General features: G+C 44.8%; 1 long non-coding RNA gene and 6 pseudogenes across 1 annotated transcript; 1 reads left to right on the top strand and 6 right to left on the bottom strand.

Annotated features, from left to right (window-relative positions):
* The window catches only part of LOC147979511 (uncharacterized), a 1523-nt pseudogene extending 1507 nt beyond the window's left edge, over positions 1–16 (bottom strand).
* A 524-nt stretch (positions 17–540) lies between these two features.
* Positions 541–1575, bottom strand: LOC147979512 (uncharacterized; annotated as a pseudogene).
* Positions 1576–7911: 6336 nt separating this feature from the next.
* LOC147979513 (uncharacterized) lies at positions 7912–23790 on the top strand (annotated as a pseudogene).
* A 2773-nt stretch (positions 23791–26563) lies between these two features.
* Positions 26564–27205, bottom strand: LOC147979514 (uncharacterized; annotated as a pseudogene).
* A 410-nt stretch (positions 27206–27615) lies between these two features.
* LOC147979515 (uncharacterized) lies at positions 27616–29664 on the bottom strand (annotated as a pseudogene).
* Positions 29665–34777: 5113 nt separating this feature from the next.
* LOC147979516 (uncharacterized) lies at positions 34778–35373 on the bottom strand. The gene is made up of 3 exons (XR_015599714.1): positions 35097–35373; positions 34952–35005; positions 34778–34862 (listed from the first exon to the last, which is right to left on the bottom strand). It is a non-coding gene; the product is annotated as an uncharacterized LOC147979516 (long non-coding RNA).
* Position 35374: 1 nt separating this feature from the next.
* LOC147979517 (serine/threonine-protein phosphatase 7 long form homolog) lies at positions 35375–36887 on the bottom strand (annotated as a pseudogene).
* Positions 36888–72089: the final 35202 nt, after the last annotated feature.

Here is a 72089-nt window from a genome sequence, read left to right on the forward strand (position 1 = left end):
AATCTCGCCCGTGCATGTTACCTTGACGAAGCTGGCCTAGAACGCTGGTGAAAGGTTGGATGAAAATGGTCCACCAGTTTGTCCATGCCACTGAGGAATTGCCCACAAAATCTTTGTTGGGAATATAGTGAGGCTGTCGGATTCGAGCGCAATATATGTCACCAGTGTGCATAAGCAACACTAATGTCATCTATTATATATAAACTGCGCAATGGAGTATATGGTACTTGCTGATCCAATTTGAATTGTCGAGCCACACGGTCGGGATGATACAGCTCAACAATGCACAAGTCGTCATCATAATCGGACCTTCTCCACGGTAGCATCCCTCGACGGATGGAAATGGTGAATGCTTTTTTGCAGCCAACGAGTGCTAGCAAAGTCAGAGAAATTTGAGGGGTACCACGCAACATTCTTGTGTTTCTCGAAGAAATCATGGGCCTTCTCAGGGCTAAAATCATGTGGAATCCTAAACATAGTCCCCACCATAGATAATTTCCCTGGACAAAGCTTAGAAGTTGGAAATTTGCTCACTTTTGCTCATTTACCAAATACGTTCTTCAGATAAACCCCCATCCAGCTGATGATGAAGTGGACGGGCCATCCCCTAATCCGGTAGCAGGGTCCTACAGGATGGGTGCTGATGCGACGAAGCGAAAAATAGATAGAACAAAGTGCTGGTGGAGCTAATGAAATTCGACGCCCTAGAGCGATCCAGGACGCCATCTCAAGGACACCAGCGCGAATATAGTCTTCCCCGCCAATGACAACAAAGTAGCACAACTAAATAGTAATGTATGCCGCAATATACAAGCGGACCTCACGACGAGACGCGAAAGGAACGGAGTGGTCTCGCCGTTTGTGAAAATAGTCACACCAGACTTGGAAAGTCACGTGGCCGCTGTTGTTCTTGGCAAGCTGATCATGTGCGGATAATAGGTCCGGCAAGAAATCAGGGAATTGGCAATGGGAGGGGTCTAGTGCATGTTCTGGTGGGATAAGTTCTTCATATAAGTCTCCATCCAGAGGAAGACCGGCCATTTGATACATATCAAGGAGTGTAATAGTATGTTCACCACATGAGAATAGGAACGTGTTGGTTTTTGGATTCCATTTTTCTAACAGAGATCTTAGCAAGGCAAGGGAAATAGAATAATCACCCAAAGAGTAGTAAATAGCTCCACAAAGGTAATCTGAACCTTCACCAAGTCCTTTTAGGGAAAAAGAATGATTTCGTAAAATGTTTGCTCCCCATTCATTATAGCCTGAAGGACATGGCATATACTCAATATCATGATGTTCCCAAGTCAAACCTTTGGATACCATCCCAGTACCCAGACATAAAGCTGTATCAGTTCGCGGTGAAGCCGCCAATGGGTAATATGAGTAGGCTAGTTTGGACTGTCTCGCTTGCCAACCGCGAGGGCCGTAGTCGAGTTCACCCTTTGGTATACTTATAGCTTTAACTATCGGACAGTCTTGGTCATTAGAGCTAGGTTCATATAGTTTCTGTTGCTTGGCTAACTCGACAAGGGATAGTCGATGTGAGGGAACCGTGGGCGAATTCTGCGCCATCTCTATGCAAAAAAATATACATTCCGATTCTACTAATTTATCTAAGTTGTTTGTTTAGTTGTACCACAATAGTATGCCATCATCCAAACCATTTTCACATGCCTCATGGCCCTTTATTCCCCTCCCAAGCCCAAATGCTCAGCCACCGACACCTTTGATCTGGCTCTCAAAACCTAGATCAAAATTGAGGATCAGACTTGTCGACAAATGGAATTGGTGTGGGAAGAAGGATGCGTCAAGATTGATCTGAGAAGAAGAGTAAGACCCTTCAAGGTTCAACACTGTAGGGCGGATATGCAAGTCATCGGCTATTCACATATTCTAAAAAACTCGTAAGTAAATATCATGCATCAAAGATTTCAATGTTCTATATATTTTCCTTATATATGTTCCATACATCCACGCTAATAGTAGGTTAGCCATAAAAAGAAGTGGAATAGAACTAGCATTGATGTGTACGTCTTTGCTCTATATTTAGTGTCAAAACTCTATAGAACCCATATAAATTTCTTTCGTGGATACAAAATATCTTATTTGAGTAAATCTAGTAGAATCCTCGATTCCACGACTCGATACTACGATTCGATTCTGTCTAAGGAAAATTGATCCGACTCCGAATCCCGACTTTGACTACCTTGACAGGTACAAGTCGTGTTCAAAACAGCAAAATAAATGAACCATGGTAAATGAATGGAAGTTTTTCCACGGAGGCGATAGCCCGAGCGAAGCCAGCCCTTGATGAAAAAGAAAGGATTTGCACTCTACAAAAAAATGATGATGACTGTTAGTGCTAAAAAATTATGCAAAGGTCAAATATCAGCAAAATGAATTATCCTCCAAAAAAAGAGAGATACGTGCATAAAGCCCAATCTAGGATTTCTGAATGTCAACTTTGAAAGGGTTGATAGATGCAAAACTTTGAAAAAAGTTTATATATGCAATACTTTGAAAGATTTGATAATTCTTGCATCAAATAAAGGGGGGTTTCATTGATCTCACAGTTTGTACGTCGGACCAAGTTCATATAAACTTGCCGGCACGTCAATTGTGAGAAAGGTATATGTGTGTAGCTTTAAAATGAGCTCTACAGTTTGTATGCCGAACCAAGTTCATATAAACTTGCCGGCACGCCAACCGTGAGGAAGATATAAGTTCGCATCTTTAAACGGCCATCTTTTAAATAAATAAAACATTGATCTCACAGTTTGTACGTCGGGCCAAGTTCATATAAACTTGCCGGCATGCCAACTGTGAAAAAGAAATATGTGTGATCTTTAAACGAGCATCTCATATAAACTTGGAAAGATTTGATAATTCCCGCATGAAATAAAGGGGAGTTCCATTGATGGTATGACAGATCTCACAATTTGTACGTCGGGTCAAGTTCATATCAACTTGTCGGCACGCCAACTGTGAAAAAGGTATACATTTGATCCTTAAAACGAGAATTTTAAGTATAAAAAATATTGATCTCTACAATTGTACGTCGGACCAAGTTCGTATATAACTTGCCGGCACGTCATTGCGAGACCAAAATTTCTGCTTATATACGGGACAAGATGCATAATCATCCGTGGCCTAAAGGAGGTTACGTGCATGGATTCATATATAAATTATTCATCCAATCTGTGATGCGGGTATATGTATACGAAGAAAAAAAGAAAAAAAAGTAGGTATAGTACCTAAGCGGAGAGCAGGTATACGTCCGAAACCAAAATATCATTGCTTTGCCAGATTGTACCTTAACCTTCCTGCAATATTGAGGGAACAAAATTTAAGGGGCAATCAGAGGGCATAAATCCTGTACGTAGATGTCTATCTGAATGAACTAAGTACAAACTTACCAACATAAGATTTATGCTTCAGCAGCAGATGCTAATCTTATTCATACAAAGAAAGGAAAGGGAGTCAGAGATGAGAATCATCCGAGAGAATGATGAGAAAAGACAATCAATGAGTGCACACCAATGCGTACCTAGTAGGCCAAAGAATAGCAGGTCAATCATAAGAAGGATCTGGACTTTAGGCAGGAGTTATGCGTGAGGTAAATAGAGTCCCCTTACCAGACGATAGGACGAAGATATATATAAGGAAAGGTATGCACTCCGGCCGGACGCAACTACATGGCGGAAGGCCAGCGTCTTGTAACAAATTTTCAAGATTGAGTCCTTATCCAACAAAGGGACTAACAAACTTTCAAAAAGGCAGGGTTAGATAAATATCTAGCTGGATATTTTAAACAAAATAAGTGTGTCGCCCACACTAAGATAAACGTTCGCGATATAATATATGAAATGGAATATGGCTACATATATATATTCGAGTTCTGGAACCGAATCATAGAAACATTCACTTCCAGACCTCAAGGGGCATCTGTTGACACAGAATTTCGTCGAAGTTAAATACAAAGTGATATCTATTATCAAAATGTGATAAACGGCAAATTATATAAAAAGATGGCGAATTGTCAAATAGACCAAGGAAATGATTATGGTGAATTTTGGGTCGCTCAGTATGAAATAGCGGTCGCAAAATATAAATAAATAAACAAAGTGTCACTTATAGCTGCAAAATTCATTTACTTGTGAAATTATGACTAGTACGCACGCACGCCACTAGTGGCGACAGTTGGCCGATGCAAACTTAAAATGGTCACAAGGGCACTAATATTGCCAAAATATCGATCATATCCTAAATGTTGGCTTCATCACGTCGATAATGTAAAATATCATTGCGATGCATAAAAATGTATCGTGCTAATGAATATACATGTTGTATTTCATCAGCATCATCGCGATGCATAAAAATGTACATGTGTCGTATTTTATCAGCATATTTTGTAAAATATCATTGCGATGCATAAAAAAAATATATAGCACCAATGAAGTATATATGTGTCGTATTCTATCAGCATATCCATCTCAAATCACATACGATGCTAGATTTTGAGTTGCGTGTAGAAAATAATTAATGCATGCACCCACACCATATATAAGTCTTAATGAGCCGTTAATAGCTAATTAGGCCCTGGCCCATTGGAAATATGCTTATGTTTAGCAAACAAGCATAATTATAATTCTAATACAAGGCTGCATGCACGATAGGCCACTTCTTGATTAAAGGCATGCAAATGGACTATGCCTAGGCCCACATGGGTGATTAAAGAAATAGAGTTTTAGCCCATAGCGGCCAATCGCAAGACCAAGCCGGTCCAAATTTCAGTCAACAGGTAATTAAAGAAATAGATTAAAGAAAAGGGAGGAAGCTCCACCATCCCACGATGCTCCCACAACCTGCATGATCTCGAGAACATGGGTGCGTGCCCAAGTGGATTCATGTGCTGCTCCCTCCTATAAATAGTACCACAAGGGCTGCTCTCCGGTCTCTCTTTTCCTGATCGCTCCGTGTGCTGTGGCTTGCTGCTGTTGTGCTGCCGCCGCTGCTCTCAACCACACACATATACTGCTGCTGTAGAAAAAAGGCTCATATACGCTGCTGCTACAAGGCCGTTGTCCGGCAAGGAGCGTGAGGAAGGTAGTCCAGGTGGGAATCATGATCCTCCTCTAATCTTATTGCTGCTCCCTATATCTCTCATCATATTCATATTTCTTCTTGGTTGACCATTGTGATACAAACCAAAGAGTATGCCTCATGTATTCTCATCTTGACATTCTGCCTTGGCTGATCATCGTGATACGAGGCAAAGAGCAGTTATGTTCAGGAGAGGAAAATTTGTCCTTGATTGGTCATTGTGATACAAACCAAGGAGCATTCTCCATATATCCTCATCTTGACATTCTGCCTTGGCTGACCATCGTGATACGAGCCAAAGAGCAGTAATGTTTAGGAGAGGAAAATTTGTCCTTCGCTGATCATTGGGATACAAACCAAGGAGCACTCTCCATATAGTCTCTTCTTGACATTTTGCCTTGGTTGATCATCATGATACAAGCCAAAGTGTGAATATGTTTAGAGAAACAAAAATACTCCTTGGTGGATCATCATGATACAAATCAAGGAGCATACAACATATATTTCCATCTTGTCATTTTTGCCTTGGCTGATCATCGTGATACGAACCAAAGTGCGATTATGTCAAAGAGGATAAATTTCACCCCTTGGTTGATCATGGCGGCCCAAACTAAGGAGGACATATTTTCCCTTCCATCATAAATGAGAGCGACGCAAAGGTAAAGCGGGGGGGGGAAAACAAATATGAAACATACACAAACCCTATATGACCATTTACATAAAATCTCAGAATAAATATGTGCCTACAAAAAATGCACTCTTCTTTTGTTCGAGGTGCACAAAACAAGACAATGTACATTGTGCGTGTACCTTCAATCTAGAGCATGAAAATGTATAAATTGGATGCTGGCCAAATTATGTTTAAAACCTCTTGTTGGTTACACTGCGGACATACATGCTATACCACGTCAGTAGTAATACAAACAAGAAGATACGAATGTTATTTACATTTGTCATATAGATGATTAAATGAGCATACTCGAATGCATATAAAATGTGCTAATTGAAATCCAAGATGTAGACATGAGATAATGAAAATACTAGTTGTCTTGGTCCACACTTAAATAAAATATGCCCATAAAAGGGAATGAATGTGTGTAGGTGAAGTTAAAAGTATAATCCTACATATCTAAAATATGAAATCTAGAGCGTACAGACTCTATGCAACACGCATATACTGTCCACTGATGGTTAGAGTATATGCATATAACCCATAAAAACAAATAAAGGACATTGCATATAGCTCGCTTTAGACCTAACAAAAACAGTCTGATTCTCTTACTAGATGCTATCATCAAACATATCAAATTAAACAAGATAACATATGGGATGGTTCTGATATTGGAACCTCCCTTTTTTTAAATTTCCATGTGTGCGCAGAGGCTAACATGGAGTAAATCATATACCATCATCTCATGCATGGTCATATATGCATCAATAAAAGATGTAGCATGCATGTATTAAGTGGATACTCTGCTAGTCGACTCATCACTCGTTAAAATGAAATGACCTGAAAGTTGATTAAGATAGCCGCATGGTCATACTAGCATATCTTGGTTAAGTCGACTACACAAATTAGGTGCCCGATGCAAAAAGCACATATTGCACTCGTACTCTACGTACTACTCATAATAGTACAATGGTAAAAATATAAGTGAACAAGACACATGATAACTTGAAGAAGATCAAGAATGCTCCCCCGAGCACACCGGCGTCAACGACCAGCGAGGAGCGATTTTTCTTTATCATTTTGTAGTAGTCATGTGTTGCAATTCTATGTAATAGGATAGTTGGAATTCTTAATTAGAGATTTTATCTTTGAAGATGTAATTAACAGATCTTTTATATAAATGTAAGAGTTTTGGAAATAATGTACCTGCAATGTTTGATCCTAATTTTATTGTATGCATCTACGCATTTAAATTATTAACTCTGTATCAATGACATGGACGCGTGTTTCACGCCCGCCATTTTCCCGTCATCAATCATATGATATAGAGTCAAGGAAAACAAACAGGAAGGGACTTTTTAGGGACTAGGGACTTCTTAGTTGAGACTAGAAAAAGTCCTAAGACTTATGAACCAAACAGAGCCCTAGTCTCCGACGTCTTCTAGTTGTTCCAAGGAAAGAGAAGAAGCAAGCCGTCTGTTTAAAGAAAAGGTTAGAGGGAACAACGGGATAGAGGCCGGAGATTGTGGGGCAGCTAGTCTCTGTATCCTGATTCCTAGCTTGCATGATTGCAGAGTTGGTTAGCACCATTTGGGGTTAAAAAAATAAGAAGAGTTGCATATCCACACGTAGTTGATATACAATCGACTAAAAAAATCATAAGCCCATATACTCAGGGAAAGCGCTTTAAACAAAATATGTATAGCCAAGTTTCGAGCTGTGGGCCCGAGTCAAATTTTTTTTCTTCGAACCCAGACCTCGAGGGGCATCTGTTGACATGGGTTTTGACCATGATAAATTAGAATGTACAACCCACATAAAATATAAATGCGAAACGGCAAAAATCAGTTTTATAATGAAAATGATCAATTAAAAAATAATCGATCATTCAAAGCAAGGGCCGATGAAAATAATGGTATTGATGAAACAAATAAATGCTCATCAAGTTTTGTCCTAAAGAAAATATAGAGGACATATGGCACGCCCGATGGGACTATATTTCTCCCCTCATCTTCGAATTCCAATATAGGATTGCAATATATGAATTTCCATAGTATATAAAGCATGAAACATTATGTACGCATATACAAAAAAATTGAAGATAACTAATATATGGTTTTCTTTATTTTAAAGATATGGAGGGACAAGTCCAACAGTTTTGTCACTCTCCGCTTTGGTAATCTCTGGCTGAATGTGCCAATTGGTCCGCTTGTGGTTGTAGTTAGCAAGAGTTTGGAAACAACAGCTGCATCCCCAACTAAGCCAGAAGAAAAGGAAGTCTCCTCTGCACTGAAGGAGGGGTTTACTCCTGTGCTCACAAAGTCAGCAAAGAGAAGGATGCGTGCAGCTGCAAGAGCATCTAAGGATCAGCATGTACATGAAGCTTCTTCATCTACTTCAGTTCCTCATGGTTTCACAAAGATGTCACCTACCAAGGTCATGAGCCATGAGGTACTAGCAAAGGTTGTTCGCATGACACCCGAAGAGTGGCCCGTTCTTGCAAAACGGACAGGGTCACTAAAGGTGGCATCGCCAAGACAATCTGCTTCAACTACATCAACCAAAGTCGCAGTGCCCCTTACACCTTCAAAACTTAGGGTGGCCGCATGACGAGGACATGTATTGGGGGTAGGGTAACAGGCCTGATCTAAAGGCCCTACCCATGGACACCGTATACTTTGTACTGGGCCCCTGGGACAGATCGCCGTCTAGATGTACCGCAACTTGAAAGTCACTCGGACGGTGACAACCACTCGGAGCACGGCACTTCACTCGACGAGCTCATTCCACTCGACCATGTAACTCACTCGGATATGCAAAGACCAATAGTCAGCATGAGGGTTTTGTAGTGGGCAGGCATTATGGCATTGATACTCCACCGTGTAACATAAGGGGTGAGGGGGTGGCGCACTCTATATAAGCCACCCCCCACCACTAGACTAAGGGGCTCTTTTTTCTTCCACCTCTCTCTCTTTTCACCATTAGTCTCAGGACTTAGCTCAGGCATGGGATCCGTTCCCTTCTCTCACACATTGTAATCTCCGGATACATACTCAGATAATACAAAGCCTCTCCGGAACACGAGACGTAGGGCTGTTATCTCCACTGTGAGAGGCCCAAATTCGCTAAAACCACCGTGTTACCCATATGCATCTCGATAGATCATACTCCGTTACCCTATACCTTATTACTGTCGGAATCGTTCCCACGACAGTTGGCGCCCACCGTGGGGCATGGCGTCTATCGAGCCATGATGCAGATGGTTATTTCTTCTACCACCAGCGGCACATCTATTCCGGCTGGTGCCCTCTATTTGGTTTGATCTTCATCTTCTAACACATTTTCTATACTGTTCATCTGCACAACGAGCACAGCATCGCAAGCAAAAGGAAAACGTACATCCATCCAAGCACGTACAAGGAGAACTATCAGCCTTCAGGTTGGCTGGCCTCCCATCCGCATGAGCTGATCACTTGAATTGGCGCGAAAGCAAGAAACCGACTGCGCCTTCACGGACGACCACCGGCGCCATCCGCCACGTCGTCACCTTCGACCTTGTCACAGCCGCGCGCGGTCGTCGTCGTCTCCAACCTCAGCACAGCTGACTGCGCCTCCACGGACGACCTCCGGCGCCATCCACCCCGTCGTCGTCCCCGACCTCGGCACCGCCGACTGCCCCTCCGCGCGCAGCCACTAGCGGCGTCCGCGTCATCATCGTCTCCAACCCAGTCGCTGAGCCACACACACTTCCGTCGTCGCCGTTCACCTCGCCGTCGACTCCGGCCTCGTGTTCTCGGCTGCTCGCCGGGAACCTCCGCGGTGGCAGTGCGGGCAGGCAGCGCTCCTGCCTCCGGTGCCAGTCGTCTGCGACGGTCTCGGTGGTGGAGGCGCGCTGCGGCGGCCTCGGCCGTTGCCTGCCTCCGGTGCCAGTCGTCTGCGACGGTCTCGATGGTGGAGGCGCGCTGCGGCAGCGACGGCCGTTCGGGATTGAGGCAATAAATGGCTGGTAAGTGCTTGCATAACGTGGGCCACCTAATCAAGCATTAACTGCATGCAGGGAAAACGAAATCAGAAGGACATTTCCGGATCTCCCACACGTACACAGCTTCACCGGTAATCATTAAATGCACGCCTATAAACGTCGGTCTCATAATTCCGCCAAGGATTGACCGCTTCGTTAAGGTAATCGCCTTATTAACCGGCCAATTGATGGGGATTATTAATCGCCTTATTAACCGTCAAGGATATCTAATTGCTTCCAACAATCCATCGGTTCCGCACCAGTAAATTCATGCATGCATGCATGTATAACCGTCCGGCCTTCAACTTCGCGGCCGTACTTGCTACTAACTTGCAGGGTCATCCGATGGATTTTTCAGTCGGTATAAAGCCACTCAGACACAGACTCAAATTCACTCGGCCTCGAACCCGAATTCACTCGAACGGATTCCTCGTCCAGTACCACAGTGCAAGCCAGAGGACAAGGCGCGTCATCACTCCACGGGACATGTTTATATTGCTTGAACGCCCCGTGCATCAACACTCCATGCGACACGTCATTCAGACGCCCCATGCGTTGCCACTCGGCGGAACATGTTTACATCACTCGGACGTCCCGCGCGTCGCCACTTAGCGGAACGCGTCTACATCACTCGGACGCTCCGCTCGTCGTCACTCCACGGGACGCGTCTACTTCACTCCGACGCCCCGCGTGCCTCGCCACTCAGCGCGACGCATCTACTCCATTCGGTCGCTCCGTGCATCGTCACTCGGTTAGTCACCTCATAACCATTCGACCGCCCCGCGCGTCGCCATCGGTTGGTCACCTCATAATCATTCGGCCGCCCCGCGCGTCGCCATCGGTTGGTCACCTCATAACCATTTGACCGCCCCGCGCGTCGTCATCGGTTGGTCACCTCATAACCATTCGGCCGCCCCGTGCGTCGCCATCGCCAAAATCCCCCAGTGGGTGACTTAGCGGCGAATCTGTTTCGCCTAAGTTCAAAAATCCTATCGAGTGGAGAGCAAACCTCCCACTCGGGGGGCTTAGCTGCGGTCCAGTACTCGCCTAAGTTTGAAAAAGATCCTACCGAGTAGAGAGCAAACCTCATAACCATTCGGCCGCCCCGCGCGTCGCCATCGGTTGGTCACCTCATAACCATTCGGCCGCCCCGCGCGTCGCCATCGGTTGGTAACCTCATCACCACTCGGCCGCCACGCGTGTCGCCATCGGTTGGTCACCTCATAACCATTCGGCCGCCGCGCGCGTCGCCATCGGTTGGTAACCTCATCACCACTCGGCCGCCCCGCGCGTCGCCAATCGGTTGATAACCTTATAACCACTCGGCCGCCCCGCGCGTCGCCATCGGTTGGTCACCTCATCACCACTCGGCCGCCCCGTGCATCGCCATCGCCAAAATCCCCCAATGGGTGACTTAGCGGCGAATCTGTTTCGCCTAAATTCAAAAAATCCTACCGAGTGGAGAGCAAACCTCCCACTCGGGGGGCTTAGCTGCGGTCCAGTACTCGCCTAAGTTTGAAAAAAATCCTACCAAGTGGAGAGCAAACCTCCCACTCGGGGGCTTAGCTGCAGTCCAGTATTTGCCTAAGTTTGAAAAAATCCTACCGAGTGGAAAGCAAACCTCCCATTCGGGGGCTTAGCTGCAGTCCAGTACTCGCCTAAGTTTGAAAAAATCCTACCGAGTGGAGAGCAAACCTCCCACTCGGGGGCTTAGCTGCAGTCCAGTACTCGCCTAAGTTTGAAAAAATCCTACCGAGTGGAGAGCAAACCTCCCACTCGGGGCTTAGCTGCAGTCCAGTACTCGCCTAAGTTTGAAAAAAAATCGTACCGAGTAGAGAGCAAACCTCCCACTCGGAGGCTTAGCTGCAGTCCAGTACTCGCCTAAGTGTTTGAAATCCTACCGAGTGGAGAGCAAGCCTCCCACTCGGAGGCTTAGCTGCAGTCCAAGGACTCGCCTAAGTAGCCAAAATCCGACTGAGACAAGAGCAAACCTCTAATTCAAGGAGCTGCATCACAAGAATAATGTGCGCTCCATCCCTATCCGCAAGGACACCGAGACGAAGGTCGACTGTCACCATCGCCTCGTCACCACTCGGCTGCCCCGCGCGTCGCCACTCGTTTGGTCGCCTCATCACCACTCGGCCACTCGCGCGCCTTCAGACAGCTAAGTCATTTTACTTTCTATTATTTCCGTCTTCCCGAGTATCCCGTAATTCACACATCATGTTCACTCGGAGGCCACGCCACCGAGTGTACCTTTACGCTCAGCTGTTTATTTTCACATACTTGCTTAGTACTGGTTATGTGACTCCCGAGTCCAACTTCCATTTTTTCGCACACATCATTCACGAACACCATGTGTCGTTCTTCATTTCGAGTTTGCATCGGTTCTCCGGAGCCGCAACTCAGTCGAAACACTACACTTCCGTTTTATTTTAGCCATTATTCCAACGAGTTTAGTAGGATCTCTCGTTTCGACAAGTTTGAACGAATCCTTCGCTCTTTTAGACTCTTGCTGGTTAACCAGCAAGCCCCTTGCACTCCCGGCGGGTGTCTATGGGTGTTATTCACACAAATCATTTCAGCACACATCAAATTTCCTCAAGAAATTATTTTGTTGACTTGTGCCATTTTTTACACAAGTTACACGATCACTCGACGGCCCTATGCGCCAACTTCATCGCTGCTCGGACTCGGTCACCATACTGGTCCTAGCGCACCACAACACTGACCTTGTCGCTCTTTGGCTTCAAGCACATCCGGCCAACCGCTCTGTGGAATCCTCTTCATCGATAATATAGACCTCGTTAGGCATGAGACAGATAAGTCCCTTTTATAATTAAACTTCACACGTCACTCTTTTTGCGAGTTTGCCTCTTTCGAGTATCACTCGGAAATTTCTCCTCATCCTTACCCGAGTCCGACTCGATGAATTACAAATTATCCATTCAACACTATATTTCCCGTATTCCGACATGTCTGTTGTTGAAGCCTGTAGTACGCTCGGGAGCTACGCCACACTCGGGGGCTGCAACTCATTTGGAATGACACTCTCCTAAGAGGTCGAGTGCTTCATCACCAGTTAGATCCTTCACTTCAACATGTGCATTCGACCCACCACTTTGACAAGTTTTATAATCACCCAGACGCTCTGCGCGCCATCTTCATTCCTACTCAGACTCAGTTGTCACGCCGGTCTTGTTGCGTCGCAACCACACTACATCAACCTCGTCGCTACATTAACTTCGAAAGCATCTGGCTAACTCCTTCGAAGACAATTTCATCCACTTGGCTGGGCGCGTAGTCCTTCACTCGGCCACCTCACGTATCTTCACTCGGCCGTCCCACACGTCGCCACCCAGTTGCGCACGTCTTCACCGCTTGGTCGCTCCGCGCGTCGCCTCTCGGTTGTGCATGCCTTCACCACACGGCCGCCCCGCGCATCACCCGTTGGCTGGACATGTAATCCTTCACTCGGCCACCTCGTGCATCCTCACTCGGTCGTCCCACACATCGCCACTCGGTTGTGCACGTCTTCACCACTTGGCCGCTCCGCGCGTCGCCTCTCGGTTGTACATGCCTTCGTCACACGGCCACCCCGTGCGTCACCACTTGGCTGGACACGTAGTCCTTCACTCGGCCACCTCGCACATCTTCACTCGGCCGTCCCACACGTCGCCACTTGGTTGCGCACGTCTTCACCGCTTGGTCGCTCCGCGCGTCGCCTCTCGGTTGTGCATGCCTTCACCACACGGCCGCCCCGCGCGTCACCCGTTGGCTGGACATATAATCCTTCACTCGGCCACCTCGTGCATCCTCACTCGGCCGTCCCACACATCGCCACTCGGTTGTGCACGTCTTCACCACTTGGCCGCTCCGCGCGTCGCCTCTCGGTTGTACATGCCTTCGTCATGCGGCCGCCCCGCGCGTCACCACTTGGCTGGACACGTAGTCCTTCACTCGGCCACCTCGCCCATCCTCACTCGGCCGCCCCGCGCGTCGCCACTTGGTAGTGCACATCTTCACCACTCGGCCACCCCGCGCGTTGCCACTCGGTTGTGCATGTCTTCACCACTTGACCGCCCGGCGCGTTGTCACTCAGTTGTACACATCATCGCCCCTGAGCCACCTCGCGCGTCACCATCAGTTGGACATGTCTTTACCTCTACACCCCCAACACGGGAACGACTAAGTTACTCATATGATCAAACCTCATATCACATTCTGTAGCAAGCTTGCCTCTTTTGAGCATCACTCGGGGGCTACGCACAGCCGTTGGCCATGCCGCCCTCAGGGGTTACGCCCATTCAATCAACCCATTGATCACATCAGGAATATCTTTCTGACCATACTTTCCCGTCGACTGCCTACTGTCCACTAGGACGATCGCCCAAATCATTACCTAAAGTCATCTTCAAGACTGCAAAAGGGTGAAAACAACGCTCCTCTATGGATAACTTGGCCCTATCCTAGGTTCCAAGGCGTCAGTTTCACAAACTTGGACTCAGAGATGGCATGTGCTGGTGTTCCCCCGGGATAATGAGTGGCCTCTCTCCGGAGAGTCAGCCTACACACTAGCCTCATCACTTGGGTTTCATGGCACGTCCATGTCAGACCACTAGTCTATCTCCTCCGGGAGAAATACAAGTGCCACTAAGTCTTTCCTTGCAGTCAACATACCTCGATCAGTCGGGAAGCACGTCCACTCGGACAAATACCCCTTTCATGCAAAAGGGTGAAAATGAAGCTCCTCTGCGGATACAATGTACTCTTACAAATACCCCTTTCATGCAAAATCTAATGGTAGAAGTACTAATGGAAAGATTACTCCCTGGAGTATCCAACTTTTTTCTACAGTCGGCAGTTTCAAAGCCGAATTTATTCACCGTGCCGAGAGCACGAAGATTCACCTGCTTGACCGAGTTCCAGGCTGAATTTATTCCATGCCGAGTGCACGAAGATCATTCCAACTGACTCAGCTCCAAGCTGAGCTTATTTACCATGTCAAGCACCTGAAGATGCATCCGATTGACTCAAATTCAGACTAAAAGATATTTACCGTGTCGACTGCGTGGAGGTTTACCGGGAGACTTAAACCCTCTGCCCGACTCATCTAGTCCGACAGAGACTCGGGGACTACACCCAGCGGGTGCACTCAGCGTGCCCCCACTAGAAGAGAACTCGGAAAGAAACATTTTGCTCGATGCAAAACCAGCTCCAGAATTACTTGACCTCCGAGTTAGAGAAGAACAAGTTTGATCAATACCACCTAAGAAGAGTTTTAGTTCTCTCAGAACCCCGCCGACTGCCCGCAGTCGACGGTGGTCTCGGGGACTACACCCAGCGGGTGCACTCAGCGTGCCCCCACTGGAGTAATCTCCACTCGGTACGGCCTGACCAGTTTGAGTGATGAACACAACAACAAAAAAGACAGGCTCTAAGACTCCCGCCGACTGCCCGCAGTCGACGGCAGTCTCTGGGACTACACCCAGTGGGTGCACTCAGCGTGCCCCCACTGGAATGGTATCCACTCGGAACGGTCCGCCTGGCCCGAGTGACGGCCAAACAACAAAAAAAGACACGTTCCAGGCGTGAAGAAATTCCGAGTAATTAGTTACTCAATGCAGGACCAGCTCCAAATCACTCCAAAAAAATTGCTATAAGGTGAGTTTAACGCTCCTCCGCGGACCCGTTTGAGCTCATTTCACTCGGACACCATACAGTCTGGAATCCGTCAAGGCAACATGCGGAGATAAGATCGCCGGGTGACCAGAGGGAGTTCATAAGGGCCTCCGCAGCACTTGACTCATCTGGGAATTCACCTCGACTCGACCCGCTCAACCTCGACCGATTCGGGGGTTAATGACGAGGACATGTATTGGGGGTAGGGTAACAGGCCTGATCTAAAGGCCCTACCCATGGACACCGTATACTTTGTACTGGGCCCCTGGGCCAGATCGCCGTCTAGATGTACCGCAACTTGAAAGTCACTCGGACGGCGACAACCACTCGGAGCACGGCACTTCACTCGACGAGCTCATTCCACTCGACCATGTAACTCACTCGGATATGCAAAGACCAATAGTCAGCATGACGATTTTGTAGTGGGAAGGCATTATGGCATTGATGCTCCACCGTGTAACATAAGGGTTGAGGGGGTGGCGCACTCTATATAAGCCACCCCCCCACCACTAGACTAAGGGGCTCTTTTTCCTTCCACCTCTCTCTCTTTTCACCATTAGTCTCAGGACTTAGCTCAGGCATGGGATCCGTTCCCTTCTCTCACACATTGTAATCTCCGGATACATACACAGATAATACAAAGCCTCTCTGGAGCACGAGACGTAGGGCTGTTATCTCCACTATGAGAGGCCCGAACTCGCTAAAACCACCATGTTACCCATATGCATCTCGATAGATCATGCTCCGTTACCCTATACCTTATTACTGTCGGAATCGTTCCCACGACACCGCACGCGAAGGGTCAGGAGAAAGCTCACATAAGCTTATCCCAAGCAACGTAGGGGCAACACAAAGGTCTTGCTCCGCGGACAAAGGAAAAGGTGTAATGGTTGAGGACACTGAGTCTTCCTCACTTGAAGGATCGGCTCGTCCAAGAAACCAACTTCGTGTTGATGCACCTGAATTTATCCCCACCATGGGCTATAATCCCATTGGACCAGGCCTAGTGGGTGAGCCAAGCAATAGACGCTCGCTCCAGTGGCAGGGGGTGTTTGTCACTTCAGATGACTTCCAAGCTGGTCATGTGGATCCAACTGCTACAATATCAGATCCTTTGTCCTCATCGGTGCCAGCACCAAGACCATCATTTGAGGGCTCAATTGACCCAGCACGTCGTCGTCGACGACGATAGAGGGCTCACTGTGCATGGCTTGATTTCCTAATGGCAACTGATGCAAACATGACCAACCAACAACGGAAGCAAGTGGCATATCCCATCAGAAATAGAGAAAGGAAGATCAATGCGAGGATTCGCGGAGGGAGCCATGCTAGCTTCCATGTCGTCATGACACAGAATGTTTGCCAAGCTTTGAAGGAAATACTTCCAGGATGCTCTATCTCTGCTGATAATGTTGGTGGCGCCATCATGCGGCAGGTAGAAACTCTATCGAAGTGGTCAGAATATGAAGAATTTGTGAAGGCAGATCCACGACGACAAGAGTATGTGAAGCAGGCTGCTCATGCACGCAAAAAGCGGGCCGCCCTGAAACAAAGAGAGATGGCAGTATGAGCCGATTCGGGTCATAGCAGAATACAAGGAAGAGATTCTCCATCAACAAGCCAAGTCAGTAGAGGAAATGGGGCAAAAGAAATGACAAGTACAGAAAACAAGACTACCAGAACTCTCGCTCCATGGCCAACTCGTAAGAAGGTCTCAGGCAACTCATTTGAAGTATTCAACACAATGCGTTGGTGTCAAAGGGGTGACAAAGAATAGTAGAGAAACCTCCTCAGCATCAATACACTTCAAGAGGAAGAAGGCACGTAAGACTATTGTAGAAGATCCTCGCCGCACGACACGGAGCCAGAAGGGTTCAGATCATGAAGAACTTGGGTCAAGCAATGGGGGGTCTTACAATCCCCTATCAGATAGCAATCCTTGTCCTTCTGACAATGAGATAGAACTTCACCATGGTGCAGAGCATACAGAACAAGTCCTAGCTGGGAATGAAACTCGTCCCGTTGAGGAGCAATTAGCCAACCTTACGGCAGCGCTTCAGCAAAAGGAAGACGAGCTAGCAGCCCTTCGAATTCATATGAGCAATAACCAGAGAAAAGGAAATGAAGGGGGTGGTGGCGCAAGTGCTAGCAGCCAACATGGAGGAGCAGGGCTTAACCTTGAGGCGATCCAAAGAATGATCGCTGAAGGGGTAAAGTCGCAATTAATGCAAACTCAGTACTCGATGCGGCCAGGGTATGTTAAGCTGTACCCACCTGATGTGTACCTAGCTCATTACCCAACAAATTACAGGCAGCCGCAGTTTAGTAAGTTCAACGGAAGTGGATCTCCCCATGAGCACATATCACACTTCCTTGCTGCTTGTCAGGATACAGCTAACAACGGAGCACTTCTCTGATAGAGGCAAGGGTGTCCCGATCTTTCGATGAGATGATAACTATCGATTTGGTGGAGACGACTTTGATGATCCGACTACAAACGTGCATGACGTTGCTCCTTAGCAATCGCTAAACCAATCTCCTGAGGTTACTGACGATGCCGGAAGCACGGTCAGCCTGACCACGAAGGTCTATTCCTGCAAGCAATCAAAGAACGAGCAAGAATATGATAAAGCAATTTGAATATTGCGAATATATATGAAGTATTGATAATGGTGGGGATCCGTAAGCGGTCTTGGTCTGGTCGTTGGACACAAACGAAGTACACGAAGTTGCAATGGCTAACTTTTAACTAAACAAATCCCTAGGGAAAAGCTACTAGATGGATCTACTTATATAGGAGCAAGGGGTGGCGGCCAAGGAGGTGGAAGGACGTCCCAAGGCAGGCTAAAACTAACCCTATGTCGTACATGGCTCATGGGCCCAAGTGGAGGTGGTGCAACACCTTTGGACTTGTTGTTTGACTCGGATTCTGCTGCAATGTCAGATTGTTTCGTCGATATCTCAATGCTCCGGACGAATTTGAAGGTGATTCCAAATGGGTTTGAAAGAGCACGAAATCTACTTTCCAACAAAAAAAGAATCACCCAATTCGGAGTCCCTATGAAAAAGTTGTTGACGTTTTGAGTCAGGTATGTCTGTGCAGTCCGAATCAAAATCCAAAACGTGAGAGACTTGGACTCTATCTTCTCTTGGCCCAAAAATGAGGTGAGGGGACTTTTTGAACAGAACCTAAACTTCTCCTTTTCCCTTATCTTCATATGTGGATTGTACAAATGTCCCATACACCTGCAATTAGACAAAACACAAAAGTGTGTGAACTATTTTTGTTCTGAATAACATAAATAGATTATTGAATAGTTTGCACTAGAAATCACCTGACAAATATGCATGTATGCAATATTTTTGGTCGTATCCAAGGTAGTCATGTCCTCATCATCCTCCCCTTCTTGTAAACAAAGCCCTCCTCGACGTTGCTTAATCTGAAATGTGGCTAACAAAAGAGACAAGGTGTACATTTTGTATATGTATATGTCATCCATTTTTACTTCCATTGATTTTTGCACATATGACACATGTATACATGAGTAACTTTCATAGTTCATAAAATCTAAAGCCAAAAAATTATCACAAGAAGTAGAAGGCATGAAAATATTGCAACTCAGTTTGCACATATAAGTGAACGTCTTATTCGTTTCAAAAGATTGACAATGTTCATCATTAAACCATCCCAACATTGGTGAATAAACCTTACCTGCATCAAATTTACATGCTATAACATGCTTAAATAAGCAAATATGCAATAGGTCATTGGACATAGAATCATCATCAAGATTAGAGTCATATCAAAATGATTAAACATTGGTTCTTTTGCATCAACAGTTAATTCAATGAGTGCACTCAAAATTGTTGGTATTTCAGTTATTTGATCACATGACGCATTCATGACAGTAATAAGATTCTCTAAAATAAGTGGTGTGCTCAAAGCAACAAGTAACTCAACACATGATGCATTCAAGTTAACTAGGCATGCATCATTCTCATGTGAAGTTATATCATCAATACCTATATTGTTACCTTGTCGCAAAGACGTAGCTGATGTAGGTACGGACGTTGACAATGTACCATACTCTTGAGATGATGTCGCGCTCACAATCCGAGGTGGGGCTGCTCTATTAGGTGCAACGGTGGAGGAACCAACCAGCGGTGGTGAGCATGAACTGGAATAGTAGTTGTTGTAGTCACCCAATGCATCCTCCTGTATCTGTCTCTCAAAGATACAAGCGCGAACATACATACCAGTAATGCAACGAGGAATATACTGAAACCTTGCATGGATATCATGGTTCAAACCACCAAAAAATCTATTCATTGTATCATCCTCAGATTCTTCCATGTCACAATGATGCATAAAAGATTTGAACTCTTTGGTAGTAAGCATGAACAGTGTTGTTGCCTTGTTTAAATTGTTCAAATTTGCGAAGCAATTCACGACGATAGTAAGGAGGCAAAAATTGTTGTCTCATTACATATTTCAAATCTTTCCAAGTTGTGGGTTGGTTATCAATGTTTTTCTTACAATGCACACTCCACCAAACAGAAGCAAAACCAGTAAATGCTCCAGTGGCAGCTCGCACTCGCTCAAGTTCAGAAAAGTCATGGTGACTAAAAACTTGTTCTACTTCAAGCTCCCAAGCTATATAAATAGCAGGATTAAATCTACCCTCAAATGACGGTAAAAAGATAACCTGATCATGTGCTTGTGTGTGTTGTGCCAACTCTTGTGATGGTGAAGATGTGCCCGTCGTCCAAGAACTTCTATCTCCGGAACCTGTCATGATTAGTAGAAACAAGAAACAAAATTCGAGAATAATGTTCCTATGAACTACTAGGATGTGGTTGTAAAGTGCTCACAGTAAAGCAAATATCAATATCTTACAAGTTCTTACCATGCGGCAGGTGGTGACAGGCAACCAGCGGTGTCAAATAACTCCGAAGATTGTGTAAAGCGATTGCCAGGGGAACGTACGTATACACGGTGTAGACATATGTGAAGCTGGGTTGGCTATATATGGTAGCAAAAGATTAGCAATAATCAATTCAGAGATGCAATGTTGAAATAAACGCTCAACGATAGTACTGTGCTGGTCCTAGGCTAGACCGGACTAGAGACGCGAGCCTAGAACACTAATGAGGTCACAGCGTAGCACAACTAGCATCAATGAAGGATACTAAGTAGCTCTGGAGATCAAGATATAAGTGAAGATCACAACGACAGTAAAAATAATGATGTGAAATAACAGCCAAGCAGGATATATCAACAACTTTGTCTCCAACTTTCCTTTGGAAAAGTTTGTGCCAATTTTTTGATAATTTTTTCAAATATGGTATTGACTCAATCTTTCAAACGGAAAAGGAATCACTCAATTCCGAGTTGATATGAGGAGTCAAAAAATTCAAAAACTGACGTGAAAACTGGAATAAGCTGTGTTCGTGCACTTCGGAGAGCAAAACGAACTATTTAGAAGCCGATTTAAGGTGCCAAATATTGCACAAGGTTTTGCAACTATTTAGATGCGCCTCGTCGCTAGCTTTCATTTGAGTACTTGCGGATCCAAAACAGACATCGTATGAGAAAGTTATGCCTGTTTTACTGAACAGTGCACCGAACAGATTCCAATCCGAATTTAACTACGAGATTGAGTCTAGATAGATCCGAATTTTGTTTTTTTCTCTCTCTTTTTTCGCACACTTTTTTTCTTTTTCTTTCTCTTTTTTTCGTACTTTTTTTTACTTTATTTATTTATTTTTTCTCTCTCCCTCTTTCCAAAACAAATTAGATAAGATGCAGATTGGATCAAGCGAAGAGGTGAACAATCTCAACTAGATTATGATAATAAATAGTGGGTAGCACATGGTGGAAATTGATGGATGGATGGTGGACAGCGAAAGCAATAACGATGCAGCAGCGGCGTGACAAATGTGAATAGAACTCGAAACTCTAAACGAACTAGACATTAAGACCAGCAACTCGACACGACGATGCAACCGATAATTCAACTATGCAAGCAATAACAAGAAAAATTGCAAAGGCTTAGACTAGTTTGGACAAAGGATGAATAGCTCTAACTTTTTTGTGGCTTTTTCTTGGACAATAGGTAAGAAAATAAATCTAATCTAGGAAAAACTGGAAATTCTCACCGAGCAACCTGAAAACTGATACCACTTGATAGAGGCGAGGGTGTCCCAATCTTTCAATGAGATGATAACTATCGATTTCGTGGAGACGATTTTGACGATCCGACTACAAACGTGCACGACATTGCGCCTTAGCAATCGCTAAACCAATCTCCTGAGGTTACTGACGATGCCGGAAGCACGGTCAGCCTGACCACGAAGGTCTATTCCTGCAAGCAATCAAAGAACGAGCAAGAATATGATAAAGCAATTTGAATATTGCGAATATATATATATATATATATATATATGAAGTATTGATAATGGTGGGGATCCGTATGCAGTCTTGGTCTGGTCGTTGGACACAAACGAAGTACACGAAGTTGCAATGGCTAACTTTTAACTAAACAAATCCCTAAAAAAAGCTACTAGATGGATCTACTTATATAGGAGCAAGGGGTGGCGGCCAAGGAGGTGGAAGGACGTCCCAAGGCAGCCTAAAACTAACCCTAGGTCGTACATGGCTCATGGGCCCAAGTGGAGGTGGTGCAACACCTTTGGACTTGTTGTTTGACTCGGATTCTGCTGCAGCGTCAGATTGTTTCGTCGATATCTCAATGCTCCGGACGAATTTGAAGGTGATTCCAAATGGGTTGAAAAGAGCACGAAATCTACTTTCCAACAAAAAAGAATCACCCAATTTGGAGTTCGTATGAAAAAGTTGTTGACGTTTTGAGTCAGGTATGTCTGTGCAGTCCGAATCAAAATCCAGAACGTGAGAGACTTGGACTCTATCTTCTCTTGACCCAAAAGTGACATGAGAGGACTTTTTGAACAGAACCTAAACTTCTCCTTTTCCCTTATCTTCATATGTGGATTGTACAAATGTCCCATACACCTGCAATTAGACAAAACACAAAAGTGTGTGATATATTTTTGTTCTGAATAACATAAATAGATTATTGAATAGTTTGCACTAGAAATCACCTGACAAATATGCATGTATGCAATATTTTTGGTCGTATCCAAGGTAGTCATGTCCTCATCATTCTCCTTAGGCAGGTTGTACAGACATTGTCTAGGCCTGCCTTCACTTTGTACAGCAAGCTGCCTCCAAGCTCTATAAAAATGTGGGAACAAATGCAAAACTCATTCCTCGAGAGGTTTTATAGCACACAGAGGACGGTGGGCATAACTGAGTTGACCCAAACTGAACAAGGGTTCAACGAGAGGGCGGCTGATTTCATAAACAGATGGAGAAACCTAAGTCTTCATTGCCCACAGCCAATCACTGAGCCGGAAGCAGTGCGCATGTGCATGAACAATCTCCGCTCGGAAGTGGCTGTCCAGTTACAAGGAGTGAGGCCCCTCACATTTGAAGAGTTAGCTTCAAAATCCATGGATATAGAAAATTTTATGCAGCTTGTCGCTCATCGAACAAAAACGACGTTCAACAAGCCTACAGACAAAGGTGGTCAGTGTGAAAAGTTGCCGATGAAACCCAAGTCTGCACAAGCCATGGAGACTACGATGGTAAAACCTTAGTTCCAGCCTAGAAGAGCACCTATAGGGAATCAAGGGCAGTGAGATGCACAGGTCAGTAGGAGGCCAATTCTTAGCGAGCGACAAAACAGAGAGTATTCTTTTCCTGTAGAAGAAATTGATGACCTTTTTAATGGTTTAAAGGAGTTGAGTCTTATAGAACTTCCCAAGCCCAAAAGTCCAGAAGAAGCTTCAAAATTTAATGACCCAAATTTTTGTCACTACCATCGCATTTTGGGCCATACACTCAAAGATTGGTTTGTTGCGAAGAATATCATACAGAAAATGATCGATGAGGGGACCATTGATATGGATCTCCTCAAAAGCTTAATGAAAGGAAAGAAGATGGCTACAGCAAATGTTGCCACTCTTCAAGATAGCTCGGTGAGTTGCGCATCTTCAAATATGAGGCCAACTTATGATGATATGATTTTAACATCAGGATATGAATTTACCCCAATTATCTCTTTAGGCTTCCTCCTGTACCTTGGTCATAGGACCACGTCCCAGGGTCAGCGTAAAAGAGAGGCTCACATTCCCTGTAGCCGTGATGGATGGCCAAGTGTACCAACTTCTCAAGAACCCCAAGATTGGAGGGAACAGCGACCAAAACACCGTGTACTACCCTGAGTGATGGAAGATGCCGCTTCTCTGTGCTTCGTACCAAAGAAATATCAGCATCTGGCGAAGCGCATGAAGGTTCCGCCTAGTGAAGAATTCAACGTTCTCACTATAGGTGTGTTTGAGGATGATAGCGAGTCTCTTCACTTCCCCGAAGAAGATGCGCCAGAAGTGGATCAGGTCCACCTTAGATCAGGTCGCCAGTTAGCTGACCCACATCCTCCACCTAGAAAGGAGCCTAGGAATAAAGATGTAACTGAGAGTGAGACAATTGACCCGCCTTCTAAGGTGTCGGTCAAGTATGATGTAATCTCTCATTTGAAGAAAATACCAGCTATGCTTTCTGTGTATGATGCTTTGTCTCTTTCCTCGGATTTACGTAAGGCACTAGTTATAGCATTGTCATTTCCTGAACATTATAGAGTGGAAGACTCATAGACTGAAGCTGAATTAAATGATGTGTTAAATATTACATTCATGGATGAGGACATGTTGTTAGGAGCAAAGAAGCATAACAGACCTCTTCTTATGTTTGGTGAGATTGACGACTTGCCAACAGATCACATAATGATAGATGGTGGATCCGCCATAGATTTGTTGCCTCTGCGTACTTTGAAAAGGATTGGATATTCCCCTAAGGATTTGAGTCCGTCAAATGTGGTCATTCACGGCTTTAACCAGTTAGGTCAAGAGGCCATGGGTACCATTTCCTTGGTACTAAAAATGGAAGCGTTATCTACATACGTGAGATTCCATGTGATTGATGCAGTCACACCTTACAATGCACTGTTGGGCCGACCATGGTTGCATGAAAATCAGGTTGTGCCATCTACACTCCATCAGTATGTCAAGTACAAAGAGCAATCTGGAGAAACAATAAGAATATTTGCAGATAAGAGACCATTCACCGTAGCTGAATCTTTCTACGCCGATGCCAAATTCTACTTTGAGCCTGTTGAAAAAGTACACAAGCCAAGGCATGTAGTAGTACCTGAATCAAATATGGTAAAGAAAAATGCTGCAGAATCCTCATCTGGCTGAAAGATTTATCAGTATATACCAAGTGACCAAAGGAAAGAGGGTGACCCAATATTCCGTGTCATCGATAAATCATCTGTTAAAAGAGGTACCAAAATGCCTATGGTCTTACCTCCTTTGGTTCAACATAAAATTGAGCAAGATAAAGAGAAGTCACATGAGTGTAAAAATAAAAATAAAAATGTGGTTCATATCACCTTGGAAAATAAAGATGATGAGTCATTGCCTATTTCTCTGTACGATAACCGAATTTTGTATATGATGCAGAGAATGGGATATGATACTCTCACTGGCCCGTCGTTGTGCGATGACCGGAGGCAGCGAGCGCCATTTGAAAAGGCGTTGTCCCGAGAACAACTCAAGCTCTACGCGAGGGCCAGCCTTTGAAGGAAAAAAGACATGGGCTGGGCTATGAGGTTTGCATGACTTCGACTGAATTTGTAGACCCAACTGAGGCATCCCCACAAATGGGGGATGGTAATCAGCCAACTATCGATGACTTGGAAGAAATAAATATTGGGACAATCGAGGATCCTCGACTGATTTTTATTGGCGCACGTCTGTCCAAAGAAAAGAAAGAGGAATATCGTAAGTTCCTTTCTGCAAACAAAGATGTCTTCGCTTGGACTTATGAGGAAATGCCAGGCTTGGATCCAAAGGTAGCGGTGCACCGACTTGCCGTGCAAGACAATGTTCCCCCAGTAAAACAAACACAAAGGAGATTTCGACCCGAGCTACTCCCCAAGATAGAAGCTGAGGTCGGCAAACTTATAGCTGTTGGATTCATTAGGGAAGTTAAATATCCTAAGTGGCTTTCCAATATTGTTCTAGTTAAAAAGAAAAATGGTCAAATCCGTGTGTGTGTAGACTTTAGGGACTTAAATAAAGCATGCCCTAAAGATGATTTTCCTATACCTATATCTGAAATACTCGTCGATGCTACCGTGAACCATGAAATATTTTCTTTTATGGATGGATATTCTAGATATAATCAAATAAAAATGGCGCCAAAAGATGAAGAGCTAACGGCTTTCAGAATGCACAGAAGCCGAGGAGTGCAACATTCATGGGAAGCCAGACACTACTCGTTACGACAGGTACTCAGGATTTGGAGGGGAACCCGCCTTGCAATGCCGAAGACAATTTGCGCGCTGGACTCATCGATATTGAAGCTTGGTTCAGGGGATACTGAGGGAGTCCTGGATTAGGGGGTCCTCGGACAGCCGGACTATATCGTTTGGCCGGACTATTGGACTATGAAGATACAAGATTGAATACTTCGTCCCATGTCCGGGTGGGACTGATTTTTGCAGCAGAGTTCTCTGGTCTTCTTCCTCCTCTAGTAGCAATATTCTACTACACACCATAAATCATATAAAAGCACATAGAGAAAGAAGAGGCAGGCGTGGTGCGTGCTGGAAGGTTGAAGGTGAGATAAGGCATGAAGAAAAATATAGAGTCATAAGCTTAAACCGTTGTACAAAAAGAGGGTACATACATGCATTTATAAAAAATAGAATAAAATAAATAATGCTTCAGGCCATACACAATGATGGTGTAAATAAATAAGGATGCTTCAACGTCAAAGCTGTCGTACTAGCACATCATGCATAAAATCTGAAGTTCCCACGTGAATATACAAAGTACTGCTACATTTGAAGTGAAACTGAGTACTGAACATAAAATGATTCAAAGGGAAATGATGAATTGAAATAAAAAAGAGAAAACTAAATGAAGTCTATGCCTTCTCAAGGAGCTCGCCAGTTCTGCAAATTGTTCAACAACTGACTTGCTTCAGTCTTTAAATCTGTCGTCTTTTGTTCAAATTTAGCAAGCCTTGTACGTTTGCCAGCATTGGTATCCTGTAGAGTCTTCACCAAGTTCTTCTGTTCAGATTGATGGGCATCATGTGCTTGCCGACACTGTCCCATTTCCAGTTTAATCTTGTGCAAAGTAATAGTAACATCTTCAAGCTGGGCCTTCAGTTCTGCTTCCCGTGCCTCCATTTCAGTGCACTTCTTTTCTACGGCAGATAAGTCCTCAATTATGGCCTTGGAAACCTCATGGCCAGACTTAATCTTAAGTCCTACTTCAGCAACAACATGCTCATCTTGCTCAGATTCCTCCGTGAACTTAGTCTGGCCAACCTCCAACTTCCTGGAAAGGTCAATAAGCCCGACCAACATAGCCTGCACCTTAGCTACCTCAGGCACTTGCGTGGGCACCGTCTGAGAAACGCTCTCAAGCATGATGCGTCGCTTGGGATCACCGAGGGTAGAGTCGTTCAGTCCTTCGAGGGCTCGTTTTACCACGAAATATGTAGCCTCCATAAACGTCTCCTTGACGAAACTGCAGTCCATCTATGCGTCTTTCCCTAATACTACCATCACCTCGGGGTCTTGTGAGTGGCGAATTTCTTGTTCGCAGCCTAAAAAAAGAGAGAGAAGAGTTATGAGAATTGATGATAGTGATGGTTCATAAACACGACCAGTTAAATAAACACATAAAAATAATGAACTACCAGGTGAAGTTGACAGGAGACCAAGAGCACTAGGGGTAGGGGGCACAGTTTCAGCCACACCAGGGCTGGAGGGTGGACGACTTGTGCCACACTCGCCAAAGGTACAATCCTCGATAGATAAATCGTAGAGGTCACCAAGGCCATGGTCCTTTTCTCCCGTGAGAACATGGCTAAAATCTTCATCACTAACAAAGTTACTGAATTCAACATCTAAGGACGGACCATCCAATGTTATTGGTTCAGAAAAATTGGATTCTTGGGCGAAATCAAGTTCACGCTTCAAGGGCAGCCTTTCTTCCTGTTCCACATGAGGCGGTGTAGATTGTCTGCGTCTCTTTCCGCTACGGATGGGGCAGTGTCTGAGATATCATTATCCACTAATAGCGCATGAGCGGAGGAGGACCCAGCTATGGCATTCTGTTTCAGTACATTACCTCGCCGTAGCTGCAAAAAAACACAAAAAAGAGAGCTCAAGTTAGTACTAAATAGTACGTGAGACATAATGAAACATGGACACACATGTGCTTGAGCTCACCTCTTTAGACTTCACTAGTTGAGCAGCAACAAAATCATTTAAATAATTATAGAGGACCGGTCTCCATTGATCTATAATAGGTGACTCTGCCTTCTCAAGGGACTGAACATGTTGGTCAAGGTGCTCCATAGATACTCTCCTCACCACCATAAAATCTTTATCAGACAATGGGCGAGGCCTGATATTGTGCTGTAGTGCACGCTTATTTTTTATCCTTACATCACAAGGGGTCTTCCCAGTCATGTTGGCATTGCAAAGATGGCCTAGAATGTCGGCGAAAGGCTTTAGAATTTTTTCCACCAATTAGCCCATGCTACAGAGGAGTTCCCAACTCGATCATCGTCAGGAAAATAGTGGAATTATTTAGGGGTCAAGGATAATAGGTGTGACCAAAAAGCATAGGCAATTCCAATTTCGTCTTGAGTATACATGCCCGCTAGAGGAGAAAAGGGTACAACTTGGTCAAGACGAAACTGTCATGCCACTCGATCGGGGTTATATGGTTCAGCTATACACACATCGGCGGTGATAGTACCACGCCTCCACGGCAGCATGCCTCGACAAATAGAAATTAAGAAAGCCCTCTTGGGTTTGAACACACCTTCCATAGTGAGAGAATAGGGGTTCCAAACAATATTCTTATAGTCATCAAGGAAAGCATGTGCCTCTTTAGGAGTAAAATGACGTGGCGTCTTAAACATGGTGTTCACCATATTAGGTTGTACCGCCAAAATTCTGGAGCTCGGGAAATTTGGCATTTTTGCTCTATTTCCATAGGGTTTCTTGAGGTACACGCCCATCCATCTAGCAAGGTAGTGGACCGGCCAAATCCTATGTATGAATGAGGGGCCAATCGGATGAGTACAAATTCGCCGAAGTGAGTAATAAAGGGAGCAAAGAGCAGGTGGGCCTAAAGAGATGCGTCATCCTAGGGAAATCCATGCCGCCATCACTAATACCCAAGGGCAAATATATGGCCCACCACCAACAACGACGTAGCGGCAAAGCCATATGGCAAGAAAAGCCGCAGCGTACACGCGCTGGTCTTCTAAGCTCTTGGTAGCAAAGGAGTTTACTCTACTATTGTGAAAGAAGTCATACCATTCCTTGAAACCTACTTTGCCACCCACAGCAAGCTTGGTCCAAATTTCTAGGAGCCGAGGCAGGAAGTTGGGGTACAAAAGAGTCGAAGGATCCAACTCATCAGCTAGGGGAACATATTCTTCATAAGGTTCACCATAAGGGGCAACCCCGCGATCTGATGCATATCAAGAAGTGTGACTGTACGCTCGCCAGATGAGAACAAAAACATGTTGGTGTTGGGATCCCATCTCTCCAATAAAGACCTTAAAAGAGAAGGGGAGACAGAATAGTCGCCTAAAGAGAAATAAATGGCTCCATAGACGTAATCCACACCTTCCTCACTCCCCTTCAGGTGGGTATGATATTTCTTCAAGGCATTAGTACCCCATTCAAGATACCCAAGAGGCATTGGAGCGTATTCAACCTCATGATTCTCCCAGCCTAAACCTTTGGATATCATATGTGTCCCAAGGGTTGAAGCTTCATCAAGTCTGGGCCCAGGTGCGGGAGGTTGATAACAATGAGCTGAGAAAGATGGACCTGCCGTCCATCCACGTGGTCCAAGCTCAGGATGGCCGTGTGGTACGCCTAACTTTGTAATCACTGGATTGGCTAGCTCACTAGTATCAGGTTCAAATAGGTGTTTTTGGCCAACTGTGATAGAGGCATCCTACATGATTAGATGAAGATGGTGTCGTGGCTTCCTCCATCTATATGCAAGGAAAATATGCATGTTGGTATACATATGAAATTACAGGAAGTTAAAATAGTACGTGAAAGTGCAAGATTGAATATTATACCAAGGTGGAAGTAATGATCCCAGGGTACACAGTCTGCAACAAGAGATATTATCTACAAAAAAGAATCAATATTTGAATTTGACGCAAAAAAAGGAATATGAGAAACACGAAACAGGTGCGCGTGATTAAAAATATTCCTCATCCCAAAAAACAGTAGCATCACCGTCGAACGATGGACCAAGCCCATATATAGGCTTGTCGGAACGCCGACAATGATCAAGTCATTAAATTCATATATAGATGAAAAATAATCATAGTCGAACGACGGACCAAGCCCATATATTGGCTTGCGGGAACGCCGACGGTGATCAAGTCATCAAACTCATACATATATGGCAATATAAAATCACCATCGAACGACGGACCAAGCCCATATATAAGCTTGCCGGAATGCCAACAGTAATCAATTCATCAAGTTCTCATACATATATGGTAAAAAGAATCAATCATCAACGTCGAGCGACGGACCAGGCCAATATATAGGCCTCCCGAAACGCCGGCAGTGATCAAGACACCAATTTCATACATACACAATAAACAAAACTATCACTATCGAACGACGGACCAAGCCCATATATAAGCTTGCCAGAACACCGACAGTGAGCGACTCATTATTTCATGCATATATAAAAAAAACCACCGGTTGAACGACGGACTAAGCTCATATATAGGCTTCCCGAAACGCCGACCGTGGGATCACAATATTTGGATGAATAAATACAGATCACACACACCCAGAGACCAGGGCTATATACACCTTGACAAAAAAAAGTTTTATGCATTCAGGGCATAATATCCCTGACACTTCTAGTAATGGGAGAGATGCCACAGCGAACAGACGTAATCAGATAATTTGGAAAGGCAGATTACCCAAGGAATATTCGATCCAGACCGTATCCTAGTGTTCCCGTCTCCCTGCACCTACATGATGAGGAGATGGAATAGAGATTAAAAGCAACATCCAAGATGCTAAAGGATAGATCATTTCTTGGTAATGACAGGACAAAGAAAGAGGCATACCCAATTGGAGGAGTCAACACTTGCCAACACGGAGGTGCATCTTGTGAGGGATTGAAAGTAATCTGGGACTGAGGAAATAGCAGACTAATCAGTCAATGAATCAATTTAGCCACTAGCGAAGTCGTATATAATTTGCTAAGCTATCAAAAGGATTACGGCCGGCCGGACGGAAGTAGACCTTCGTCTCCGTCGTCTTTTGTCTTGATTTAAGAAAAGAAAAGGAGACTTGCTGTTTAAAGAGAGTTGAGGGGATAGTGGACGCAGTTTGTTATCCGGATGGAGTTTGTTAGTCGGACGTGGCCTGATTTTTAGCCTCCACAATTGCAACATATGGTTAAAAAGCTGTACGTAACTGGCACACGATCGTCTAAAAAGTTATAAACCCATTATACTCACCAGAAGTGCTTTAAACAAAATATGTATAGTTTCGAGCTCTGGGCCCGAGTCAAAAGAATAAAATAAAAAAATCTCACTTCGAACCCAGACCTTGAGGGGCATCTGTTGACATGGATTTTGACCGAGATAAATAATGTATAAAATATAAATTTAAAACAGCAGAAATAAAACATTCGATAATGAAAAGAATTAATTTAAAGAAATCAATCAACAACTCAATCAACCAAGACATCGACGACTGGCAGCTCCAACTTTGTTGATGTACATTGCAAGAGAAAGTTGCAAGCCTCGCAACGACCTACTCCATCGCAATCTCCGGAGAGCACCGTCCGCTGAAACCGCCTTCATGGAATCATCGTTGTCGCAGGGGCCCCGCCGCGCGCAGCTCCGACTTCTCTGTCGTAGCGAGAAACAAACATAGATGCACCCATTGACGCATTGGACCGTCGGGACCAGGAGAATTACCTGCGACCAACTCTGCATGTCCACCCTAGGGAAAGCGCGAAGGGGAACTAGTCTTCAAGATGACGACCACAAGGGAAAAGCGACCCGGGAACGACGCCATCAGCCGACCCTGCTACAGCAGCGCAAAAGGCTTTCACCCAAAGACAAACCTCGAAGACGGACAAGGCCGGAGAGTACCATGACAACCCAGCGGGAAGGAGGAATAACACCCACGGGTGCCGTGCCGTCGGCGTTGGCCATCAAAATATCACGGCATATTAACAAAATGCATAGACAATATAATTGGTGACTAAATAAAATTTAGCATCAATTGAATCTTTAGCTAGCACGAGCATGCGTTATGTGCTAATGCATGCAGGCTAGGCAGCGTACATGCATGAACGTATGTGGTGTGGCCCTCACAGCCAATAATTAATTTTTTTGAGCAAATCAACACAGTCACCATGCATATGCAAAAGCTGCTCCGATTATAAATAATCAAAGTAAGAAGCCCATACGTGCCTTGTAGCAGGGGCCATATCTAGATAAAGCTTGATTAAGGAAATTCACTAAACTAATTGGGCCAGAGGGCCATGTGCGCTCCCGCCGAAGTCCCATCAATCAACTCAGGAGACCAAGTCTACCCATGTTCTACCATTCAGCCACGACTCCTGCTCCCACGTACTGCACGACAGCGACGTGCAGGCTGACTCCTTGGCGCGTGCGGCAACCTCCAAAGGCCAGTGCTCCACACCCTCCCCTATAAATACCAGGCAGATGCACTGCTCTAGGGTCGGCCCTGAGTTCGTTCATTTCCTCTGCCAAAAATCATACACACACAGTAGCACAAAAAGAGAGAAGGAGGCAGGCGTGCAGGAGGTTTGAAAGGTGAGATTCAATGGCTCTCCTCTAGCCCCTAGTTTGGTCATTGTGGTACAGGCCAGGGAGCTTTTTTCTTCTTCTTTTTCCTAAATCTCTAGCCCTTGGTCCGGTCATCACGGTACAAATCAAGGGTCATGTTTCATCTTTCGAAAATTCTTGTTCTTGGTTCGGCCATCGCGGTACAAATCAAGGAGCATATTTCATCTCCCCAAAATTCTTGCCCTTAGTCCGGCCATTGCAGTATAGACTAAGGTGTATGTTTAATCTATCTCAAAATTTTGCTTTTGATTTGACCATTTTGGTACAGACTAAAGAGTATGTTGCATCCATCCCAAAATTTTGTCCTTGGTTCGGCCATCGCGGTACAAACCAAGGAGCATGTTATATCTACCCCAAACTTTCGCCTTTGGCTTGGCCATTGCGGTACGAGTCAAGGAGCGTGCATGGTTCTTGTAAGCACGGTTCCTTTAAATGTTGCGTGCACTTCATCCCATTGATCTCCGTCTTGGTTCGGTCCCTTTAGCGATACAAGCCAAGATGAACACCTCGTTCCTTGGTTTGGTCTCTACACATGGATACAAATCAAGAGAGTATCATAGGTACAAAAACCTCATAAAAATTGACTTAATTTGGTCATCATAAAAAAATGGATATGACTAAGTTGGAATAAAATTACAAACGCACTAAACTGAACTCATGATAATCTCTTGTTTGGTTGCGCTACAGGCATTATGTGTCATGCTAGTTGCAATACAACTACGAGCATAAAAATATATTCCCTCGCTTGGTTACGCTGCACGTGGGCATTATCTTAATGCCACACGGTGTTAGTAGTAATACGAGCAGGGCAAGACTTAATTAAAAAAATGTGTTCACGATACACACCTACAAACCAAATCATGCAAGATGAATGATAAAACATGTTGCATCATAAAAAACCAAACTTACTTGGTTACGCTACACGCGGGCATTATCTTAATGCTACGCGGTGTTAGTAGTAATACAAGTGAGAGAAAATTAAACAAAAATATTTAGGCCACATATTTGGTCCAAAGTCAAATAAAATATGGCATGAAATGCTCCAATGCTATAAGAGCCTAAACTATTAGTATCGTCATAAATGGATATCACAAACTCTTTTTACTTGGGTTATGCTACACACTAGCGCTAATGAAATGATGCTATGTGGAGTAAAGCAGAACTTAATAAAAATAAGTTCACTCCACATCCACATATGCATACAAAATTCATGCAAAATACATGATAAGGCATATTTCATGTAGCCCACATAGGCTTTAACAAATATAAAATATCATAAACAAACTCCATTCGGGTCAAGCTATACGTGTGTGTCATATCATTGCACCGCGTGGTTAATATTGATACCGTGTGAAGTTGAAGTCAACAAAATATGGCACATATCATATGCACCATAAAAAGCATCAAAATTGTGTCAGAAAGCTTCAGTCCATTATGCTACACACGGGCACCATATCAGTCTCGCGCGGTGATAGTAGTAATGTGATGATGTAAAACTTATTAAAATTGGCATGTCACATGTATCCATGCCACCAAAACCAAAGATGTCATATAAAATTCCCAAAGAAAAACATACCCATATCCTATGTGCCAAACGTAGGATAAAACTAAGCCTAGCCAAAACCAACCTTCATTCTGCACCATCATATAAATGAGGTTGAACACAAATAAATTTGTTGCATGTTAGGAAAATATATACTCCAACATATGAAACATGAAATTATGGAGAAGTACTTGCATGGAAGCAAACTTCAAGTACCCAAGCAGGAGTGCATCGACAATCGCGAGGAGGATTTTTCTTGTAGCATATTGTAATAGGAATGTGTTGCAATCTTATGTAATAGATATGTTGGAATTATTAATCAGGGGTTTTCTCTTCGGAGATGTAATTAATATGTAAATGTAAGAGTTCTGGAAATAAAGTAGTTGCAATGTTTGATCCTATTTTTATTGTATGCATCTACGCATTTAAATTATTAACTCTATATCAATGACGTGGACGCGTGTCTCACGCCCGCCATTTTCCCGCCATCAGATTCTGGCACGCTCGGTGGGACTTTTTAGAATTATCAACAAACAGGGAGGGACTGAAAATTTAACGACTGACCATCCAAAGTTATTGGTTCAGAAAAATCATATTCTTGCGAAAAATCAAGTTTGCGCTTGAGGGGGAGCCTCTCTTCCTCGTCAGCATGAGTGGGCGATAAATTTCTACGCTTCTACCCGCCAGTGGCCGGGGCAATTTCCGGAAGATCATCACTACCCACTAGCAATGGACGAGCAGAGGAAGAACCAACTGCAACAACAGACTTTGGTACGCCACTTTGCTGCAGCCACATATATAAAAGGATGATATTATTAGTACTCATTAGTACAACAAAGAAATGAACAAGTTGTACGTAGACCATTAATTCACCTCTTTAGATTTCATGGGTTGAGTAGCGACATCATCCTTAACCTTTCGCTTCTTCTGTTAAAAAGGAGATATAGAAAAAATGAGACAAAGAAAGGAGCAAACGAACTATGGTAGTACCAAATATATATAGATGTATATATCTTACCTTTTTAGAGTTGATTAAAGGTTCATCATTTGAGAGAAAGCCACACAAAATGGGACGCCAGTGGTCCATAATTCACCTTACATTCAATTTGATGGCTGCAATATGCTCCTCCTTACCCCTGGCGGAGACTTCCTTTATAACAACAAAATCATTCTCCGAAAGCTTGCGAGGAACTATGTACTCCTCTCCGCGTTTCAAAAAATAACGTTTCCACGGATTATAATTCAGACCATTCGAGATGCCCGGACGAAGAGTATTGAATATGTTGTTAAATGGTTTCATATATCCCACCCACCAGTTGTTCCAGGCCACAGAAGAAAATGCCTCATGCGCATCATTAAGAAGGTACTGGAAATCTCATGGTCCGAGCGTAACAAATGCGACCAAAACGGATATGCAAGCCCAGTATCCTTCCTTGTGTACACGCTGACCAACGGAGCATAGGGCACTTGTTGTCTCAAAGTAAGTTGCCGTGCAACTCGATCAGGATGATATGGCTCCGCTATGCAAAGATCATCAACATCAGTAGCACGCCTCCATGGAAGCATACCACGGTGTGAAGAAATGGTGAAAGACCTTTGCAACTGATCCACCCCGACTAAGTTCTTTGGAGTATAAGGATTCCAAAAAATATTGGCTCGGTCATCAAGGAAAATGCGTGCCTTAGCAGGACTGAAAGTTATGGGAACCTGAAACATAGTTTTAACCATGGTTTGTTGCATCGGCAATTGCTTAACATCTGGAAGATGTTTCCCTTTCACTTTGTCCTTAAATGGTTTTCTCAAATAGAGACCCATCCACCCCACGATATAATGCACTGGCCAAATTCTTTTCTCATAAGAGGGAGCAACGGGGTGCATATTGATCCTTCGAAGAGAATAATACAATGAACAAAGTGCTGAGGGAGCTAAAGAGATCTTGCGACTCGAAACGATCCAAGAGGCCATCAGAAGGACACCGGGACGAATATAAGGCCCCCCACCAACAACCACGTAAGAGCAAAGCCAGTGGGCTATAAAAGCCGCAACGTACATGTGTTGTTCCCGAAGGGAGGTGAAAGATGAAGTGCGTTCGCGTTTGTTATGGAAATGGTCACACCAAATTTGAAAAGTCACACTTCCATTTTCACGGCTGAGCTGATAGAATTCTTCTAAAAGGCCAGATAAGAAATTTGGGAACATAAGCTTTGAAGGTTCTAGGTCATCTATAGAGGGAACATATTCCTCGTATGGTTCTCCAACTGAAGGAAGACCCGACATTAGAAGCATGTCAAGCAGAGTCACGGTGCGTTCACCAGATGAAAAAAAAGGTATTTGTTTCTGGATCCCATCTTTCCAGTAGTGACCTCAGTAACGAATCTAAAACTTCATATTCACCAAGAGAGCAATAAATGGCCCCATATATGTAATCGGTGTTCTCCGCTTCTCCTTTCAAACAAAATGAGTGGTTATTCAATATAGAGATGCCCCACTCAACATAGCCTTTGGGTTGCGGAACATACTCGACTATGTGACCATCCCAACCTAGACCTTTTGCTACCATCCTGGTCCCTAGGGTGTAGGCTTCATGATCAGGTTTAGGATAAGGTGCTAGTGGATGAAACGAATAGTCACTAAGAGTAGACCCCACATTCCAACCACGAGGATGGTGCGTCAAATCCGCATGTGCGAGCACCTGTTGTCTGATCACTGGGTTGACCTCTTCATTAGTATTAGGCTCATACAGATGCCGCTCAGCTAACTGGCAAATTGATAGTTCATTCGAAGGAACAAACCCCTCACCATGCGCCATCTATATATAAAAAGGCACAAAATGAATACGATGGCATGTATATGTGTAAAAGAAACGCCTAGTTAAATAAAAAAGAGGGGGAAATGTCACGGTGTGTTACCTAGCTTTAGTAGCAACTATCTTCAGCCAACCATTAAATACTTTCCCTATAAAACAAAAATGGAAACACTGGAGTAAATAAAAGACATCAGATCCAAGCATTGGTTGTATATGTTATGTGGCACTTATAATTGTTTCCACGGTCGTACGACGGACCAAGCTCATATAGGGACTTGCTGGGACGCCAACCGTAGGAAAAATATATTTTCAACATAATCTATATGTGGCACTAATAATTGCCTCCACGGTCGTACGACGGACCAAGCCCACATAGGGACTCGCCGGGACGCCCACCGTGAAAACAACATATTGCTGGCATAATAAATATACATGGCACTTGTAATCATCTCCGTAGTTGTACGACGGACCAAGATGATATACGGATTTTCCGGAATGCCAACGGGGAAGAAATCATATTGTAAACATATATGCTATACTTACTGATCTCAATGGTTGTACGACGGACCAAGCCCGCATAGGGACTTGCCGGGACGCCAACTGAAAAGAAACCCAGTGCCGATCTCAACAGTTGTATGACAGGCCATTCCCATATAAGAACTCGCCGAGCGAAATTCGTGAGGAAATTATTGGCATAAGTTACATAAAAGAAAATCGATCAAAGATGAAAGGGATTTATACTACACACATGAGTCTTCACGGCTGTACGACGGACCAAGTTCAAACAAACTTGCCGGCACGCCAACCGTGAAACCAAGATGTTGCTTGATCACACATACATTCAGAAGAGACACCATCCTCATATATAAACAAAAAATCACATGTTGTACGTTGTGCGTTGCGTGCATGACTACAGTATATATCCTACTTTCAAACAAAGACAGGAAGGAGACGAGCCTCGAAGTTATGGTACCTGGGCCGGAGAGGAAACGTCCGATCAATTCTACTAGATCGTAATCAGCTCACCTAAAAAAATAGAAAGAGATTGGGCTTAGGATAAGGTACATGAATCACGTCCTCAGAAAGCAATCACATACTCATCGGCATGTGAGGCAGGAATTGATTTGCACTTCTGCGGGGGCTGCTAGCTTTTGTGCCTAACAAAAGATAAACTGGAGATCAGTTGCATGACGGAGACGCAAGACCAGATGCAATCGTTGGTTTAATCGCGATACATACCGGAAGTCTCCGAAGAGCAAAGCTAGATTGAGATTGCCAAAGCGCCATAGTAGCACACAAACTGAAGCTAAAGGATATAAGGAAGAAGAAAATACGCTGGTTTGGTTACCAAACCAACGACGAGAAAAGTGCTGCTCAGCACGCTACTGAGATCTAGGCAACAACGCTAGCAGTTCAAACCATTAACTCCTTATCCTTTGGAGTCTTAACTAATTGTCAAGCCGGCAAACTTGTAACAACCCTCCAGGATTAAGGCCTTATCCACTTAAATGATCCAAACAAACTTAAAATAATATACATACAACGCACCTGGCCGACTGTCAAGACGGCTATTTCAATAAAACATGCGTACACCCCCAGCGCTAAGCCAAATCTCTAAGGCACGTTAAATAAAAGATACATATACTTTCGAGCTCTGAATCCGAATTAAAAAAAACATTCGCATTCAGACCTCGAGGGGCATCTGTTGACACCGATTTCGGCTAAAATGAAACATGGTGCTTAGATATTATTAAAGTAAAGTAATTATATAAAAAATAGCATGATAAATTTCTGTCGCGCCACTCAATATAAAATAACAGACCCGGAAATAAAAGGGAAGGTGCAACATCGTCGCATAAATTAGTGGACATATCACTTTCATACACATACCATCATCAACCACGAAATTCCAACGTTCACACAAATTCAAAGTTTCATAGACGAAACTAATATTGCCACACTGCTATATCATATTTATGAGCATTATTCTGTCATCGCTAAAAAAATATTAGCATAATAATGTTCGCGTAAAATAATATAACACGCGACGATGTATAAAAAAATGTCAAGTCATCATGAATTATATATCAGTGGAAAAACGCTTCCCCATGTCTAAATCTGACCAAGTGCACTTATACGGAATAGCTACGTACATGCATGCATATCCTATTCCATCAGCCGATCGCATGCAAGCATGCCCAGAGCCCACGCATTATGTAGCCTAATTAAGCCCAGCTGATGGGACATTGCCGGTAATTAGTGATTAAACAAATAAAAAAGGGAGAGGAGCCAGCCACGCTTCCACGTTCATGGACACGATCCCACGATCAGAACGTGGGCAGGCGCGCGTCCAGCCGGCCCTCCACTGTTTCCCTTCCTCCCTATAAATACCAGGTCGTTCGACTGCTCTCCGGCCGCTCATTTTCTCATCCACGCGCCACCGCTGCTCGCTCATCATTCATCAAACGATTCATCCATCCATCATTCACACACATACATACGCTGCAACGCCGCTCTTCGTCGTCGCTGGCCGTTCGTCTCGCTGTCGTCGTCGACGCCAGCCGCTCGTCACCGGCCGTCCGCTCGCCGTCATCGTTGCTGAGCCGTCGTCACCGTCCGTTCGCGCCATTCATCGCCGGCTGCTCACCATCTGCATCGCCCACGAGCTGCTCTACACGAGCGGCTGCTCATCTACATCACCACATCACATGTACGTGACCACATCCAAGGCAAGGTAAGAATTCAAGGCAACCTCCTGGCTCCATTCTTGATGTATCTCTGTTGAATCATATGCCTCAAATAGTATGGGTGTTCTTCGTCACTTCACATTCACATAGCACATCTTGTTTGGTCTCATGGGATCTAGCATCCCTTATTGATACAAACCAACGTTAGTTTAGGTTGCTCTTGTTTTGGTCTCATGGTGATGTTGTATCCCATGTTGATACAATTCAAGACTAGAATATATCCATCTATGATGCTACCATTTCACCGTACACATCATATATGTTCGGTGCTGCCTAATTAATTCTCTCTTGGTTCGGTCTCATGGTGATCTTGATCCCATGTTGATACAAATCAAGATGATAAATGGAATGTTGGGTCTAGTCATATATTGATCCTCAATCCTATAGTGATGCAAACTAAGTGCACACGATGCAACTAAAATTCTTCTTGTTTTGGTCTTATGGTGATCTTGCATCTCCATGTTGATACAAGTCAAGACCAAAAATTATGCTCATCTTGTTTTGGTCTCGTGGTGATCTTGCATCCCATATTGATACAATTCAAGAATAAAGATATGTCCATCTTGATTTGGTCTCATGGTGATCATGCATCCCATGTTGATACAAATCAAGGATAGAAATAGAAATAAAGCTTATATTGATTTGGTTTCATAAAGTCCTATTTTGTTGGAAATTCACACATGTTTCTTCCATATAATTTATAGTCTGCCTAGACCCCTAAATGCATCAGTATAGGGTGTAAACTTGGAGCATACGGCTATATGTTCATTAGTCTCAAGAAGCAGCATTATACGCTAGTGAAAACCCAGGTGAAACAAAGTCATGACAACTCAATATCCATGACTTTTGCTCTTCGTAGTTTAGGGCGATATATCTAGACTGCGAGAATTGTCATATACTTCATCATGTCCATGCGAAACATATACTAATATATATTTCTGTTTGGTTACACCACAAGCATACGATCTATGCTACGTTGGTGATAATACAAGCAAGAAGAAGTACCGACACTTCATTTGGTTATGCTACATATGGGCACGAAGTTGCTACATGATGTTAGTACTAATACAAGTGAAGTCAAACTTTATAAAAGAAATATTCTCATTCAAACCCATATAAATATTTGACTAGATCCACTTAGTCGCATGACCATATATGACATGTTTGAGACTAGCAAAACTAGTGTTTAAGCATAACCCATATGTTATAATATAATCTCTCATACGGATTAAAATTGTACCATGCATAGAAAAGTAGCTAGGGTCATAGCCTATGTTACCCGCACTAAACATAATATAGTGCGATCGAATATGTCATCAACAAATTTCATATAGTCCTCGCATATAATGGCTCGAGGCAACGCTATATACGTTGCTATAAAGTAAACCTAACTCATAAAAATAGTTATGCCCTATATTGCATATACACCGTTAGCCCGGCTAGTCAACCATTAAATAAGACAACTACTACATATTCGCTATGGTTAATGAGCTAGGCATAAACGTGCCATATGATTGAACATTGTCAAATCATGAATGTTGTGCAACGCATATGTTATCATAGACGAAGTTCAAGGCTTTCCGAGTACGCCAACGTTGAAGACAACAAGGAGGATTTTTATTTCTACATTTTGTAGTTTTCTTTTAATTCTACATTTTGTAGTACTCATGTGTTGTGATGCTATGTAATAGATATGTTGGAATTCTTAATCAGGGGTTTTCTCTATGGAGATGTAATTAACAAATCTTTTATGTAAATGAAAGAGTTCTGGAAATAAAGTATCTGCAATGTTTGATCCTATTTTTATTGCATGCATTTATGCGTTTAAATTTCAATCTGTATCAATGACGTGGACGCGTATTCTCAAGCCCGCCATTTTTCCCGTCATCAAGGGTCGAGTAAACATATCCCTTCGAAGGGAGTTCATGCTCCTGCAGCCGCTTCCAGGAGTCCAGAGGCGCCGGATACATTAATGGGCATGTTGCAGAATGCGTCCATTTCAGAGGAACATCGTACCTTAATGGGTATGGTAGTTGAGAGGATTCTATCCGCAAGAAGCGGATTGAATGAAGCCTTCATGGGCCTACTAAGAGGCTTTGAGGTATGTAATATCTTAACCGCTCTTTACATGCCGAGTGTGCCTGTGTATAGATAGTAGCCCCTGAGACTCTGGTCGGCTTCCACAGGGAGGCGATCAGAGTATCAAAAAGATATGCTCAGGAAATGACATGATTAATTTGAAAACAGGCTGGTATGTCAATGACGACTGCGCATGCTGCGGAAGTTGCAGATTTAAAGCAGAAACTTGAGTCAGCAGATGGGGATATTACTCTTATCGACAGGCGGCTCGACGAGGCACAAGGTATGTTTTGGGTCCGTCGGCTTATGCATGTATACTAATGTGAGCACGAAGCTGAAAATTATAAAGTGGGACATGCGTAATTGCAGATGGTGTTGCTGCGGTTGAGACCCTTCGGGCGGAACTAGCCTGGGCCAAGGAGCAAGCCAGAGTGAGCAATGCGACTGTCGAGAAGGCCGCTGCTAAGTTAAAGGACGAACAAGCTGCTCGGCGCCGGTGCAAGGAGAGAATATCTACCATAGCGCGAGAGCTGAAGGATGCCACAAGCCAATGTGAATCACTAGAGAAGGATAACAAAGCCAAGGCATCCGAACTTAACAAGGCTTTACGAGAGGCGCGAGAGGCATGGTCCGAGTCTAGAGCGGCTCGGGAGGAGATCTGGCAAGCTGGGCAGATAGCGGCTAGTATGCCCTTTCTATAACAGACTAAATTTGGCGACCCATAGTATGCCCTGCTTAATCAATGGTGGAGTTCTCCATACCCATTCTTGGACCTGCCGAAGAGTGTCGCCGATGCGGCGTAGTTTTATGAAGCACAAGACGGACGTGCAGTGGAGAAGCTTTTCTGGTCACAGTTCAACGTGCCAAAGCGTCTGCCATTGCTGAACAAACAAATGGCCCAGTGGGACGAGCTCACAAGGTGTCCGGAGCTGCCATGAAGGAAGTCGTGGTTCGGCTATGGCCAACTGAGCCAATTCTGAATAGTTATTTGGGTTTGGTGCAGTGACTTATTAATGCGGTGCTGCGTGTCGACGCCATTAAACGGTCGGCGTGCATTGAAGGTGCATGGATGGCCTTTGCCCACGTCAAGATGTACTGGGCGAAAATGAAGGTCGCCGATGTTGCAGCAAACAGTCCGCCCGAGGGCAAGGACCATCGCATGCCGGAGCATTATTTTGAAGATGTCCTAGAGGGCGCCTGCTTGATAAAGGGTCAGTGCTGGAAGAATATTATGTTCGAGTGAATGTATCGGAATTGTGATAACAATATTACGGTATATTAAGGTTGTGTTATATTTATGCCTTTTGCCTGAAAGGCATTTCCTCCTGTGCGGCCATTTTTTTATAATCTGAAGGTTTGCCAGTTGTCGGCTTCAGCCCCCTTGCATATAATGCAGGGGTGTTCGGAATAGCAACTGACTACACTTGACCCAACGTATTGGTCCGTGGAGGAGGTGTAAGTGCGGCGAACTAGGCAATCGGACCATAGGGTTTTAACACCTTCACTTAGCCATAGGAGTTTGACATTGGGTCTACGATATAGCCCCTTGTATGTATGCGGTTATCCGAATACGGCTGCGCTACATAGGTGACCAAAAAACGGTCCTTCGTGTTATACAGAAGAAATCACAAAAGATTTTAATAAGTCACCGAGTGGTTGACCAGCTCTCGCCGTATCATGACAGTCAGTTTTCAGCTTTCTCTAGTGAGTTGCTTAACCAGGTGAACTAGAAACACAATCGCAGTAGTTCTCCCTTTACAACCCTAGCCGATAGAGCGGAACGTAAGGTAGTAAGCACAGGAGCCGCGCAACCCAACTATTGACGAAAGACATGATTTGGAGCTGATGCATATAATGCCAAAACTCGTGACGCCGAAGTATGCTATAGAGTTTTTCAGACTCGTTGGCAATTTAATATGTTGTCGTATCGAGCCCCTGGTGATTAGTGCCGAGGTGTGTATGTGAAACCACCGAAAAGGTACAGTTCTATAAAAATAAATACTGAAGATGGATTATATCCACTGGAATCTGATTGATATGTCAAGCGCAATTTTACAGATTATAACACCTCTACCCAGGTCATTTCACATGCCAGGGGTCGAAGGCTGAGGAAAAAGGCTATATCCAGGTTTTAAATAGAGTGTTTGGTCTACAAAAATCTTTTGGACCTCCTATCACACGTCTGTGCTGCCTTTGCCTTGGCGAAGAGGATTCCTTAAAAGGAGCAATCTTTGGTTGCCTGGACGAAACTGGGTTCCGAAAGAGTCCTTGTAGGTCCATAGGACGAACATGTTTTGATTCATCTGTGACAAAAGATAAGAAATAGTTTAAAAAGAAGGGAGAAAAGTTGTAGGAGGACGAACCGTGCTGTAGGTCTGATTGCATTGTGCCTCCACCGACGACCAAGGTATTTTAAGTGCATAATTATGCATGCGCGATGTGAACTTTGCGGGCATATGCGGTGAACGACGGAGGCAGAACTGCTAATCTAGCTCGAAAATTGACCGGCCTTGTATAGTAGAGGCCGGTGGCTTAATGGGCGATAAGGTTTGCGGTTTAACGAGTCTACTTTGTACTTCGGCTGTGATGGCCGTGGTATACTCCTCGGAACGGAGGGGTTGTTCCGTTTTTCCAGTGATCGTTATGACGCCGCGTGGTACGGGCATCTTAAGCTTTAGATAGGCGTAGTGTGGGACCCCATTGAAACGAGCGAACGCGGTCCGCCCAAGCAGTGCACGGTATCCACTGCAGAACGAAACAATATTGAAGATCAAGGCTTCGCTTCGGAAGTTGTTCGTCGAACTGAAGACTACTTCCAATGTGATTGAGCCCGTAAAGTGAGCTTCTTCGTCAGGTATTACACCGTTAAAGGTAGTTGTGGTGGGCTGGATCCTTGAGGGATCAATGCCCATTTTGCGAATAGTGTCTTGATAGAGCAAATTAAGGCTACTGCCACCGTCCAGAAGGACTCGTGTGAGATGGAATCCATCAATGATTGGGTCGAGGACCAAAGCTGTCGAACCCTTATGACGGATACCTGTTGGGTGGTCATTGCGACCAAAAGTGATCGGACAGCCTGCCCATGGGTTAAATTTTGGTACGACCGGCTTTATGGCGTAGTCATCTCGTGGTTCGCGCTTGCGCTCCCTCGTAGGGATATGCGTCACAGATATCATGTTTACTGTTTTTTCTTCGGGGGAAAATTGCTTGTGTCCCCCGGTGTTTGGCTGGCAAGTCTTCTCGTCTTCGCTGTCACTAGGCGGCCCCTTCCCTTTGTGTTCAGCATTGAGCTTGCCTGCTTGTTTAAAAACCCAACAATTTCTGTTGGTATGGTTGGCGGGTTTGTCAGGGTTGCCATGAATTTGACAGGGCCGATCCAGTATCCTGTCTAAACTGGATGGGCCATCTTTGTTTGCATTGAATGGCTTCTTCCGTTGACCGGATTTGGAACCACTGAATCCGGTTTTGACCGACATGTCTTGGGTTCCTACATAATTGTTTCGACGCTTGTTTTTATTGCGTCGAGGCTTGCCATTGCCGTCCCTGACCTCAGAGGTTCCAAGATCGCTGGTGCTATTGTTTCGGCGGGCCAGCCAGCTGTCTTCTCCCGCACAGAAGCGGGTCATCGGTGCGGTAAGAGCTGCCACAGGATCGCTGGTGCTATTGTTTTTTTGGCTGAGATGACGGGCCATCCATTCATCTTGGACACTATGTTTAAAAGCCGCTAGGGCTTCGGCGTCCGGACAGTCGACGATTTGGTTCTTTTTAATTAAGAACTTAGTCCAGAGCTTCCTGGCTGACTCTCCGGGCTGCTGGATGATGTGACTGAGGTCATCGGCATCTGGAGGCTGGACATATGTACCTTGGAAGTTGTCGCGAAAGGTGTCTTCCAGGTCTTCCTAGTTGCCAATAGAGTTTTCTAGGAGGCTGTTTAGCCAGTGCCAGGCTGGTCCCTTTAATTTTATTGGGAGGTATTTGATGGCATGGAGATCATCACCGCGGACCATATGAATATGGAGAAGGAAATCCTCAATCCATACCATGGGATCTGTTGTTCCATCATACGATTTGATATTCATAGGCTTGAACCCTTCTGGGAATTCATGCTCCATTACTTCATCAGTGAAGCAGAGGGGGTGTGTGGCGCCTCTATATCGGGCCAAGTCGCGACGTAGCTCGGATGGAGTCCGTCTGCGGTTTTCGGCCCAAGCGTGATTATGCTTGTCACGTCTGGCTAGATAGCCGTCGTCGCGCGTCGGGGCATGCCCCCGCGATCCGTAGATCGATCTGGTCTGACCTGCTCTACTACCCAGGTCTTGCCGCAGGTCATATGTGTATCCGCGAGCTGTTATACCTCTACCTTTACGGCAATGTAGTATGGGTTGGTGTTCGGCTTGAGTCGCCGTTTTGTCCCGGCCACAAGGTGGTCGGTCAGCCGCATTATGTGCTGAAGGTGCAGGCTCGAGGGCCTCGTCGTCAAATTGGGGTAGCAGTTTATGCTTCGGGTAAATTTTGGTTGGGCGTTCGAGGCCATATTCCTCGGCTGCTAGCACATTAGTCCATATATCGTTGAGCAGATCTTGATCAGCTTGAAGCTGCCGCTGCTTCTTTTTCAGGTTCCTTGCAGTGGCAATTAGCCGGTGCTTAAAGCGCTCCTGCTCGAGAGGTTCCTTAGGCACGATAAAATCCTCGTTGCCGAGGCTCACCTCATCCTCGGAGAGAGGAAGATATTGATGTCCTCCGAGTCTTTGTTTTCAGCCTGTTCGCCGGGGCTAGCTTGCCCATCTTCCCGGTCGTCCTGTTCGGAGGTCGGCTCGACGGGTTCTTCTTTGTCTTCGGCATCGTCCGGAGTGTTGTTGCCTCCTGTGCTGGTATTGCAATCTTTTCCACGGGGTTATTTAGAGCGGTGCCGCTGGCATCGGCGCTTTGGCTGTGTCTCAGGAGGTATATCCTCGACTGGATCTTCTTTATCATCGCCGCTACCTTCTTTGGGTGTGTCCACCATGTACACGTCATACGAAGAGGTGGCCGTCCAGCATCCGGTAAACAGCAGGTTTTCGGCCTGCTCCTCTCCGACATCATCGTCCATACCGTCGATGTCTTTGGAACCATAGTCGAGCATATCAGTTAAGTCTCGATGGTGGCTATGAAGTGGGTGGTGGGTGGGACGTAAAATTCCCCGCTCATAGCCCCTAGTCTGGGCTGGGCGTAGTTCGGACATTGCTCCTCTGTAATGACGAGGGATCGCATCAGGTCCAAAGCCTCGCTTAAAGGTGAGGTTTGACCAGGGAGAAGGAAACCCGTGGAGTACGGCAAGAGGGAAACTCCTTGCCCGGGCTCACACGATGCTGACTCTGATGGTTCCGAGCCAGTGTCCGGAGAAGAGTCCGGCTTCATGATGGTTGCCAGCGACACTACATCATCCGGTTCTCCCGTGCTTGGCTTAGCGGCCATAGATAGTCCGGCGGGCTCAATAATCCCGTCTTCGGACATGGTGACGCACTCTGGATCTAAAGCCAGAGCGGAGGTTGGGGTCATGAACCCTTGGAAGATCAAGTATGCTCGGATATCAGCGACATAATCCAGATTTCCAAAACTAATCTGGTGACCTGGGGCGTAGCTGTCGATCTGCTCTAGATGGCCAAGCCAGTTGGCCCGTAGTGCGAAGCCGCCGAACACAAAGATCTGACCGGGAAGGAAAACCTCCCCCAGGGCAGCATTGTTGTAGATGATTGATGGAGCCATCGACGCAGTGGAACTCTCAATGAAAACAACAATGTCGGTGTCAAAACCGGCGGATCTCGGGTAGGGGGTACCGAACTGTGCATCTAAGGTCGATGGTAACAGGAGGCAGGGGGCACGAAGTTTTACCTAGGTTCGGGACCTCTTGATGGAGGTAATACCCTACTTCCTGCTTGATTGATCTTGATGAATCTGAGGATTACAAGAGTTGATTGTCACACCCTAGCTAGTTCATGCATTAGAGTGTTGCATCATGTCTTCTTTTCCAGAAAACTGAAATGGGGATGACAGAACCCCCAGCACCCCTGGAAACAACTAGGGTTCACTAAATTATTTTCAATGAACCGAAAATGCCCTTCATAAATGTTCACCATCTTTGGTCCTGGCTAAAACCTCTGCCAAAAATGGTTTCATACTTTTGGAGGCCATTCTGGATTTTTGCACCAAGCCATAAGTATTTGCATTTGGGAAATTTAAATCCTATAAATATTTTAAAATGCCAAAATAACCATGAAAGTATTTTTAGGCTCTTGAGAATATTTTCAAATGTGCCTATGAATATTTTCAGGTTTTTTCTAAATGGAATTGTATTTTTACTATTTCAAAACACAGAACAAGAATAAATAAAAAGAAAAACAGCAAGCAGAGAGAGTAGAGGATTACCTGGCGCTCACCTAGCAGGCCCACCTAGTCGGCCCAGCCCAGCCACCGCTCCAGCGAGCTGCTTGGCTCGGCCAGGCAGGCAGGCAGTTGCTCGACGCCGGCACCAGCGCGCGCCACGCAGCTGCCCGCCGCCCTGCTTCCTTCCCTCGCCGTTCTGCTGCCCTGGGTCAGTCACCCATTCCTCCCCGAGCTCGCAGACACGCCTCTTCCTCCCCAGCTCCTCTCCCTCGCTCTCCCGCACCATGGCCGACGCTGCCGCGCCCGCGCCACCGTGATAACCGCGTCTGCCGTCGTCCCCGTGCCGCGTCACCGTGTCCGTTCGCTCCGCCGTCGTCGACTACGTCGAGCAGGCCGAGCCCCGAGTGCTCGCCCGCTCTGGAGTCGCCCCTGACCCCGTCTCCCCCAACTCTGGCCGCCGAGATCGCCATCGTTGCCCCGCTCAGCTCCGGCCTTCCCCGAGCCCGCTTCGATGCTTGCTGCAATCGCCGTGTGCTCAGCTCCGTCCTCCCCCTCTCCGTTTACTCACTCCTGCACGTATGCACCACACCACGTTCACCCGCACCCGCCGCCGCCGAGCTCGTCGCTGACGTGACTCCGGCCACCCACCGGCCACACCACCGTGACCAACGCACTCACCGCACTCGCAGGAACCCGTAGCACTACTCCACGCGCCTCGCCATGACCCGTAGCCTCGGGTTCGACCTCACCCGAGCTCCGGCAGCCGCACAGCTCGTCACCGGCGACATTTCCGGCCACCCCGAGCTCCACCACTGCCACCAAACGATGCGGCTTGCTCCCAGCTACGCGTAGATACTCTACGCCACCCATTTGGTCACCGGAGCATGAAACTCGCGCTGCTCCGCCGCGTCTGGCCTTGCCGGCGGCTAAACGCCGGCGAGTTTGACCTCGTTTGACCCTGGTTGACCCCGTGTGGGCTGCTACCTCTTGAGCTTCCGTTGGATTTCCCCGAAGAAGAAAGGATGATGCAGCAGAGTAGCGTAAGTATTTCCCTCAGTTTCTGAGAACCAAGGTATCAATCCAGTAGGAGGCCACGCTCAAGTCCCTCGTACCTGCACAAAACGATAGCTACTCACAACCAACGCGATTAGGGGTTATCAATCCCTTCACGGTCACTTATGAGAGTGATATCTGATAGATATAATATTTTTGGTATTTTTGGTATAGAGATGCAAAGTGAAAAGTAAAAGGCAAAGTAAAAAAGCAAAGCAAGATTAAAGTGATGGAGATTGATATGATGAGAATAGACGCGGGGGCCATAGGTTTCACTAGTGGCTTCTCTCAAGAGCATAAGTATTCTACGGTGGGTGAACAAATTACTGTTGAGCAATTAACAGAATTGAGCATAGTTATGAGAATATCTAGGCATGATCATGTATATAGGCATCACGTCCGTGACAAGTAGACCGAAACGATTCTGCATCTACTACTATTACTCCACTCATCGACCGCTATCCAGCATGCATCTAGAGTATTAAGTTCAAAACAGAGTAACGCTTTAAGCAAGATGACATGATGTAGAGAGATAAATTCATGCAATATGAAATAAACCCTATCTTGTTATCCTCGATGGCAACGATACAATACGTGCCTTGCTGCCCCTTCTGTCACTGGGAAAGGACACCGCAAGATCGAACCCAAAGCTAAGCACTTCTCCCATGGCAAGAACTACCGATCTAGTTGGCCAAACCAAACGGATAATTCGAAGAGACTTGCAAAGATAACCAATCATACATAAAAGAATTCAGAGAAGATTCAAATATTATTCATAGATAGACTTGATCATAAACCCACAATTCATCGGTCTCAACAAACACACCACAAAAAGAAGAAGATTACATCGAATAGATCTCCACGAGAGAGGGGGAGAACTTTGTATTGAGATCCAAAAAGAGAGAAGAAGCCATCTAGCTACTAACTATGGACCCGAAGGTCTGAGGTAAACTACTCACACTTCATTGGAGAGGCAATGATGATGTAGAAGCCCTCCATGATGACGACCCTCTCCGGCAGAGCTCCGGAATAGGCCCCAAGATGGGATCTCGTGGATACAGAAAGTTGCGGCGGTGGAATTAGGTTTTTGGCTCCGTCTCTGTTCGTTTGGGGGTACGTAGGTATATATAGGAGGAAGAAGTACGTCGGTGGAGCTCCGAGGGGCCCACGAGGCAGGGGGCGCACCCTAGGGGGGTGCCCCCCACCCTCGTGACCGCCTCTCTGATGCCTTGGCGTAGGGTCCAAGTCTCCTGGATCACGTTCGATGAGAAAATTACGTTCCCGAAGGTTTCGTTCCGTTTGGACTCCGTTTGATATTCCGTTTCTTCGAAACACTGAAATAGGCAAAAGACAACAATTCTGGGCTGGGCCTCCGGTTAATAGGTTAGTCCCAAAAATAATATAAAAGTGGAAAATAAAGCCCAATATAGTCCAAAACAGTAGATAATATAGCATGGAGCAATCAAAAATTATAGATACGTTGGAGACGTATCAGGCATCCCCAAGCTTAATTCCTGCTTGCCCTTGAGTAGGTAAATGATAAAAAGAGAATTTTTGATGCGGAGTGCTACTTGGCATAATTTCAATGCAAATCTTCTTAATTGTGATATTAATATGCAGATTAGAAAGATTCAAGACAAAAGTTTATATTGACATAAAAATAATAATACTTCAAGCATACTAACAAAGTAATTATGTCTTCTCAAAATAACATGGCTAAAGAAAGTTATCCCTACAAAATCATATAGTCTGGCTATGCTCTATAGTCACCACACAAAATATTTAAATCATGCACAACCTCGATGACAAGCCAAGCAATTGTTTCATACTTTTGACATTCTCAAAACTTTTTCAATCTTCAGGCAATACATGAGCGTGAGCCATGGATATAGCACTATATGTGGAATAGAATGGTGGTTGTGTAGAAGACAAAAAGAAGAAGATAGTCTCACATCAACTAGGCGTATCAACAGGCTATGGAGATGCCCATCAATAGATATCAATGTGAGTGAGTAGGGATTGCCATCCAATGGATGCACTAGAGCTGTAAGTATATGAAAGCTCAAAAAGAAACTAAGTGGGTGTGCATCCAACTTGCTTGCTCATGAAGACCTAGGGCAATTTGAGGAAGCCCATCATTGGAATATACAAGCCAAGTTCTATATTGAAAGATTCCCACTAGTATATGAAAGTGATAACATGAGAGACTCTCTACTATGAAGATCATGGTGCTACTTTGAAGCACAAGTGTGGTAAAAGGATAGTAACATTGTCCCTTCTCTCTTTTTCTCTCATTTTTTTATTTTTATTTTTATTATTTTTTTATTTGGGCCTTTTCTCTTTTTATGGCCTCTTTTATTTCTCTTTTTTTGGGCTTCTTTGGCCTCTTTTATTTATTTTTCGTCCGGAGTCTCATCCCGACTTGTGGGGGAATCATAGTCTCCATCATCCTTTCCTCACTGGGACAATGCTCTAATAATGATGATCATCACACTTTTATTTTTCTTACAACTCAATACTTAGAACAAAATATTACTATATATGAATGCCTCCGGCGGTGTACCGGGATATGCAATATGACAATGGTGGAGTGTGTCATAATAAACGGAACGGTGGAAAGTTGCATGGCAATATATCTCGGAATGGCTATGGAAATGCCATAATAGGTAGGTATGGTGGCTGTTTTGAGGAAGTTATATGGTGGGTGTATGATACCGGCGAAAGGTGCGCGGTATTAGAGAGGCTAGCAAAGGTGGAAGGGTGAGAGTGCGTATAATCCATGGACTCAACATTAGTCATAAAGAACTCATATACTTATTGCAAAAATCTACAAGTTATCGAAGCAAAGTATTACGCGCATGCTCCTAGGGGGATAGATTGGTAGGAAAAGACCATCGCTCATCCCCGACCGCCACTCATAAGGAAGACAATCAATAAATAAATCATGCTCCAACTTCATCACATAACGGTTCACCATACGTGCATGCTACGGGAATCACAAGCTTCAACACAAGTATTCTTTAAATTCACAACTACTCAACTAGCATGACTCTAATATTATCACCTCCATATCTCAAAACAATTATCATGCTTAAATCTTTTCTTAGTATTCAACACACTCAAAAGAAAGTTTCACAAATCTTGAATACCAAGCATAATATTATTAAGCAAATTACCATGCTATTAAGAGACTCTCAAAATAATTTAAGTGAAGCATGAGAGATCAATAGTTTCTTTAAAACAAATCCACCACCGTTCTCTAAAAGATCTAAGTGAAGCACATAGAGCAAAATTATAGCGCTCAAAAGATATAAGTGAAGCACATAGAGTATTCTATCAAATTCTAATTCATGTATGGCTCTCTCAAAAGGTGTGTACAGCAAGGATGATTGTGGCACACTAACAAACAAATACACAAATAATACAAGACGCTCCAAGCAAAACACATATCATGTGGTGAATAAAAATATAGCTCCAAGTAAAGTTACCGATAGAAGTGGACGAAAGAGGGGATGCCTTCCGGGGCATCCCCAAGCTTTGGATTTTAGGTGTCCTTAGATTATCTCGAGGGTGAAATGGGCATCCCCAAGCTTAGGCTCTTTCCACTCCTTGTTCCATAATCCATCAAATCCTTACCCAAAACTTGAAAACTTCACAACACAAAACTTAAGGTAGAAAACTCGTGAGCTCCGTTAGCGAAAGAAAACAAAAGACCACTTCAAGGTACTGTAATGAACACATTATTTATTTATATTGGTTTTAAACCTACTGTATTCCAACTTTTCTATGGATTATAAACTATTTTACTAGCCATAGATTTATCAAAATAAGCAAACAACACACGAAAAACAGAATCTGTCAAAAACAGAACAGTCTGTAGTAATCTGTAGCTAGCGCAAGATCTGGAACCCCAAAATTCTAAAATAAATTTATGGACGTGAGTAATTTATCTATTAATCATATGCAAAAAGAATTAACTAAATATCACTCTCCAAATAAAAATGACAGCAGTTCTCGTGAGCGCTAAAGTTTCTGTTTTTTACAGCAAGTTCAACAAGACTTTCCCCAAGTCTTCCCAACGGTTCTACTTGGCACAAACACAAAAAACACAACCAAAATAGATTCTAAATAATTTATTTACTACTAAACAGGATCAAAAATCAAGGAATAAAAATAAAATTGGGTTGCCTCCCAACAAGCGCTATCGTTTAACGCCCCTAGCTAGGCATAAAAGCGAGAATAAATCTAGGTATTGCCATCTTTGGTAGGCAATCCATAAGTGGCTCCCATGATAGTTTCATATGGAAATTTTATTTTATTTATTGGAAAGTGTTCCATGCCCTTTTTAATGGAAATTTAAATCTAATATTCCCTTCCTTCATATCAATAATCGCACCAACCGTTCTAAGGAAAGGTCTACCAAGAATAATAGGGCAAGAAGGATTGCAATCTATATCAAGAACAGTGAAATCTACGGGCACATAATTCCTATTTGCAACAATAAGAACATCATTAATCCTTCCCATAGGTTTCTTAATAGTAGAATCCGCAAGATGCAAGTTTAGAGAGCAATCATCAAAATCGCGGAAATCTAGAAAATCACACAAAGTTTTGGGGATAGTGGAGACACTAGCACCCAAATCACACAAAGCATAAAACTCATGATCTTTAATTTTAATTTTAATAGTTGGTTCCCACTCATCATAGAGTTTTCTAGGGATAGAAACTTTCAACTCAAGTTTTTCTTCATAAGATTGCATCAAGGCATCAACAATATGTTCGGTGAAGGCTTTCTTTTGACTATAAGCATGTGGAGAATTTAGCACGGATTGCAACAAGGAAATACAATCAGTTAAAGAGCAACTTTCATAATTAAATTCCTTGAAATCCAATATAGTGGGTTTAGCAACATCTAGATTTTTATTTCTTTCAATCCCACTTTCATCAATTTCATCATAAAGATCTAATTACTTTGAATTTTTAGAACGCCTTCTAGGTAAAGGAAGATCATATTCAGTTTCATCAAGATTCATATTTCAAAACAAAGATTTAATAGGAGACACATCAATAACTTTTAGATTTTCATCTTGATTTTCATAGGAATTGGAAGAACACGCTTTAATAAAGGCATCTTTGGAAGCACGCATCCTAGCGGTTCTTTCCTTGCACTCATCAATGGAAATTCTCATGGCTTTGAGAGACTCATTGATATCATGCTTAGGAGGAATAGATCTAAGCTTTAAAGAATCAACCTCAAGAGAAATTCTATCAACGTTCCTAGCCAAATCATCAACTTTAAGCAATTTCTCTTCAAGCAAAGCATTAAAATTCTTTTGTGAATTCATAAACTCTTTAACACTATTCTCAAATTCAGAGGGCATCTTATTATAATTTCCATAAGAGTTGTTGTAGGAATTCCCATAATTATTAGAAGAATTACTAGGATATGGCCTAGGATTAAAATTCTCTCTATAAGCGTTGTTACAAAATTATTTCTACAAACAAAATTCACATCCATAGATTCATTGTTATTCTCAATCAAAGTAGACAAAGGCATATCATTAGGATTAGAAGAAACACTCTTAGTAGCAAATAATTTCATAAGTTCATCCATCTTTCCACTCAACACATTGATTTCTTCTATCGCATGCAGTTTTTTATTAGAAGATCTTTTAGTATGCCATTGAGAATAATTAACCATAATATTATCTAGGAGTTTAGTAGCATCTCCTAAAGTGATTTCCATAAAAGTACCTCCCGCGGCCGAATCTAAAAGATTTCTAGAAGCAAAATTCAATCCGGCATAAATTTTTGTATAATCATCCACAAGTTCAAACCATGAGTAGGGCAATTACGTATCATTAATTTCATTCTCTCCCAAGCTTGTGCAACATGTTCATGATCAAGTTGCTTAAAATTCATAATATCGTTTCTAAGAGATATGATGTTAGCGGGAGGGAAATACTTAGAGATAAAAACATCTTTGCACTTGTTCCAAGAATCAATACTATTTTTAGGCAAAGACGAAAACCAAGCTTTAGCATGATCTCTAAGAAAAAAAGGAAATAGCTTCAATTTAACGACATCATTATCGACATCTTTTTTCTTTTGCATATCACATAAATCAACGAAGCTATTCAGATGAGTAGCGGCATCTTCACTAGGAAGGCCGGCGAATTGATCTTTCATAACAAGATTCAACAAAGCAGTATTGATTTCACAAGATTCAGTATTAGCAAGAGGAGCAATCGGAGTGCCAAGGAAATCATTATTATTGGTATTGGTGAAGTCACACAATTTGGTAGTATCCTGAGCCATCGCGACAAACAAGCAATCCAACACACGGGCAAACAAAAAGGCAAGTGAGAAAAAGGTAAACGGAGAAAGAGAAGGAGAAGGAGAAGGAGATTGGGAAAGAGAGGGCGAATAAAACGGCAAGGGTGAAGTGGGGGAGAGGAAAATGAGAGGCAAATGGCAACTAATGTAATGCGAGAGATAGGGATTGTGATGGGTACTTGGTATGTTGATTTTTCCCGTAGACTCCCCGGCAACGGCGCCAGAAATTCTTCTTGCTACCTCTTGAACTTGCGTTGGATTTCCCTGAAGAGGAAAGGATGATGCAGCAGAGTAGCATAAGTATTTCCCTCAGTTTTTGAGAACCAAGGTATCAATCCAGTAGGAGGCCACGCTCAAGTCCCTCGTACCTGCACAAAACGATAGCTACTCACAACCAACGCGATTAGGGGTTATCAATCCCTTCACGGTCACTTACGAGAGTGATATCTGATAGATATAATATTTTTGGTATTTTTGGTATAGAGATGCAAAGTGAAAAGTAAAAGACAAAGTAAAAAAGCAAAGCAAGATTAAAGTGATGGAGATTAATATGATGAGAATAGACCCGGGGGGCATAGGTTTCACTAGTGGCTTCTCTCAAGAGCATAAGTATTCTACGGTGGGTGAACAAATTACTGTTGAGCAATTGACAGAATTGAGCATAGTTATGAGAATATCTAGGCATGATCATGTATATAGGCATCACGTCCGTGACAAGTAGACTGAAACAATTCTGCATCTACTACTATTACTCCACTCATCGACCGCCATCCAGCATGCATCTAGAGTATTAAGTTAAAAACAGAGTAACGGTTTAAGCAAGATGACATGATGTAGAGAGATAAATTCCTGCAATATGAAATAAACCCTATCTTGTTATCCTCGATGGCAACGATACAATACGTGCCTTGCTGCCCCTTCTGTCACTGGGAAAGGACACCGCAAGATCGAACCCAAAGCTAAGCACTTCTCCCATGGCAAGAACTACCGATCAAGTTGGCCAAACCAAACGGATAATTCGAAGAGACTTGCAAAGATAACCAATCATACATAAAAGAATTCAGAGAAGATTCAAATATTATTCATAGATAGACTTGATCATAAACCCACAATTCATCGGTCTCAACAAACACACCGCAAAAAGAAGAAGATTACATCGAATAGATCTCCACGAGAGAGGGAGAGAACTTTGTATTGAGATCCAAAAAGAGAGAAGAAGCCATCTAGCTACTAACTATGGACCCGAAGGTCTGAGGTAAACTACTCACACTTCATCGGAGAGGCTATGATGATGTAGAAGCCCTCCGTGATGAAGGCCCTCTCCGGCGGAGCTCCGGAACAGGCCCCGAGATGGGATCTCATGGATACAGAAAGTTTCTATGGTGGAATTAGGTTTTTGGCTCCGTCTCTGTTCGTTTGGGGGTACGTTGGTATATATAGGAGGAAGAAGTACGTCGGTGGAGCTCCGAGGGGCCCACGAGGCAAGGGGCGCGCCCTAGGGGGGGGCCCGCCACCCTCGTGACCGCCTCTCTGATGCCTTGCCGTAGGGTCCAAGTCTCCTAGATCACTTCGGTGAGAAAATCTCGTTCCCAAAGGTTTCATTCCGTTTGGACTCCGTTTGATATTCCGTTTCTTCGAAACACTGAAATAGGCAAAAAAACAGCAATTCTGGGCTGGGCCTCCGGTTAATAGGTTAGTCCCAAAAATAATATAAAAGTGGAAAATAAAGCCCAATATAGTCCAAAATAGTAGATAATATAGCATGGAGCAATCAAAAATTATAGATACATTGGAGACGTATCATGGGCCCAGGTTGACTCCCCCTGAGTCTATGACAAGTGGGACCGCTCTGCTAATTAACTTAGATTAGCACTAACTAAATTTAGTTAGTTAATTAACTACTGACACGCGGGTCCCACTGGTCAGGTTTGACCTGGACCGGCTCCATTGACCGCTGACGTCAGCCTGACGCAATAATTCAATTACTGGAATTATTCTTATACAGGAAATTCCAGAAAATATTACAAACTTCAAAAATTCATAACTTTTAATCTCTAACTCCAAATGCAAAGATTTATATATGAAATTTGATTAGAAAAATTCAATATTTCCATCTGTAATGGTTTCGTGCATGACAAAACACTTCAACCTTGCTGTTTAGGTGAAACAAGCTAATGCACTTAAATGGCTTAAGAACATAAGCTTTCATTTGAATCCTTGATTCAAATAGACTCAAACGATATTGTTGCATATTGCCATGTGATGATTGTTTTCTATGGTGTCTTTCATGGTAGGTTCTGCCTCCGAGGATATTTCCGAGTATCCAACCGAAGGGCAGTACCCTACTACTACTCCATCAGGCAAGCAGCCCCATTGATCATCTCGATACAATCCCATGTTCTCGCTCCTGCTCTCATTTAGTACATTAAGACAACAACGTTTCAAACTGCTGTGTGATGCGGTAGTTGAATCCTTATCCTCTGCATGACCTGTCATTACCACAATAACTAGATGAAACCCACTAGCATGTGTAGGAGTTGATTGAGCCATGTTTGTGTTTCCTACATTGCTATGCCTGCTATGCTTAGAGTTGTGTCAGGTCTGGTTCATCTGGGTGATGGGCTAGAGTGAAATGATTACGTCGGTAATGTGAGGGATGTTTTGAACATGATTTGGTAAAGGTATCGATGAGAGGACATGTAGGAGTACATGGTGGGTTGTTTCATTGAGGCCGTCCCTAAGAACTGAGATCTGTATGTGTGATTTAAGAATCAGTTACTACCATGCATTGGGATCCTTAATTGACCCTCTCGGCTTCTTAACCACCCTAGTACTTTGTCCAGGAGTTGCAACTAGTTTCTGGTGTTTGTAGGTTATGTGTTGGTGGCTGTGCGTAGCGCTGACCCTAGGGGTGGGCTATGATGCGGTAGATACACCGTGGCCGGGTATGCCGGGCGCCCGTTTGGCATCTTGGGACCCTGTACACACGTTTGGGGCCGTATGTGGAAACCTTGGCCAGACTCCCTGCGGATGGAACCTGGATAGGCGATAAACCTGGACTAGAGACTTGACTGTTTAGGTAGGCCGTGGCTGACACCCTCATCGGGCTTCCGCTTGAAGGTTGCCGAGTACATGTCGTGTAAACGGCGGTAAGTGGTGAGAGCGTGTATGAAGAAGTACACCCCTGCAGGGTTAATATCATCTATTCGAATAGTCGCATCGGCGGTAAAGGACTACTTGGTTGCCTATACAGTTCATAGACAAGTTAATGGTTACTACTAAAAGACTCAAGATAAGTGTGAGTACCGAGGATGGCCATCTCATAGGATGACGAGGGAGGATCCTCGGTGGAGTATTGTGTTGGTGATTAGTGGACTCGTGTGCGAAAACTATTTTACAAGTGGTGTCTCGTAGGATAGCTTAGCCAAGAGTCAAAACTGGCTTGCTGCAATAACTCCACCACCTTCTTGAGAATGAGCATGTATAGTAGGATCTGTTGTAAGACTTCCTGAGTACCTTTGTACTCATGTTGCTTTAATTACTGTTTTTAGACGACAACACCGCCCCCTCCGACGGGGTTTACGTAGATCTCGACGTCGATGGGTGACTTGCCACCCAGGTGGTGATTCTGGCCATGGAGGGCCCTATGTAGATAGACAGGCTTCGTCAAGCCTTCTTTCTTTCTAGTGTCTGTACTCAGACTAATTTTCTTCCGCATGTGCTTGTATGCTTGTATGACTTGAATGTCGGGTCATGTGACCCCTACCTGTATGAACATGTTATGTATGGCTCTCCAGAGCCTTTAAATAAAGTACTTTGAGTTGTAGAGTTTTGTTGTGATGCCATGTTGTATTTACACATATCGAGCATATTGTGTGTATGATTGAAATGCTTGGTATGTGTGGGATCTGACAATCTAGTTGTTTATCCTTGGCAGCCTCTCTTATGGGGAAATGTAGTCTAGTGCTTCCATGAGCCATAGTAGTCCGCTACAGCCCGGTTCACCGGAGTCCTGCTAGCCCAGCACTACTGCTCAGGACACTTGACTGGCCGGCATGTGTTTCACTTTGTTCCTGTGTTAGTCCCTTCGGGGAAATGTTACGTGGTGACATCCGGAGTCCTGCCTAGCCTGCTACAGCCCGGGTTCCCGGAGTCCTTTTAGCCCAGTGCTACAGCCCAGAATCACACGCTGCTGACTGACATGTTCGATGTGATTCATGTATGCCTGTCCCCATAGGTTAGTGCCTCTTTGGGTTCACGACTAGCCATGTCGGCCCGGGTTCTCTGTCATATGGATGCTAGCGACACTATCATATACGTGAGCCAAAAGGCGCAAACGGTCCCGGGCCATGGTAAGGCGACACCCGTGGGGATACCGTGCGTGAGGCCGCAAGGTGATATGAGGTGTTACCGGCTAGATCGATGTGACTTGGAATCGGAGTCCTGACAGCGTTGGCATCAGAGCCGGACTGCCTGTAGGTTTGTTGAGCCAAACTGGTCGATGTCGAGTCTAGAAATGCTTTAGTTATATGTAGGGGAATTGATTGTGGGAGGAAACGTATGGCTCTTTTACTCCTTTACCTTATGCCCTCTGAATCGAATCATTCTCTTCTCATTCTACGTGGGTTAAGGACTAGGCTCTCTTCTCTCTATCAGGTTCACGTGTTACTAATCTGTAGTAACTTATAGGATTGTGGGTTCAAGCCTCAGTTCAGTTTCTACTACTTTTAGTATGTTGTCAGTTGAACCAGAACCTTGATATGATGTTGTTGAGTAGTTCTGCAAACTGTTGTGAATGTCTCAATCTTTTTCTGAGCATTTACAGCCGTTATGCTGTTCGATTTCTCCTAGAAAATACTAATGCCTTTGCATTATTCTGTGCTTTCAGATGGCCACCTGTTCTCAGAACCAAGTGGTTCATCTGACTCGGTGCCTCGATGTACCCGGTCACACAGCCATGTTGGTTCGAGTGATGGTCGAGACAGGCTATCGATGGTATCCTGAGTATACTGTCGAGGAGCAGTTCCGAGACTTCAATCAGAGCCAGTACCTTTGTACCGTCAGGATATATCCCTCTTATCCTGGAGCCATTGAACCCTATCAAGATGTCCGTGCAGGATGCAGCTTACTCAATGATGACTATCATTCGAGCCAGAACTGCCTTGCTCCAGAACACCGATTTTCACTACATGCCAGCCTCACTCCCTAGGGCACAAGGGTACTGTCAGGCTTTGTACTATGACTCTACACATGAGGAGTCACTACTGCGCACCATTGCCGAGATGCTCGAGGACAAGGACCGCGAAAATCGGGCCTTGCGACTGGAGCTCTTCAACTCTCGTTCTGATCACTGGGCCACTTTGACTCAGTTTGCACCTGCTGTGCAGGCGAGATACATGGACATCAGGGACCTGTACCCCGTACGGTCTGGGTTTCCAGATTGTATGGACTGGCGTGATGTAAGAGGCATCACCCTTCCTCATGGTCCCTGTCTGGCACCGTTTGTGGGACCAAGGCCACATCTGAGTCCCTATGGACCGCAAGCTCCACAGGACTGTCTCTTCCCAGATGATCATGTTCCGCTTCCAGGTTTTGGTGGTGACTTTTATGAGGATTACTACAGAGCTGTCTGAGCTAGTAGTAGTTTCACTAGCACTGTAATAGTTGTATTCTCCACAGTCCTGCGTGACCTGTGGGATACGACTTGGTGTGTATCACGCTCCGGAGGTGTAGAAAATAATGTATAGGAGCTTGGAATGCCTCCGATGAGATGTAACGTCTTTCACCGTAGTTGTACTCTAGCCTGGGCTTGTACTAAACTATGTACGGTGTGTATGACCCATGGTATATATATGGAAGTTTCTATATTACCATGTCGTGCAATGAACATCTCAGCATTCCATGTTATCCATTGCATTCCGCACTTCTTTGCCAAGATTGTGCCATCCTTGTCTAAACCATTGTCTTGTTTTTCCTAGGATGGTCAACACCCGCAGCAACCCTGCTGCCCCGGAGCAGGGGGAAGCCAGTGCAACTAGGGATGAGAATCTGCCTCACCCGCCTTCTCTGGCCGAAGTTATGCTGGAGGCAGAAAGAAACAAGCGTGAGACTAACCGCTTGCTAGAGCGGATTGAGCAGAACACTGCACGTCATCAGCGAAACAACTTGGTGTCAATCAATGACTTTATCAAGTTGTACCCACCAAAGTTTAATCATTCCGTCGAGCCCCTCGACGCGGATGATTGGCTTCGCAGCATCACCCATAAGCTACGTTCTGCCAATGTAGCCGAAGCTGATAAGGTTACCTATGCTGCCTATCACCTCGAAGGCCCTGCTAGCCTTTGGTGGGAAAACTTTGAGGCTATGCGCCCGGTCGGCCAAATCACTACTTGGGCTGAATTCAGTGAGGCTTTCCATGAGCATCACATCCCGGAAGGTCTCATGGATCGTAAGAGGGAAGAGTTCTGCAATTTCACCCAAGGCAGACTGACTGTGGATGCATAAAGCCGTGAGTTGGGAAATTTAGCACGTTATGCTCCTGAAGAGGTATCCACCGACGCTAAGAAGCAGGCAAGGTTCCACAAGGGACTTAGCCCCGAGCTTCACCGCGATCTTCGTCTGCACGAGTGCACCTCCTTCCAGAAGCTGGTTAATAAGGCCATCAGTGCTGAGACAGGTCAGACTGACTATGACGCTTCACGTAAGCACTCCCGCGATTTTGGTTCTTCATCTGGCTCTGGATCTCAAAAGCGCCGGGTGTGGATTCCAAGCACAGCGCTGCCACTAAGGATGGCAATGGGTCGGGTTTGGATCGGGTTGAACAATCTCAAATCCATATCCATGTCCATGAAGACAATCTTTGCCCGCCCATGAAAAATCCATGGGTGAAAAATTGTGTCCATGTCCAAATCCGATGGATATCCATACCCATTGGATATCCATTGGGTCCTCTCGAGACATATAAATAAGACATAACACAATATTAACATAAACTCTTCCATTCTTCACCTCGTGGTAGGCTAGGCTTCACTTATGGTAAATCAACATCCACTAACAACCTAAGATCATTTAGTATTTTTCTAACAGATGAGAATGATGAGTCGTTTAAGAAGGAGGTAAAAATAAGGGAAGGGGTGTTGGAGTATGTTACAGAGGGGATTGAATGTCAACTAAAAAAGTTACGATGGGGATTGTGTAATTTCTTATGCATGTTTTAGATAAAAAAAAGTGTAAAATTGCTGTGGGACATACGACCGTGAGGCAGGGGTAGCAGATTTTCCCCCATTCAGTCATACTATCGGGTCGGGTTTGGATGTATCTATGGGTACAAGATTATATCCATGCCCTATCCACGAACAATCGGGTCGGGTTTGGGCGCCGCCCATGGACACAAAAGCATATCCAAACCCTATCCATTCGGGTCGGATATCCATGGATATCCATGTCCATGGATAAAATTGCCATCCTTAGCTGCCACCCAGGTTCACTCCGAGGCCATCCTTTGAGGCGCCTCGCCCCAACCAGCAGTTTGCACCGCCTAAGCCCTATGGTGGCCCCGCTGCTAATGCTGCTCCACACCCCAATGTTGTGACATGTTTCAAGTGTGGAGAACCGGGTCACTACAGTCGAGAGTGTCCCCAAAACAACAACCCCAACCAGTCTGGAAAGTCCGTTGGCCGTGGTAAGCCAGTGGGAAAGACATTCTACACCAAGCCAGCCACCACTACACGTGGCCATGTCAACTATGTCTTAGCTGAGGAGGCTCATGATGATCCTAACGTCGTCCTTGGTATGCTCCTTGTTAATTGCCATCCGACATCTGTTCTTTTCGATACTGGAGCATCTCATTCATTCATATCTGAGAGCTATGCTCGATTGCATAACACGACATTCTGTGACATGCCCACTTCCATGGAAATTCAAACCCCTGGCTCTAGATGGCAAACTTCTAGAGTAAGCCATGGGAATGAAATTCTTGCCGATAGACTTGTCTTCCTTACACCTTTAATAGCTCTCAAGTCCTCGGACATAAACATCATCTTGGGTATGGACTGTATGTCAGCTCATTACGCTAAGATTGATTGTACCACTAGAACCGTTCAACTTACTCACCCATCGGGCAAGACAGTCAATGTATCGGGCAAGACAGTTAATGTCTTAACTCGAGTGGCCAAGCGCCAGCTTTACTCCCTAAATGTCAACCCCCTTCCAAACCTTGAAGATATTCTGGTAGTCCGAGACTTCCCGGATGTCTTTCCAGAAGAACTGCCAGGTCTTCCACCTGACAGGGATGTCGAGTTCGTGATAGACCTTGTTCCAGGAACCGTCCCAATTTCTAGAAGACCCTATAAGATGGCACCCTTAGAACTAGCCGAGCTTAAGAAACAACTCGATGAGTCCTTGAAAAAGGGTTTCATCTGTCCTAGTTCTTCTCCTTGGGCTTGCCCCGTCCTCTTCGTCAAGAAGAAGGATGGAACAGATCGGATGGTTATAGATTATCGACCTGTCAACTTGGTCACTATCAAGAACAAGTATCCGCTTCCCAGGATCAACAATCTGTATGATCAGCTTGCTGGATCCTCAGTCTTTTCCAAGATGGATTTGAGGTTAGGCTACCATCAAATCAAAATCAAGAACGGGGACATTCCTAAACCGGCTTTTGTTACTCGTTATGGCCAATACGAGTACACCGTTATGTCCTTCGGTTTAACCAATGCCCCGGTCACCTTCTCTCGGTTAATGAACTCGGTCTTCATGGAGTATTTGGATAAATTCGTCGTGGTATACCTTGATGATATACTCATCTACTCCAAGAATGAGGAAGAACATGCCGAACATCTAAGGCTGGTATTGAGGAAACTTCGAGAGCATCGCCTTTATGCCAAATTCTCCAAGTGTGAATTTTGGTTGCCAGAAGTGACCTATCTAGGCCATGTAATCTCTGGTAAGGGTATTGCTGTGAATCCCGAGCGAGTTCAAGCCGTCCTTGATTGGACTCCACTTGAAATGGTCAAGCAAGTTCGGAGCTTCCTTTACTTAGCGAGTTATTGTCGCTGCTTCATCGAGAATTTCTCCAAGGTTGCTAAACCTCTAACTGAACTCCCCAAGAAAGATAAAAAGTTTGAGTGGACCCCACAGTGCGAGTTCATCTTTCAGGAACTGAAAAGATGCCTGACATCTGCTCCCGTACTGGTACCACCAGATTTCTCCAAGGACTTTATTATCTATTGCGACGCCTCGCGACAAGGACTAGGTTGCATACTCATGCAAGATCGTCAGGTAATTGCCTATGCTTCACGGCAATTACACCCACATGAGGAAAACTATCCCACACATGATCTAGAGCTTGCAACTGTAGTCCATGCACTTAAAACTTGGCGACATTACCTTCTCGGTAATCGTTGCGAGATCTTCACTGATCACCAAAGTCTGAAATATATCTTCACCCAACCGGATTTGAATCTCAGGCAAAGACGTTGGGTCGAGTTGATCTCCGATTACGACTTAGGGATAACTTACACCCCGGGAAAAGCCAATGTTATGGCTGATGACTAAGTCGTAAATCCTATTGTAACAACCTGATGTTACAACAAGGTCAACCACTTCTCCATGAGGAATTTCGGAAGCTTAATCTTCACATTGTTCCTCAGGGATTCCTATCTACCTTGGTGGTGAAACTGACCCTTATGGATCAGATCATAACCACCCAACGGTATGACAAGGGGATATCTCGGATCAAGCAGAACATTGCTAGCGGAGCTGCTATGTGTTTCTCGATGAACGATCAAGGCGTTGTCTTCTTTGAGAACCACCTAGTGGTTCCCAAGAAACAACAACTACGGCAACTGATCCTTAAGGAAGCTCATGAATCCCCTCTCACCATTCATCCCGGTAGTACTAAAATGTATCAAGACCTACGCCAGAGGTTTTGGTGGACTAGGATGAAGAGAGAAATTGCTCAGTACATTGCTAGTTGCAACGCCTGTCGTTGTGTTAAAGCAGAGCATCAACGGCCTGCTGGCACCCTTCAACCTTTGGCTATTCCTGAATGGAAATGAGATAAAATTAGTATGGATTTCATTACTGGGTTTCCCAGGACCAAGAAAGGGAATAATGCTATCTTCGTCGTTGTCGATCGTCTTTCCAAAGTAGCCCACTTCCTACCTGTTCGTGAGAGTATAACCGCTAGCCAGCTAGCTGACTTGTACATCTCCCGAATAGTGTCTCTTCATGGTGTTCCATTGGAAATTAACTCAGATCGTGGGAGTCTCTTCACCTCTCGATTTTGGGATAGTTTCCAGAATGCTATGGGAACTCGTCTCTCTTTTAGCACCGCCTTTCACCCCCAATCAAGTGGTCAAGTAGAGCGAGTAAATCAAATTCTGGAGGATATGCTCCGAGCTTCTGTCATCTCTTTCGCTATGGAATGGGAGAAATGCCTTCCATTCACGGAGTTCACTTATAACAATAGTTATCAAGCTAGCTTGGGCAAAGGTCCTTTCGAAGTTCTCTATGGACGAAAATGTCGAACGAATCTTAACTGGTCAGAAACGGGGGAAAGACAACTCTTTGGCCCGGATATGATTCAGGAAGCAGAAGAGCAGGTTCGCGTTATTCATGAGAAATTGAAAACAGCCCAATCTCGTCAAAAGAGCCAATATGACCGTAGACATAAGCTCATGACTTATGAAGTCGGCGAGAAGGCTTACCTTCGGGTTACTCCTTTAAAGGGAACCCATCGTTTCGGTATCAAAGGCAAATTGGCTCCTTGTTACATTGGACCCTTTTGCATTCTTGCCAAACGAGGAGAAGTCACCTACTAATTGGAACTACCTCCGCATCTTTCCAGAGTTCACGATGTCTTCCACGTTTCTCAACTCAGGCGTTGCTTCGCGGATCCTATCCGTGGAGTGGACCACGAAACGTTTGATCTCCATGATAATCTCACATATCGGGAATATCCCGTTCGTATCCTTGATCAAGCTGAGCGCACCACTCGACGCCATAACATCAAGTTTCTCAAGGTTCAATGGTCACACCATTCTGAGAAAGAAGCCACTTGGGAAAGGGAGGATCGCCTTCGACTTGAGTACCCCACCTTCTTACCAACGGATCCTAAATCTCGGGACGAGATTCTTTTGAGTGGGGGTGAGTTGTCACACCCTAGCTAGTTCATGCATTAGAGTGTTGCATCATGTCTTCTTTTCCAGAAAACTGAAATGGGGATGACAGAACCCCCAGCACCCCCCTGAAACAACTAGGGTTTACTAAATTATTTTCAATGAACCAAAAATGACCTTCATAAATGTTCACCATCTTTGGTCCTGGCTAAAACCTCTGCCAAAAATGGTTTCATATTTTTGGAGGCCATTCTGGATTTTTACACCAAGCCATAAGTATTTTCATTTGGGTAATTTAAATCCAATAAATATTTTAAAATGCCCAAATAGCCTTGAAAGTATTTTTAGGATGTTGAAAATATTTTCAAATGTGCCTCTGAATATTTTCAGGTTTTTCCTAAATGGAATAGTATTTTTTCAAAACACAGAACAGGAATAAATAAAAAGAAAAACAGAAAGCAGAGAGAGTAGAGGATTACCTGGCGCTCACCTAGCAGGCCCACCTAGCCGGCCAAGCCCAGCCACCGCTCCAGCGAGCTGCTTGGCTCGGCCAGGCAGGCAGGTGCTCGACGCCGGCACCAGTGCGCGCCACGCAACTGCCCGCCGCCCTGCTTCCTCCCCTCGCCGTTCTGCTGCCCTGGGTCAGTCACCCATTCCTCCCCGAGCTCGTAGGAAAGCCTCTTCCTCCACAGCTCCTCTCCCTCGCTCTCCCGCACCATGGCCGACGCTGCCGCGCCCGCGCCACTGTGATAACCGCGTCCGCCGCCGTCCCCGTGCCGCGTCACCGTGTCCGTTCGCTCCGCCGTCGTCGACTACGTCGAGCAGGCCGAGCCCCGAGTGCTCACCCGCTCTGGAGTCGCCCTGACCCCATCTCCCCCAACTCCGGTCGCCGAGATCGCCATCGTCGCCCCGCTCAGCTCCGGCCTTCCCCGAGCCTGCTTCGACGCTTGCTGCAATCGCCGTGAGCTCAGCTCCGTCGTCCCCCTCTCCGTTTACTATCTCCTACATCGTATGCACCGCACCATGTTCACCCGCACCAGCCGTCGCCGAGCTCGTCGCCGACATGACTCCGGCCACCCACCGGCCACACCACCGTGACCAACGCACTCACCGCACTCGCAGGAACCCGTAGCACTACTCCATGTGCCTCGCCGTGCCCCGTAGCCTCAGGTTCGACCTCACCCGAGCTCCGGCAGCCGCACAGCTCGTCGGCGGCGACATTTCCGGCCACCCCGAGCTCCACCACTGCCACCAAACAATGTGGCTTGCTCCCAGCTACGCGTAGATACTCACCACCGCCCATTTGGTCGCCGAAGCACGAAACCCGCGCTGCTCCGCCGCGTCTGGCCTCGCCGGTGGCTAAACGCCGGTGAGTTTGACCTCGTTTGACCCTGGTTGATCCTGTGTGGGCCCAGGTTGACTCCCGCTGAGTCTATGACAAGTGGGACCGCTCTGCTAATTAACTTAGATTAGCACTAACTAAATTTAGTTAGTTAATTAACTACTGACACGCGGGTCCCACTGGTCAGGTTTGACCTGGACCGGCTCTGTTGACCGCTGACGTCACCCTGACGCAATGCTGACGCAATAATTCAATTATTGGAATTATTCTTATACAGGAAATTCCAGAAAATATTACGAACTTCAAAAATTCATAACTTTTAATGTGTAACTCCAAATGCAAAGATTTATATATGAAATTTGATCAAAAAAATTCAATCTTTCCATCTGTAATGGTTTCGTGCATGACAAAACACTTTAACCTTGCTGTTTAGGTGAAACAAGCTAATGCACTTAAATGGCTTAAGAACATAAGCTTTCATTTGAATCCTTGATTCAAATAGACTCAAACCAGCTTGTTTCACAATGCATTAGGCAGGACACCTCATATTGCCATGTCATAGCATGCATCATATTGTTGCATATTGCCATGTGATTATTGTGTTCTGTGGTGTCTTTCGTGGTAGGTTCTGCCTCAGAGGATATTTCCGAGTATCCAACCGAAGGGCAGTACCCTACTACTACTCCATCAGGCAAGCAACCGCATTGATCATATCGATACAATCTCATGTTCTCCCTCCTGCTCTCATTTACTGCATTAAGACAACAACGTTTCAAACTGCTGTGTGTTGCGGTAGTTGAACCCTTATCCTCTGCATGACCTGTCATTACCACAGTAACTAGATGAAACCCACTAGCATGTGTAGGAGTTGATTGGGCCATGTTTGTGTTTCCTACCTTGCTATGCCTGCTATGCTTAGAGTTGTGTCAGGTCTGGTTCATCTGGGTGATGGGCTAGAGTGAAATGATTACGTCGGTAATGTGAGGGATGTGTTGAACATGATTTGGTAAAGGTATTGATGAGAGGCCATGTAGGAGTACATGGTGGGTTGTTTCCTTGAGGCCGTCCCTAAGAACTGAGATCTGTATGTGTGATTTAAGAATCAGTTACTACCATGCATTGGGATCCTTAATTGACCCTCTCGGCTTCTTAACCACCCTAGTACTCTGTCCAGGAGTTGCAACTAGTTTCTAGTGTTTGTAGGTTATGTGTTGGCGGCCGTGCATAGCGCTGACCCTAGGGGTGGGCTATGATGCGGTAGATAGACCGTAGCCGGGTATGCCGGGCGCCCGTTTGGCGTCTCGGGACCCTGTACACATCGTTCGGGGCCGTATGTGGAAACCTCGGCCGGACTCCCTGCGGATGGAACCTGGATAGGCGATAAACCTGGACTAGAGACTTGAGTGTTTAGGTAGGCCGTGGCCGACACCCTCGTTGGGCTTCCGCTTGAAGGTTGCCGAGTACATGTCGTGTAAACGGCGGTAAGTGGTGAGAGCGTGTATGAAGAAGTACACCCCTGTAGGGTTAACATCATCTATTCGAATAGTCGCGTCCGTGGTAAAGGACTACTTGGTTGCCTATACAGTTCATAGACAAGTTAATGGTTACTACTAAAAGACTCAAGATAAGTGTGAGTACCGAGGATGGCCCTCTCGTAGGATGACGAGGGAGGATCCTCGGTGGAGTATTGTGTTTGTGATTAGTGGACTCGTGTGCGAAAACTATTTTACAAGTGGTGTCTCATAGGATAGCTTAGCCAAGAGTTAAAGCTGGCTTGCTGCAATAACTCCACCACCTTCTTAAGAATGAGCATGTATAGTAGGATCTGTTGTAAGACTTGCTGAGTACCTTTGTACTCATGTTGCTTTAATTACTGTTTTCAGACGACAACACCGCCCCCTCCGACGGGTTTTACGTAGACCTCGACGTCGATGAGTGACTTGCCACCCAGGTGGTGATTCTGGCCATGGAGGGCCCTATGTAGATAGACAGACTTCGTCAGGCCTTCTTTCTTTCTAGTGTTTGTACTCAGACTAATTTGCTTCCACATGTGCTTGTATGCTTGTATGACTTGAGTGTCGGGTCATGTGACCCCTACCTGTATGAACATGTTATGTATGGCTCTTTGGAGCCTTTAAATAAAGTACTTTGAGTTGTAGAGTTTTGTTGTGATGCCATGTTGTATTTACACATATCGAGCATATTGTGTATGATTGAAATGCTTGGTATGTGTGGGATCCGACAATCTAGTTGTTTATCCTTGGCAGCCTCTCTTATGGGGAAATGTAGTCTAGTGCTTCCATGAGCCATAGTAGTCCGCTACAGCCCGGTTCACCGGAGTCCTGCTAGCCCAACACTACTACTCAGGACACTTGACTGGCCGGCATGTGTTTCACTTCGTTCCTGTGTCTGTCCCTTCGGGGAAATGTCACGTAGTGACATCCGGAGTCCTACCTAGCCAGCTACAGCCCGGGTTCCTGGAGTCCTATTAGCCCAGTGCTACAGCCCGGATTCACACGCTGCTGACCGACATGTTCGATGTGCTTCATGTATGCCTGTCCCCATAGGTTAGTGTCGCTTTGGGTTCATGACTAGCCATGTCGGCCCGGGTTCTCTGTCATATGGATGCTAGCGACACTATCATATATGTGAGCCAAAAGGCGCAAGCGGTCCCGGGCCATGGTAAGGCGACACCCGTGGGGATACCGTGCGTGAGGCCGCAAAGTGATATGAGGTGTTACCGGCTAGATCGATGTGACTTGGAATCGGGGTCCTGACATTGATCTACCACGAGATCGTAATGGTTAAACCCTAGATGTCTAGCCTATATGATTGTGATTGCCTCTATGGACTAAACCCTCCGGTTTATATAGACACCGAAGGGGCCTAAGGGTTGTACAGAGTCAGTTTACAAAGGAAGGAATCTACATATCCGAACGCCAAGATTATCCACGCAAAGGAGAGTCCCATCTGGACACGGAGAGAAGTCTTCTGTATTGTATCTTCATAGCCCATTAGTCCGACCCATGTTACATAGTCCGGATGCCCGTGGACCCATTAATCCAGGACTCCCTCAGCCAGCGAGAGCTCCGGCGGAGCACCGCCACCCCTCTGTTTCCCTCTCCCTCTCTCCACACCCGACAAGCGGGGCCCACTGTCAGCCTCTCCACTCGCGCCTGAAGCGGTACAAGTGGAGGCGTATTCTCAGAATACGTCTTCGACGTCACCCCCTGGTTTTCTTTTATTTGAATTTAATTCAAATATTTTGACCAGCAACTTTGACCAGCCATAACTTTTAAACCATAAGTCCAAATGAATTGATTCTTTTTGCATTGTGTTTGTACTGGAATATTCTAGCAGCACACCAATTTGGAGATTTTTCTCTGCTGTCTAGAATTTCTGGTGAATTTCAGAACGATTCTTGATTTTTTCTTTTGCTGTTTTTAATTATTTTCAGAGGGAGAAGCTTGTCTTGAAGAGAACCAGGAGGAGTGTGAACCTCCTCTGCACTAAGGAAATCCGCACCAAGATTTGCATGGTGTGATTTCAATATCTATGATTTTCCAACTTGAATATAAGTTATTTCATGCATTTAATTATTTAAATGAATATTGCGTAAGCTAGTTACTTTGTCATGTTTGAGATGCTTAGTTTACAGTAGAGTTTGAATGCTTGGACTAGTATGAGGCAGTAAAAGTAGTTTTGAAAGTATGGTTATGATTTGGTTATGATCGGTTGCATTTTCTTTATGTGATTTATGATTTTTAATATATAATGACATAACTAAAAATGATGAGTGTTAAAAATGAGTGAAGTGAAATCAGTGAAGTTAAGTGATGATTAGTGCAAGTAGAAAATTTTGATGATGTTGATCTGTTTACTTTAAGTGATATGTGATGCATGTTCATGGCATATTGTGACTCGACTTATTTTCGTTTCAAGTTAAACCTAATGTTAATTCAACTTGAACATAATGGTGATCGAGTCATGGTGCACTGAATCGAGTTTTTCCCAGTGCAACCGCATTTGCCTTTATGGGAAGGCCTTTATTCAGCCCGTTGTCATGCCTATGGTCGGTACTTTCAATGAGGGAAGGTTATGGGCGTGCGGTACCCTGGCCCGGTAAGCAGACATAACCTTGTGTGCCCGTTGTTGTTATGGTACC

This window comes from Triticum urartu, chromosome 3A (assembly GCF_056163025.1).
Source record: "Triticum urartu cultivar PI428250 chromosome 3A, HENAU_Tu73, whole genome shotgun sequence".
Classification (NCBI taxonomy): Eukaryota; Viridiplantae; Streptophyta; class Magnoliopsida; order Poales; family Poaceae; genus Triticum; species Triticum urartu.